Source organism: Chiroxiphia lanceolata, chromosome 17, assembly GCF_009829145.1.
Source record: "Chiroxiphia lanceolata isolate bChiLan1 chromosome 17, bChiLan1.pri, whole genome shotgun sequence".
In the NCBI taxonomy this organism is placed as follows: domain Eukaryota; kingdom Metazoa; phylum Chordata; class Aves; order Passeriformes; family Pipridae; genus Chiroxiphia; species Chiroxiphia lanceolata.
This window is the reverse complement of record NC_045653.1, coordinates 1,010,725-1,069,411: the sequence shown is the minus strand read 5'-3', so window position 1 is coordinate 1,069,411 and position 58,687 is coordinate 1,010,725. Positions and strand designations below refer to the sequence as shown.

The 58,687-nt window shown below is 51.9% G+C and overlaps 1 protein-coding gene across 3 annotated transcripts; it reads left to right on the top strand.

The window, feature by feature from the left end:
- The first annotated feature begins 1,361 nt into the window (after positions 1-1,361).
- LOC116795337 (rho GTPase-activating protein 39-like) lies at positions 1,362-57,972 on the top strand. Of its 3 annotated transcripts, none has more exons than XM_032704986.1 (10): positions 1,362-1,459; positions 29,128-29,520; positions 38,101-39,400; positions 42,770-43,316; positions 44,505-44,594; positions 51,691-51,764; positions 53,193-53,392; positions 54,260-54,351; positions 54,837-55,006; positions 55,370-57,972. In XM_032704986.1, the coding sequence occupies exons 1-10, from the start codon at positions 1,449-1,451 to the stop codon at positions 55,562-55,564; spliced, it is 3,072 nt and encodes a 1,023-aa protein (XP_032560877.1). In that variant the 5' UTR covers positions 1,362-1,448; the 3' UTR covers positions 55,565-57,972. The 3 variants fall into 3 exon arrangements, with proteins under 3 accessions (XP_032560877.1, XP_032560876.1, XP_032560878.1); XM_032704985.1 differs by lacking the exon at positions 1,362-1,459 and adding an exon at positions 22,229-22,275; XM_032704987.1 differs by lacking the exon at positions 1,362-1,459 and adding an exon at positions 25,000-25,089.
- Positions 57,973-58,687: the final 715 nt, after the last annotated feature.

Genomic DNA, 58,687 nt, shown 5'->3' with positions numbered 1-58,687 from the left:
GTGAGACCAGCCCCGAGCGCAGCGGCCATGATCTCACTGTCTCTCTATTTGTTATTTAAAAGTGCAGTGGGACTTTCACGGGAATGTCTTCAGATTAAGTTACCCTCAAGTTTTCAGAAGTGCCAAAATGCCATGTGCAAACAAGCGCAGTGTCGCTCTGTGCGGGAGCCCGGCCATTGGCTTGCCCAGGGTCATTAATAAGCCGAACAGACTAATTTCTGACTGTAGCGGACATTTGCTGCATGGTGTGAAATGGGCCAAAAATCACTCTGTTAGTGGCAAAATCCACCAAATATCTGTCAAGTCTTGCCCCCAGTTAGAGGGTCTAAGGCATCTGGGCAGCTCAAACCCCAGGATTTGACTCTGTATGGGTTTGTTCCTATTCTAGAAGCATAGGAGCTTGGGAGCAGTGCCACATTGCAGCAGTTACTGAGATAGCAGGGGCTCTGCCATGCCACCGTGCCAAGTGACATTCTCAAAAACGGTGGCTGACAGAAGCTGATCTAGAAGGGCTGACCTTTAGTGCATGGCTTGTTTATTCAGACTCCTCACGCTGGCCGAGGAGCAGGGCTCTGCTTGTTCCTGAGGCCTCTGAACCTACACTGTTTGTACCTTGCCAGTCCATCTGTGCATGTGCTGGGGAAACACTTGGTGTTCCTGCACAGCTCTGGCCAGTCTACTGTGTGCTCAGGACACAGAGGAAGACAGAAATTCCACAATATCTGCCCAGACAAAATTGCTGGGGCAAAAAAGAGAACACTGGGCAACCCCAGAGCATGGCAGCCTTACAACTCGGACTGAGCCAAGGTTTGGTACTCTCCCACCTGAAAGCAGGGACAGCCCAGTATCCAGCATAGGCAAAGACGCTTTCTTCTCTCGATGCTCCAGGCTGGTTCTGCCGCTTTCCATCCGCGCTCTTGGAGGGTGCCGTGAGTACCAGAGGGCAGAGCATGGCCAGTGACGCCCCGTGTGCCTCGGGCGGGGGGAGGCAGCGCCGGGGACCGCGGTTCCCCGATCCAGCAGCGAGCACAGGCTGTTCCTGGGGCCGCCCCAACACCGCTCCCCAGGGCTCCCCGAGGGGGACAGCGTGTGAGCCCCTGACCGCGGGTCTCCTCACACAACGGGTCACGACCGCCGACTGTCGCCATTGACCGGTAGCTCAAATAACATTCGAGCGGCTCCAAAACTGAGCCCCGGCTCCGCTCCCCCTTTCCTTGTTTCCACCCCCCGAGGCTCGGTCGGGCTCCGCCGCCGCCAGGGGCTGCCCTCGAACCGCGGCCCCGCCGCTGCCGCCCGGCCCGCCCGGCCCCGCCCCGGCCCGGCGCGGCGGCCCCCGGCAGAGGGACCCGGGGAGCGGCCGGGGGTCCCGGGCCGGGCCGGGCCGCACCGCCCCCGGGCGGGGCCGGGATCGGGTTTCACATCCTGCCCCGCTCGCTGGCACAGCGGCCATGGCGGAGAGGTGAGTGCGGCCGCGCACCTGTTGAGCGGCGGGAGCGGGCGGGAGGCCCCGCCGCTGCCCGGGCAGGGGCCGGGGGCACCCCCGGATCGGGGGCCGGGGCGGCGCGGGGCCGGGCGAGCCGCGGCCGCACGTGAGAGCCGGCCGGGCCGAACCGAGCCGAGCCGGGCCGAACCGAGCCGAGCCGGGCCGAACCGAGCCGGGCCGAACCGAGCCGAGCCGAGCCGGGCCGAACCGAGCCGAGCCGGGCCGAGCCGGGCCGAACCGAGCCGAGCCGGGCCGAGCCGGGCCGAACCGAGCCGAGCCGGGCCGAACCGAGCCGAGCTGAGCCGGGCCGAACCGAGCCGGGCCGAACCGATCCGGGCCGGGCCGAACCGAGCCGAGCTGCCAAACTCGTGCGGGCGGTGGTCCCGGGCCGCCTTCCGCCGTCCCGGGCTGTCCGCGGGGGAAATTCCCTCCCGCACCGTCCCAGCTCCCGCCGGGACCGGGCTGTTTGCGGGCTCCGAGCACGGGGGTCCGCCCTGAGCTCGGTTGAACTGAGCCGGCCCGGCCCCGGGCCAGAGCCCCCCGTCCTGCCCGCCCCCCCGTGGGTCGGAGCCCCGCCGGTGCCCCCTCACCGCCAGGCACGGGCGGCTCGTCGGGAGCACACCCGGGTTCTATGCCCGGCCCGGGCTCCTGGCGCTGCGCTGGGCGCACACGGGGGTTGTCCCATTGCTTAAAAAGAAGCACTTTTACAGAATGACAGTGAGAACACTGTCGGACGCAGGAGTGGCTGTTGCACTTGGTTTGCTGGAGAGCTGTGACCAGGAGAGGGTTCTCTCGTCACCTGGCAGCGGGTGGGCAGCCAGGATCACCTGTTGGCAGTGAAAATGGAGGGCCAGGTAGCCAGACCAGTTTCCCAGACTGCATCCGGCTTCCGACAAACGCAGGCGGATTTTATGGCTCCTCTGAATAACCCCATTCAAGGAGAATTCCTCCTGGTCTCTCTGCGCCTCGGCTCGTCGGCCAGAAGTGGTTGAATTAAGTTTGGCTCTGCCGGGAGGAAGGTGCAGAGCCTGGAACAGGCACTGTCCTTCCCATCGCCAATGCCAGTTGTTGTTGTGCTGTTTTGCCAGCATTTTTTTTCGTCCTGGATTAAAAGTTCGGCCGATTTAACGTTCCTGCAGCGCGGCTCTCCCCAGGGGCACCAGATTTCAGCTGGCTTCTCACATTCTCATTGTCTGGGGGAGAGGAGGGAGGGCTGTGCTGGCATTTTGCCCGGTGCCTCGGTGACAGTGCAAGGTGTTTGGAATAATTTTTTATTTCTCTTGCATTTGAAGTTGGTTTATTTTCTTCCCCTTCTCTCCTGCATCTTCTCCAGCAGAACATGGTTTGAGTTAGTCTGTAAGGAGCATCTTGGGAAGGGATAGCAAGTCCCCTTGAGGGTGGCTGAAGAATACCAGAATTCATCCAGAGCAAAATGATGAGCACAGCAGCATGCTCTTGCTCTGCCAGCAGCAGCAACTCAGTGTCTGCTTCTGCCTCCCTGCTTGTGACAGCCAGGGGTGCTGTCAAGGTGGGGATCGAGGTGGTGGGTTGCTCATTTCAGGGTGAACTGGGAAACCTGACAAACCATGTAGGTTGGAGGCTATCACTGCACTAGCCAGTGCAGGGCTTCTCACACTGGATTTCAGCATGTTATCCCAGCATATCCCAGCTGGCTGTCTCTGGTGCTTTTTGAGCTTGGTTTTTGCTGGGTTGATGAGACAGCTCTTTCCTATCAGTTGGATGGAGGCTATTTGGAGTGTTGCTGAGATCACAGTGGATTACAGGAATGCAAGTTTTGAAGCCAGGTTTTTGGTCAGATAGTTCACATGCCTTCTGTATTCACAACAGGTTTGCTTAGCTGAAACAGATGTCTTGGCCTTTGCTGGGTTCACATAAGCTACAGTGAGATCTCAGTACACTGGCCTGGTACATTTTGTTACAGAGAATTTTGTGGTCATCCTTGTGATGCAGGAGACTGCTTTCAGCCTGACCCTCGCTGGATCTGCAGTGGAAATCCTTGTGAGAGATGTGCACGTGTAACATGCGGAATGGATCTCACTGAGGCTGCCCTGCTCTAGGGACACAAAAGGCAAACGCCTCCCATTCAACTGATTTACTTGATCTCTAGAAAAACGTAATGTGCTGTGGTGCAAAGATGAAAGGAGAGCCCCAGATTCCTGTAGTGAGCTGCCTAAGGGGTAAGAGTATTGCAGATTTCATTGTATTGGTGTCTGAGCTTTGAGGCTTTTTTTTAATCTATCTTGCTGTTCTTTTGGGGCTGACTTTACAGGATTGGGGCAACTGCCTGCTTGCAACTGGGTAAAGTTTTGTAAACCAGGGAGCAGGGTTTCTTTTAGAGCCACAGAGGAAGAGTTATTAGCATTGTTGAGGTACTGTGGGAAGGACTGTTAGATGCATAGAATAAGCTTTAATGAAATTACTTCTGTAATTAAAGATAACAAAGCATGAACTGCTGTAGGATTCTGAGTTTTGGCCCATGAGAGTGGGTTGTTTTTTTCCCTTGGCAGTGCCATTTAATAAATATTCGTATTTGTGAACCCTTTCTTTGAAGTCATAAAAGAACGTGTCGTATCTATATTTCCTGACAGGTAAATGCTTTAGTAAGAATACTACTTGGTTGCCATTTACCTATAGAGAAGAAAGCTTTTCAGTTTGGCCCTGCTGTTTTAGCAGCATGGTTTTGGCTGTTTAAATTAAACAGCCTTGGGATGTGCGTGGAGGGAGATCTTCCAGCCTGCACGGAAATACTGGGGTTGCTGAAGTCCTGTTAACTGGGTGGGAGGACTGGGAATGGTACTGAGTGTGCTTGTTCAGCAGGAAACCTGCTGGTCTGGCTGGCCATTTTAATTTGATTAATACAAAATGTAAAGGATTTGTGTGCTTTATTGTGATTACAATGAAGACTCTTAATTTTGTTATTGAATCTTGCTTTTTTTGAGTATAAGTTTGTTGTGTTTCGTTAATTCAGATTAATTCAGGCTTTAATTTGCATGAACACTAGTTTCCATGTTTTTTTAGAAGCTTTAAGTTAGGAATGAATGAAAGCTTTGACACTTTATCAGCCTGCCCTGGAGCTGCTGATGGGCTCTGTGTGTCTGAGCTCAGCTGTGGCTTTGCAGCAAAGGGTCTACTGGTTTTGGCAGGGCATCCAAACCTCCTGCTGTTGTGCAGTGCAGAGCCTTCCACATCCTCTGAACTGGGTCTATGTGCCCTGTTCTGGTTTACCCTCTTCTTAACTGGCTTAAATAAGCCCATGAATCAGCATTGTCTCTGTATCTACCTGTGACCACAGGACAAGCCCCTATCCCCCAGCAGGTTGTCCTGCTCTTGTCTTTTCCTGGATGAGTGTTGTGGTAGTTCACTTGGCAGTAAATGAGCTGGTGTAGCAAACGTCCCTATTAGCTCTCTAAAATCAGTGGAGATAAGTGCAGGTGGGAGAGGTTGTCAGCAAGCCTGGTATCTGCCACGCACTCCTGTCATCCCTGCTCCTCTGAACATGCTGCTGGAACTGTTGGTGAGCTTGCCAGGGCAGTTCCCTTGGGATGAAGTGGTTTAGGGGTGAAAGACTGACTGGCTTTAAGTGAAGCCAGGAGTCTGTTGTGCCTTCAGTACCAGTGTTTGACTCTATGCAGATAAAGCCTGGTCCATGGGAAACGCCTTCAGACACACCAGTCTTCTAATGGAAACTAATCAGAAGTTCAAAGGAAAGAAGGAGTGTTTCCTCCTTCCCTGTGGTCTCCTTTCCCAGTGTTTCCATTCCTGTTGTACTACCCAAAAGGCTTTCTCGGTGGATGATGCAATTAGGAGGAGATGCTTGCAAGCTTTCAGCAAATAAATACGTCAGAATTTGAAGTGCTCCATTTAGGCTCCCTCAGTCCTTCCCAGGTGGAGCGCAATTATTTGTGCCTTGTTGTGACATGTATATGCTCATATTTCTTTGAAAAGTCCTCTGGGCAGATTCAAATAGTTCATGAAGTGCCTCTTATTTGTAATAAAAATAAATTCCACATCTCAGGGCAGGCACTGAGATGTGGTGATAGCTAGATTCACAGAGGGTTTCTGAGTTCTGCTGTCATTACTTACACGTTTGGTGTTAGTTCCTGCCTTTGCCAAGGTGCACAGGAAGGCCTTTCCCTTGTAGGAAAGACAGCTTTAATGAGCAAGCAATTTTTTGTGCTTTTTAATAGCTCAATCATGAGTGTCTACTGCAGCAAGCTGTCTGTTTGATGGGTTTTATACTTTTCGTGAGGAAGAGTAGTCTTCTGCTTTGGATAGTTTCTTAAAGCAGTCAGTTCTTGGAGTAGCAGGAAAGTATTAACTAAAGCAGCAACCATGAGGTCCATCTGGCTCGTGCAGCTGGAACAACACACTGTAGGTCAAGAGAAAATTTTTTTGCACTTGGTCTTTGTCTCATGGGAGAATGGAAATACCATTATTTGGGATATATTCTCTCATCCTAATTACTGTTCTGAGGGTTTGAGGTTAGTGCTGTAAGGATTAAGTGCTTTATATTTCTAGTTGAGTGTTGCCCAGTGAATTCCAGTGTTGCTGGTGTCGACCATCTTCCAGCTACTCTCCCAAGCGTTTTTCTTTGTGTGTTGTCAGCTGCCATTTTTTTGGTTATGTAATGCACACAGCCAAAAGAGATTTGGAAAGCTTAAAATGAGAGTGCTGAAGATCCAGATTGTTTGCTTGCAGTGAAGCATGGGAGAGGGAAAAGACTCCATGTTCCCTGGGGGAGTGTTGGTATGGTTTATGTAGCAGCTCAAGGAGACATGGCCTCCCACCACTACACGCTTCAGGCAAAAGAAGGGACTTGGGCTGGATAATATCAGCTTTAGAAAAATTCCCCCTGAAAACAACACCCTGGAAGGCAAAAGAACTGGAGATGCTGAGATAATGTTTTTCAGGCTCTTTTGTCTCTCTGGACTTAAGGTCTTGTATGAAATTCCACTGAAGGCTTTATGCTGCAGAGTGCTGGGGAACTTTGAAATAGAGAGGTTTGAATAAAATGATTCATTGACACCTTCATCAACCACCAGAGGCAAATAGAAGGCTGGTTCTACACAGAGGGTGTATTTTCTTACCCCTCTTGTATTGTGCTTGTGCCCAGCTCCCTGATCCAAGCTCTTGCTTCACTTTGCCTTCCTCAGTGGCCACTGCTCTGACATGGGATGAAGATGATGGGGAGCACCCTGTGCTCCCCAGACTTGCTGTGTGTTCCTGTCTCAGCCTGGAGCAGAGCAGTCCTGGGCCCCTCTAAACCAACCTTTTTCTTAGCTGCAGGGTTTGTACCAAAAAAACCAAAAAAACAGAGTTTCTACCAAAAGCAAACAAGCCAAGCAGGAAGGGTCCCCCCAGACCTGTGCTGGGCTCACTGTGTGACTTTGAGGCTGTGGGATGCTGCCATAAGGCACTTGGCTTTGACAGATGGGGCTGATTCCTACCTGGGCAAACAAGGTTGCTGCTTTTTGGCTGGAAACCTGTTACAGAGGCAGAAAAGACTTAATGTTGTGGGATTTTGTGTCATCGTGCACATCATGAGCTGGTTGCCCAGGGCCAGGTGCTCTGTAGCAGGGATAACCTATTTGTTCTGTAGGTCTGGTTTTTCTATTTGCTTTTGCTCGTGCTTCTGGGGAAAAAATAAACAAAGAGGCTTACTGTCTTCATCAACAGTGATACCAAGAAAAGCCCTGCACAGTACTGCCTGATGAACTGAGACTGAGCTCAGCAAATCCCCTTTGACCACATGGAGTTCAGCTGTCTTGGGTTTTTGACTGTGAAGCAGTGCAATGTATTGTGCATGAGTTTTCAAGTGTAGGAGTAGTCAGTGCTCGGGTTAGAAGGATGAATTGGTGTAAAATATTTTCAGTAACAAAGTCAAGTCAGATAAAGTTATCATGAGAGATTTTACAGCTGAATAATTACATACAGTCCCAGGGGATGCAGTGGGTGAGCTGTGCTGTGTAGTCTGGCCTGGAAAGAAAGGTACTGAGTCTTCCTTGTAAGTGCTTAAACAGTAACCCAAGGTCCACTTTGCTGTAAAACTGCAAATGCCATATTTGGTCCTCTTCTGGTCCGGCACCTGTTTCCTCCTTGTGTCCATTGTAGTTCTTTGATAGTCCTTTGATAGCTACAAGTATCCAGCTGTGTATCAGCCACACGATTTAGCTTTTCTTTGCTCCCCAGCTCCAGTAGTTAGGTTTGGGAGGTTTTTTATTAGACTTTCCAAGCACCTAAGATAAGATGAGAGGAGAAGCTCCAGGTGTTTTCTGAATTCTTGATCATTACCAGTCAGCATCAAGTGAAGCAAAGAGGGATGAAAGGGCTGTGACTGAGGTGCAGAGCCTGGAGTGCAGCCGGCATGAGGAGTGTTTAATGTAGGCCTGAGGACAGATGCTAAGCATGTTGTAATTTGGAGATACATTTTTGTAGCAGTTTATACCCTTGTAATACCATGAATAGTCTGGCTGGGATATGGCTGAGTTGTATCTAATCAGCACAGTAAAATGAGTGTGAAGAAAGTAGGGTTGTGGCAGTTGGGTTGGTGCTGCCCTTGGGCTCTTGTCTGCAGTCCTGAGTAAGTGCACAAATGGTAGAAGAGTGCAGTTTTGGTTTGGAAACTCCTTAGAGAGCTTGCCCCTGAAATAAGCTACTTTAATTTTCATTAAATTAGTTTTAAAATCACCAAAAATGAGGGTGAAAAGCAATTACCATGCTCCTTTCTGTACAGTGGGTTTAGAAGCTGCTTAGGAAATGCCTGGTGAGTAGACTGACAATCCAGTCTAAATTCTCTATGGCTATAATGTGAAATTAGTCTAAAACGGAGGTTTGAGGTTTTGGAGACTGAAGACTCTTCCAGAGCAGAAGTTTGTTTTGGGATGGCAACAAGCACAAAAGATAAGAAAAGCAGTGATGATCTAGAGGTGAAGCTGTGCACTGCCATTCTTTTTTTCTTCTGGCCCTGGATCCCATGACCAGAATGGTCGAGTTCACGCAAGCAAGAGAAAACCATCTGCTCTTACTTAGCAAGCTGAATTAGCTCAGTGCAGGATTTGGGGAGCTCCACTGTCCTTGTGTGACGAGTGTTGGGGATGGGAAAGAGTGGGACAGGGCCAGGGAGGGGATCCCCTCCTTCCAGCAGCAGCACATCATTGAATCCTACACTCTGATTTTAGTGTGGCGTGATCTTATCATCCCATTCCCTCTCCCATCCTCTGTCAGGCCAACTTTGGATGCTGTGCTGCAGGGGGGACTTTGGCCTTGAATTCCAAACCACACTGTGAGAGGGAGCCTGGCAGAGAGGTGCTGTGGACAGAGCTTCCTTTAGTAGGGATGCTTCTTTGGGTTGATCTTGTTCTTGAAACAGGGAGGGATGGATGAGTCAGGCAGAGAGGGCCATGTCAGTGATTTCAGCCTCTCTGACTCCCCATAACTCTTCCCCAGCGAGGCAACCTCCTGGGGTGCGATGGCAGCACGGCAGCAGCCACCCAGCGCTGCCTCTGAACCACTGAACACTTGTGTGCTTAAACCTCATTTGGCCGTGGAGGGATGAAATCACTCACTTTTGTCTCTGTTTGGATAAGGAAAGCTGCTGCTGAGCTGTGAGAGCCGTTTGTGAGGGGAAAGCCTTTTGGTAGCCCAGTGTGTGGTGCAAGGTGTGCTCACTGTGAGGTGCTTGCTTCACCTTTGGCTGCTTTGTCCACCCCGCTGTCTCTGGAGCAGGAAGCATAGACTGTAGGTGGAAAAGGGTGAACAGCGTGGTGATCACCAAATGGCTCAAACAACCCAGACTTCAGCTCAAAATGTGAAAATTAGCATCTTCCAGTGGTTGACGTGCTTGTCCCTGCCTGGCCTGGGTGCTTAGGGAGGTGAGCTGAGCTTGGAACATGTTGATTTTGGGCTGCAGCGGAGGCTCTTTGGGGAAGAGCACAGTTTCCTATTCGAGAGTGTCTCCTGATACAACGTACATCTTGTACTCTGGGTGTGAAATAAAATAGCCACTGCAGCTGCTATGAGGGCTCCGTTACCCTGGTCCTGGCAGTGCATGTGGCGCCTGCCCAAAGCGGAGCTGGGCCCCCAGGAATGGCACGGGCAGGCCCTTGGCTCAGGCAGAGGAGGGCACGCAGTTCATTCTTATTGTCCTGCTCAAGCCACTACTATTCACAGCAGTAGCCATTTCTTCAAGCAAATGTGTGGGAGTGGTCAGAGAACAAACAAATTTGTCATGGAGCTGCCAGTGGTGCTGCTTTCTTGCCCTTCATGTCCCAGCTGGACCTGGGTTAAACCCAGAGGTTTCATGGACTGCAGAGGTTTGAGGGACTTTACATGAATTGAAAGTATTCCCCTAAAATTACCATTTGGGGTCTGTTTCCTGCAGTAGGAACTTGTACTGCTTTGCCCATAGTCCTGTAGCTGTAAAGCCTCCTAGTGGTGTGGCTTTTTGCCCTGGGCAAGGCAAATGCTGCCTGTGAGCATAAACAGCTTGAACAGTGAGATGTGTCCATGCGGGAGCTTGGACTGCTCCATGTGTCCTCTGGGAAGCACAGCCTGTCGTCAGGGCAGGCAGTTTGTGGGCCCATGGGCAAAGAGCAATGTCAGTGTGGCTAACTGAGAACTGGGTGCTCTTGGGGGGTGTTCAGCCAGCCCCTCCTTGTCACAGCAGAGCTGTCTGTGCTGCTCGAGGTGCAGGAGAGTATCGGGCTTCGTCTTTCAACTTCACACCTGCTAAGCTGTGACAGCAGATGAGAAGGGGAATGAACAGCTGGGAGATGCAATCCTCATTTTTACTGTGCTTCGGGCAAGAATTGATCCGTGAATTTTTTTATTTTTTAGGTTCAAACCTGTTGCTGACTAAACCTTTTTGGCAGTTTGGTGGCCGCTGGGCCTAGCCTCTTGTCCCTTGCACAGCTCCGGCCAAGGTCCTGCTGGTCCTGACCTTGGCTGCAGCTCGGTGCACTCAGCAGTGCCAAAAAATAAACAAGGGAGAAGGTCCAAGCTGTGGCAGTCCCCTGAAAGGGAGATGTTGCTACAGGGCGCTGCTCTCTTGGAATCTTGCCTGCCCTTTGATGTGGTCCTGTATTCCCCCTGGGAAGGTGGAGCCTTGACCCCTCTGCCTTTCATCTGGTGGGTGCCTCAGGAGGTGCTTTGGTTGTATAACATGTTTCCAGCTGGAAACACATCTTAGTTTGGGCATCTGGAAACTGGGAATGTGCAGTTACCTGTGAAACTCAGTACATATGTGCCCAGGAACAGTCATGGTAACTCTGAGCGTGGGGTTATGATGGGTTCTTTATGACTGGCAGCATAAAAATAAAGTTAAGGAGACTTGTCTGCCCTGCCACAGAGCTGGTGTTTACTCCTGAGTCTGCTAAAAGAGGGCTGTCTGTTGTCATGTTAGAGCCTTGAGATCTGTCTCTCTGCTAAAGAGTAGCTGATAGGAACAGAGGTGGCATGGAAGTTAGTTGGTCATGACAATAGCAACTCAGAAGGAATGCATGCCTCCACCAAGAACAGATCAGACTTTTTTTTCCCCTCCTTTTAAACAAAGACAAAAATCAAAAGGAAATGTGCAGGGAAAGGAAGGTTGATGGAATGAGAGAGAGGTTGACCAAAAAGGGGAAGCTGTATCCAAACAAGAAGACCAAAAAACGTATATATTTCAATAGATTAAAATCAAAATAAGGCAGGCCAGAGTAAGACTTCTGAAGAGTGAATTTGCCAGCTATGATTAACTTTCAAATGCAACAGAAGTCTTTTGGAAACTGGCAGCAGAAGAGATCGAGGTGTGAAAGGCACAGAAGATAAAGCCATCACAAAAAAATCTAAACCATGTTTTGACCAACTTGACTCCTGTGGAGGAGCTTTGTAAACTACAATCTTGCTGCAGAAGAGCTGTCTGAGAAGTTCTTGCATTGAGCCTCAGTAGAAATAGCTTTAGAGCAAACAGAGGAACTGATAAGAAACTGAAAGGACCAGATAGTGCTTAGTCAAGAGTGCCCTAGGATCTTAAATCTGAAATTGCTGAGATACTTTCATGTGTATCCTGCTGTTAAAGTGCCCTTGGTATCACAGAAAGTGGTGGTGCCAAACGCAGTGGCATTTTTAAAAGTGGGGAATCTTGAGGAAATCGGGGAAGTGACAACAGGTGACTCAGTGTCTGTCCGGGTGCACTGCTAGGGAAGGGCTGTGGAGGGGATTCAGGGCTCCATGGACTGTTGGGTCTGACCTCTGTGTCCAGGCCTCTGCAATGAAGAACAAGGTCACTAAAGGCATTGCCAGGCACAGCTGCTTGGAGCAGAGTTAGCAGTAATGTAAAGGCAAGCCCTGCCTCACAGACCTGCTGGAGGTTGGTGAGCAGGGCCAGTAGGCTTCATGTATCTTTGTTTTCAAACAAAAGTTCTCTGCCAAAGGCTTTTAAGAGACAAAGTCACCGTGAGCATGGAAGCAAAGTCTTGTTCTGGACTGAGAGCTGGTGAAAGCGTAGACTGCAAAGGGTAGGGCTTCCTGGTTGTTTTTAAGCCTGGATAAGAATCAGCAGTGAGGCCCAAGAGACTGGTGCTGGGACTGGTTTGCATCCTGTGGGTGCCCTCAGGCATCGAGGGGTGCAGTGAAATTCCCAGGTTTACAGATGATCCTCAGCTCCTGCATGTGGCTGGATACCTCACCAAAGGTGAGGAAATCCAGAAGGACCTCACAGAACCAGGCAAATGGACCAATATGTGACAGATAAGCTTCAGTGTGGGAAAATGTGGTGAAGCCACAGAGGAAAAATGATCTGTACTGGGCCTGTTTGATGCTCAACCTGGAACTAGTGGTTACAGCTCAGCAAGGAGCTCAGAGTCGTCATTGATGGTTCTCTGAAATCATCAGTTCTGTCTCTGGTGTTGGTCAAAGAAGCTAGTCAATTCTGGGAGTCAATAACAAAGCAGAGGGTCAAAGCATTTTGACCCTCTCTAACACCTTGTTCGTGTCTCAGAGGCTGAGTGCAGTTCTGATTTCTGCATCATGAGAAGGACAGTGGGGTTGGAGAGACTGCAGTGAAGACAATTAAAATTACTAAGGGACAGAGCAGCTGCCTTATGAGGAAAGAGCATAAAAGTTGTGACTCCTCGGTTTGCAAAAGTCTGACATAGCATATGATCAAGGTATGCAAAGTCATGAAGGTGATAGAATCTTAGAATGGTTTAGGTTGGAAGGGACCTTAAAGATCATCTTGTTCCAAACCCTTGCCAAGGGCAGGGACACCTTCCACTAGACCAGGTTACTCAGAGCTCTATCCAGCTTGGCCTTGAACACTTCCAGGACAGGGGCAGCCACAGCTTCTTTGGGCAACTTGTGCTAGAGCCTCACCACCCTCACAGGCAAAGAACTTCCTCCTAAAATCTAATCTAAACCTACTCTCTTTCAGTTTGAATCCATTCCTCCTTGTCCTGTTACTACATCTCTTGTAAAATGTCCCTCTCCATCTTTCTTGTAAATCTTCTTCAGGTACAGGAAAGCCACAATTATGTCACCCCAAAGCCTTCTCTTCTCCAGGCTGAACAAACCCAACTCTCTCAGCCTTTCCTCACAGCAGAGCTGCTCCGTCCCTCTGATCACCCTGGTGCCTCCTCTGGAGTTGCTCCAACAGCTCCATGTCCTTCCTGTGGTGAAAGCAGCACAGCAGGGGGAGGTCTCACCAGAGCAGAGTAGAGGTGCAGAATCCCCCTCTCTCCCTGCTGCCCAGACTGCTGGAGATGAGCCCAGTGCCCATGGCCAGGGCATGTCCAGCCTCTCACCCACCAGCACCCCCAAGTCCTCCCCAGGCCTGCTCTCAGTCAGTTCATCCCCCAGCCTGGATTGGTACCAGGGCTGACCCAGGTGCAGCCCCAGCACTTTGTTAAACCTCATGAGATTCCCATGGGCAACTTGTTGAGCTTGTCCAGGTCCCTCTGGGTGGCCCTGTCCTTCAGGTGTGTAACCTGCACCCTCAGCTTGGTGTCACCTGCAAATTTGCTGAGGGTGCACTTGATCCCTTCATCTGTGTCATTAATGAAGATATTAAACAACACTGATCCCAATACAGACCGTGAGGGACACCACTGGTTGATGATGCCCACATCCCTCTGGAAGTGACCGTCCAACCACTTTCTTATTCAACAGTCTACTCATCAAATCCATCACTCTCCAGTTTGGAGTGAGAAGGATGTTGTGGGGGTCTGTGTCCAAGGCTTTACAGAAGTCCAGATAAATGATATCTGTCATTTAGTGACAGTGACCCTTCCCTTGTCCACTGCTGGAGTTTCCCCCTCATAGAAAGCCACTGGGTTGGTCAGGCAGGATTCACCCTTGGTGAAGCTGTGCTGGCTGTCCCAAATCACCTCCCTGTCCTCCACGTGCCTCAGCAGAGCTTCTGGGAGGCTCCGTTCATGATGTTCTGAGGCACAAAGGTGAGGCTGACAGGGCAGTTCCCAGGGTCCTCCTTTCCACCCTTTTAAAAGATGGGTACAACGTTTCCCCTTTTTATGATTAGGTTGAATTTTTTTCTACCGGGTCTTGTGGCCCTAGAACGGTATTGATGAAACCTAAAGGAGATTGGTTTAGAGCAGGTAGGGGGAAGGCCGTTTATTTTACACAATGTGTGATGAACTTCTGAATTCATTGTTCTTGGGGGTTTTGAATGCAAAAGGCACCAGCAGGTTGAAAAAGTGTTTGGGTAAACTTATGGGCAGCCAGTCTGAAACAGTTATTAGGAAGAACAGCCAGTGGTGTGCCTTTAGCATCTGTAATACATGTGTGGATTCTGGAGGAATGAGGGCGAATATGGAGAAAGGGCATGACTGGGCTCACATGCTCTGCCTAGCAAACCTCTCCTCGTGTCTCCCTTGTAGACAGAATGTGGAGGGACAGTTGGATTCACCAAAGATATGTGTCTTACATTTTTGAAAGTTTCCAGAAACCAACATTAAGTGGGAATGTATATAGGTGTGAAATGCTGGAGAAGAGCCAGTATGGCTTTTGTAGACCAAAACTGAGCCACGTGACTCCAGTGGTGTTTGGAAGATGTTTGCAAGCACATGGCAGGGGTGACGAGTGGAGTGGTCTAGTGAACCTCTCTGAAAGGTTTCAGCATGGGGTGTCAAGGAAAAGTGCATCCTGGGATGTGTGGGTGAATAAACAGTTAATGAAGATAAGGAGTAGATTGTTAGACTTCACAGTGGAGGGAAGTCCTGGGGGAGCCAGGCTGGGATCTCTGCTGCTTGCAGTGTTTGTACCTGACCTAGAAGTGGGAATAAAAGCAATGGCTGGGGAAGTGCGTGCGGTGTCCATGAGTGCAGTGATGTACTCTGAGCAAACGAGGGAAGAAATTCTGAGCACTGAAATTCAGGAATGAATTGAGGGTAGCAGGTGTTTCTGGAAAGTATCAGCTGGTGCTTGGCAGCGCTGCAGGAAGGGAATAGAGGAGGCTGGGAACAGCCAAGAGGGGAGCAAAGGACAGAATGAGAGTGTCATGACACCATTGTGGTCTGCTGCCACATGGGATATTGAATGTCAGGTCTTCCCATCTTGGAAGAGTCCTTACTTTAAGTGCCTGTGCAGATTTTTGCTCTTGTTTTTTTAATCTGTGGCAAATACTGTGTACTGGAGGCAGACAAAGACTGTCTAGGTGGACATCAGATAAAAAGTGAAGTTGAATGTGGTCCAGATCTCTGCCCCAGTCCATCAGCCCTGCCATTGCTGAAGGACAGGGAGAGTGCTGCCTGCTTTGCTGTCTTCCTGAATCTGCCCTTTTCTTGCTGTCTTCCTTGCCACTGCTGAAAGTGAAAAGCTCAGTTTTGGACTAAATGCAAGCTAACAAATGCTTGGGGTTTTGGTGAAAGAAAACAAAAGCAACTTGTTATGGGCACCAAATCAAAAAGTGAATTGTTCTCACCCCAGTGTTCACTGTTACCATGTATAGCAATTACTGCCATGGCAACAGATATTTTCATGATCCAGCCAAGATCTTCCAGGGCTGCAACATAACTTCTGATACTTGCTCATTGTGATGCTATTAATAACTGTTTCCCCCCATCGTAGCCAGGAAATTTCTTCTTCCTCGTGCACCAAGTGCAAGGATAAGCTCCTTTAAGATCAATTGTGGGGAGAAGTGACACTGCGGATTTCCTGGATTTTTTTTGTTTGGGAGATCCTGTCTAGTGCTGCCAGCTCTGCAGCCACCTCCTGAGCTGAGCTGTCTCTCATGTGCTATTTATAAGAAAACCCAGTCTGAATTTTTTTTTTATCCCTTTTTTTTTACTCCCCCCTTCCCTTAAACCAGGACAAACAGATGACACATATTCAGTGTTCCAGCTACGCGCAGAAGCTTAAGTGTTGATTTCAGGCTGACTTGGTCAAGGGGAGAACCTGGTACAAACTGAACATGATCTGGGCCAGGCTCTGATCTGCCTGATTTCTTTAGTTATCTCCTGGTTATTTAAGCAAGATAAACCCTGTGTATTTAAAATGGCAGTTCAACTGTTCTTGGCAGCAGTTGAATTTAGCTGTGTTTGAAATCCCCAAGTGCACATCCACCTTTTCCCAGCTGCGTTAGAATCTCCTTTGAGTTGGAACTGTCAAAAATACCATTGCCAGATCTTTTGGTACCCATTAAGGAGCTGTAGAAGAGGTGAGACCTGGGCTTTTACTCAGGCTGGTGGTTCCACTTGAGCCTGAACATCTGTGAAGGAGTGCACTCACTGGGTGAGGATCAGGGTGATGAGTCTGTCCCCAGCTCTGTTTCTGGTCCTACACAACTCACAGCTGCAGTTGTCCACTTTCATCCCTCCAGAGGAAGGAGTTGTTTTGCCAGGCCAGTCTTCTCTCCTTCGGGGAGTTCACTTTTCTTCTATAGAGGTGTAGCTATTAACTGTAAAACCCTCCTTCCCTCCCTTTCCTCACCAATTTGAAAGTCTTCTTGGCACTCTCAAAACTTGCAGCTGCTGATGTCACTGTCTTTGACATCACACTTCCCCAGATCTCCCTGACCTGCTGGATTGATAGCCTACTGTCATTAACTGAGAGAAAAAGATTTACTGAGAACATGGAATTCTTTATGCTACCAAACTCCTTGGAGAGGCTGAAGAAATGAGCATATACCCTGCAAAAGGTTGGTCCAGGGCAAGAAGCAATTGTGATGCCCCCAAGGAGTGGCTGCATCCTTCTTTCATTGCTGCTCTCCCCATTTCTCAGGAGGGTCTGTTGGCAGTGATATCTCTGGAGGTGCTGCCAAGGGCCGTGTCTGCCTCAGGAGGCAGCACGTGCCATGTGGGACCGTACCAGCTCCTGCAGCCCAGCTGGTTTTTCTCCTGAACATCCCCAAGAAACAACTGAGACCCCTTTTTAAGAGCCTTTGGTGACTGAGACAGTTATTCACCACTAACTGGCTTCTTGGTGATTCTTGAGAATCATAGAATCATAGAATATGCTGAGTTGGAAGGGACCCATCAGGATCATCGAGTCCAACTCCTGGCCCTGTGCAGACACCCCCCTAATCACATCATGTGCCTGAGAGTGTTGTCCAAACGCTTCTTGACCTCAGACAAGTTTGGTGCCATGGCCACTTCCCTGGGGAGCCTGTTCCAGTGCTCAGCCACCCTGTGGGTGAAAAGCTTCTTCCCGATTTCCAACCTGAACCTCCCCCAACGCAGCTTCGTTTGTTTCCTTGAGTCCTGTCACTGGTCATGAGAAGGAAGAGGTCAGTACTTGCCCCTCTGCCTCTGCTCGTGAGCGTGTTGAAGACTGCGATGGTTTCCCCTGGTTAATCCCAGTTTTATTTAGACTGCAAAGGCTCTCCCCTGTCATATAAATAAAGCTGGGATTAACCATGGGAGACCATTTTTGGCTTTAACTTTGCTCAATGCAAGAATGCAGAGATGTTCAGTTTTAAAAAGGCTGTGAGTGCATTTTAAGACAAGGTTAAGCACCTCAGTCTTTGTTTCTCATTAAGTCAAGCCAGATCTTGTTAATGACAAAGCACTGGAACTGTACATAACTAGTACTTTTGTTTACTTGGAGTTCGAAGGTGTTACTATAGTCACTGCTAATCTTGCAGACACAATCATGTAGCAGACAAAGCAGAGGTTGAAATACAGCTCACGGGATGTGACTCCTACCCACACCGTGATGTTTTGGAGACAGGAAAAAGAATGTCAGTTTGGGGCAACACTTACACACGCCTTTCCTTTAGGAGGAAGGTTTTTTCACAGTTTATTACATTAGAATAAAAAACAATGGAAAAAATCAAACATGGGCTGTGTTTTTTGTCCCAAATTGCAAATTCACTCCTGGGTAGGTGAGCTTTCCAGAGAGCTGGAGCTGTGCAGGGAGCAGGGGCCCATGAGCTGCCCTGGGGAGGCTCCGGGCTGCGGGAGGGACCGATGCTGTGGGTCCAGTGCCTTGGCTTTGCAAAATCCTGAGAGTTGTGTCCAATGTGCTTGTTGTTCAGCGATTCCTGTAGGCAAAACAAATGTAAGACTCTCTTTTCCATGAGAAATTAATTTTTCTTGCTTATTGTTTTATAAAGGGTTTATGAACTCTGTGGCTGAGGTTTTCGGCTATTTACTTACCGCCTGTGTTTCTTTGCCAGAGGAAATTGGTGTGCTTTGGGCTGGAGAAAATGAAGACACTGAGGCAGCTCCTCTGCAGAGTCCTGTCAGGATGAGCTTCCTGATCACAGCTTGCAGCGCAAGGGAGAGTTGTTTGTTTGCTGACTCTGTTTTTCCTCTTGCTTTTGACTTGCTGCCAAATTCCTCTGCCATTCTGGCATTGTATTGGTTAACTTGAGTCACGCTTAACAAGCTTGGACAGCTAATACTTTCAAGAGCTTCACTGCATTTGTTCTTAGTTTTTCCGGCAGAGTCGGCAGAGACAGCTGCAGCCGGGCTGATTTGCTGAAGAATGAAACAGCCTAAAAAAGTTGTAATGAAACACTGTTATATTTGTTTTGTGCTTTCAGTCCACAGTGTTTTGTGGACTCTGCTAGACGAGAAATAACCTGGTCCCTTGCTGTCCATGGCTGTGTTGTGCACGAGTTTTCAAGGGACTCTGTGTTTTAGCTCATAAATGACTGGCAACCCTTTAAATGAAGAGAGACAGAGGGCCATTATTTTGTTAATGTCAGACATTTAGGAATGTAGCTGCTTCAGATATGTAGCTTTGCAGAGTGGTGCTTGAAAGCACTAGGCTCTGTGCCCTGGCTGTTTGTAGGGCACCCGCAGCTGGCACCTGGGGTGACACGGACCAGCTGTGTGTGGCCTGGCTGTGCAGGTGCTCCACCCTGTAATTACAGCCTCAGTCTCCTCCTGTTCCCTGCCACTGCTGGCTCCTGTGCCGCCTTTGGAAAAGCTAAAGCTGTGATGTTTGTTTTTTTTATTGTCTGGTGGACTTAGTTTAGACCAGAGGTGGGTGTCTTGAGAGGTCCTTCAAGTCCCCATCCCTGCATGCTCTTGCTGTGGTGGCTGTTCTGTCCTGAGGTCCTGGCTGATGGGTTTCCCTTTGCTGGTTTTGGAAGTTCCTTTTCTGGTCCTGTCTTCCCAGCCTTCACTCCTTGACGCTGTTCAGAAACCTCTGTAAATGTTTTCTCCTGGTTGCTCAGTGTTCCCTTGTGCAGCAAACAAACATCCCTGTGCTTGGTGTTAATGAGCCTCTGGGACCTGGCTGTTCAGTTTGCTCTGTCCTGGCTGCTATAGGCTGTCTCTTCCCTTCAGTGAAGATGGGACAAAAATGGTTATTCTTTTCCCCTACTGTATGGGGAAACTCCTCTGCACTGCAGTGTGGTTGTGGCTGTGCAACGTCTGGCACCATGTCACTGTGCCCAGAGGATCCGGGCACAGAAATGATGAACATCACTTGCTGCAGAGTCATGTTCCTCGCACAGTGTGAGTGATGTGGGCTGCTGCCAGGGTACTGGAGCAGTTGCTGGTTTTACGTGGTGCTGCAGCTTTTCTAGAACTGCGTCTGATTGTGGAGGCTGCTGTTCTCAGGCTGCTCTCCTCGGCATCAGCCGTCTGAGGCAGCAGCTGTGGGGCCCCTGACTAAAAGGGCTTCATGGCAATGCTGGGAGGAATCCCTGAAAACCTCAGCGGTGATACAGCAGGCCAGGGAGAGTAAAGCTCAGTCCTGAAGCAGCTGGGCAGCAAGCTAGATAAGACCTTTGTCAGTAATTCCTAGAATGACAGAGAGGGCAGCGGGTGCTGCTGTGTCCCTGAAATAGCAGGGATATCATCTGTGTGACATTACTGCTTTGGCACAGGGACAGCACTTGCTGTATGCTGCTTCTCCAGGGCTCTGGGCTTTTGCCCTTTATGCTTTGGACGGGTGTATCTTCCCCACCTCGTTCCTGCAGCTCTATCAGCATGATGCTCTTGGCCCCGCATGCAGCCTTGTCAGTGTTGGGAAATGTCACCCTGCCTAGATCTGGTTTACTTCTGTTCAGCAGCTGGCAAGAGGTGTGGGGCTCTGTGGAGCCGTGTTCAGCTCTCTGGTCACTGACTGGGGTTTCAATCAGCGAGTAGCGCTAGTGGGTGCTGGGGCTCATCGAGACTCATGCAGGGTTCCATCTCCATCCCTTCCTCTTGTTCGTGTCCATCCCCCTGATAAAAACAGGAACTGCCCAGGGCATTCGTGCTGGAAGGCTCTTAAATGCTTTCATTGCCATCATGGGCAGATCTGTGTGACTCGGTGCCTGCACACACTTTGAGGTGGATGAAGCCCAAGTCGGTTCCAGCTGGAATCATTTGTCTTAGCTTGGTGTGTGCCAAGAAGTCATGAAGAGAAAGCAGATCTATGACTTTGGGTACCTCCTGCAGAGATGTGCACTCCTGGAAGGGTCTGGTGATGACCTGGCATGAGTCCTGCTACCCCCTTGGGTGGGACCCCATGGAGGGGGATGACTGTGGTGATGCCCATCCAGCTGTGCTTACAGAGTGTCTCTGCTAATCCTCCCTGAAACCAGGGCCATTGCCTTGGAGGTGATGGGAAGGCATCAGGCTGCTGCCCTGGGGCTGAGCCCAGCATGCCTGGGGCAGCACCAGGGATGGAAGGGAGGCGGGACGCATCCCAGCCGTGGTTGTCAGTTGTTGCTGTACTGGCAGGTTGTCCCATAATGCCTTCACATAAGCGACTCTGAAGTATTTCCTCTCTAGGTTATTGCTAAAATTGAAATTTTCCCATGGAAATCCTGTCTGTTGGGGACAAACTCTGGTTATGAGCAGGCTGAGGTGGGATGCAGTCACTGTCGAAGTGCAGTGGTGCTGGTATCGGTCCCAGTCCCAGCGACAGGCTCCACCACGTGTGGTGGGATTGATGCAGCCCGAGGCTGTGCAGGCGGGAGGGGCAGCACCGAGCTGTGCCAGGCTCAGCTCCCCCCAGAGCACCCCCTGTCCCCTGAGCAGGGACCGTCCGGCTGGCACCGAGCCTCCTCCACAGCTGCCTCCCCTCCAGCAGCTGGGATTTGGATGGGGCTGTGGATCTGTGCAGATCGTTTTTGAAGGAGAGAGAGGGGATGAAAACTGCCAGGTTTTTTTTTTTTCTTTTGCAACTCATTCTCAAATGCTCAGCCCTTAAAAGGAAAAACGACTCAGCTGAAGCCTCCACTGAGCTTAGGAGGTGCCACTGCGTCTGGGGCAAAGCAGAGCTTTGGGGAGGCTGTTTAAGGATTGGGGGTTTGGGCTTGTGCTCTCATGTGCAAAATGAAAACTGCAGCCATGGTGGCAGGAATGACCCAGGGTGTGCCGTGGCAGCAGCTTGCGGGCTGGGTTATCCAGGCAGGCCCCGCAGCCCAGGGAAGCTGGCTCACTTCTCTGCTGTGGTCTGGGGCTCCAGCTCTGCGAGTGATTGTGCTCCCCAGTCCTGTAAGACCCCTGGGCTGGCTGGGACAGAGAGGCTGGAGAGGCCACCTGCCAGATCTGGTGTCCTGGGCCAGCCTGGGGACCCTGGCAAAGAACAGTGGGAAGCACCTGTAACCTTTTTGACACTGAATGGTTTTTGACATGTCTTTTACCTTCTGCCCAGGCTGCAGCGGCCACAGCTGATCTCTCTTCATAACAGAGTCCAAGGTGCTCACCCTCAACCACAGTTTGGGGACAGAGAGAAGCGAGAGACCCGTGGCCTCCACGGGAGCAGCAGGTCCTTTCCCCAAACGCAGCAGCCAGCCCTGTGCGCCTCTGACAGAGGAGCTGCTGTAGGAGCCTGCACTTCCCTGGCTGTCAGGTGCAGTCAGAGCTGAGACCCATCTGCATGGCTGAGATTTTTTTAATGGGAGTGGATTTTACTGTTCCTTCTGCCCTCAGGTGCAGTTTCCTTCAGCGTTGGTTTGAGTAGTCCCCGGGTGCCTGTGACTGTGTCTCCAGTACCAGGACTCCTCCTGCTCAGAGTGCCCATCCAGCAGGTGCTTTATGCTCTGTCCCAAAGCCATGAAAACAGGGGTGTTTCCTGCCCCTTGCTCTTCCCTCTGTTGCAGAACCCCCAGTGCTATGGTGGGGGAAATGAGGGATTGGATGCGGGCAAGCAGCGTTTCAAGTCCCTCTGTCTTCCCCTCCCCAGGAGGTCCTCTCTGTGTGACTCTGGGGCTGGGCTGGGAGTGATTTCAGGACCAGGTCAGTCCAACCCTGGTGGGCAGCACTCAGCATGGAGTGGATGATGGAGAAACGTGAAGGTTGGTGTGATGGGAGTTTCTGTGCTTCCCTCCCTTTTCCCTGCTGACATATGGGATCTAAGATGCCTGTGCATCCATCCCACCCAAGGTTCAGGTACTGGTCTTGGGCTATAGGGTCTTATGCCTTTGGAGTTGTTCTGGGCTTTATTTTAAGTTGATTATCATTGTAGCATGACTTGTCATGGTGTCTGTCCTCCCTTAGAGATATTTTCCCCTCTGTTCCCCCTCTCTTCTCTTACAGAGACACCAGGAAATCTCACCTGTGTCCTGGAAGTCCTTGTTTCTTACTTCTTTCTCTCCAGGACAGGATTTCGGAGGAATCTGCTGCTGCTAATTTTGGTGCTGCCCCAACCTGCTGCCATGGAATGAGCTGCCCCTTTGCTGTCTCTTCTGCTCTGAAGCCAGGGTGAATCAAGGGGCTAACAGCAGCAACATGGGAGCCAGCAGTGCTGGCACCTGGACTGGGGGAAAGTTTGGGAATGGAATGGCCAGGAAAGAGGCGAGAGCCAACAGAGTCCAAGCAACCAAAAGACCACCAAGTTTCTCATCTGACATCTCTGAAAATATCACCTAGCAGAAGGCTTGGGGCTCTGCTGGTGTTTGTATTTCATTTTGGGTTTGGGTTTTTTTTAATTAAAAACACCAAAGCAATGAGATGCTTTGTGTGATAGGACCTTTTCCAGGTTCTCTCGTACCCCTAACCCACCCAAGCCATGGTGCTGTTCTCTCTCCTCTCTGCAATGTGTTGCCAGGCTGGGCTCTGCTTTCAGAGGCCTGCCCCTGTTCTGCTCTTGCTGGAGCTAAGCATATGTGCTCAGGCTTTGAGCAATCACAGCCATTTGTTCTGTATTTTCACAGTCTGGTCTGTCTCCTGCAAAGCAGAGGCTGGTTTGTTTGCATAACACTTATTTTCAGAAGCAGGAGAGTTTTAGGAACAGGATGACATTATATTTATTTTAGTTCCTCTGTAATTTTTGTTAGAAGGAGGCATGTGTATTAAAAGAAGTTCATATATATACATATATGTATGTATGGGGGAGAGGGTTGTTTTGGATACTTTTTTTGTCCTAAGATGTAAATTACAGCTTTTCTGGACTTGGCTGAGAGAAGGCAGTGAATAAAGCCTGGATTGACTGAGTCAGCTGGTGGTGGAGGGTCACCTTAAGGAGCTGGTGCTAGAGACCTTCTTGGGGGCTCTGCAGCTTCAGGATACAGATGAGTTTTACAGCTTGTCCTGGCTTTGATATGCAAATGGTAGTGACTCAAGCCACCTGGAGGTTGCGCTTTGGTGCTCAGTGTCTGCACTGAGCGAAGTTTTATTAAGAGGTGGCTTTGCCTGTTGTGCAGAAGGTGAAGGGGCAAGCGTGATCCTCTTAAAAAGAAATCTGTAGTGATGTTTGAGGGTTTGAACACAGCCCAGGCTGCTCTTCAGCCAGCCAGGAGCCTGGACTTGCAGAGGATCAGCAATGTCAGCAGCTGCGGTGCCTCTGGGATGGTACCCACTCCCCATTCCTGAACTGGTTTGCCTTGTTCTGCTGCTGGGGCCTCCCTTTAGAGCACCTGGGATTGTGAACGTGGCTCCATTCTCCATAAGGCTCCTTCTGCTCTTTTCATGGGCCCCTTGTCCTGCTCTGTTAGCAACACATGAAGCAGGCTCCGAACTCCTCTGTAGGGCAGATCATTCCAGATGCCCATCCCTGTCACTCTGCCTGTTCTCTGCAGGGAGTAGCCCTGGACCCTACACATCCCCCCTGCCTTCAGCCACTGTCACACCGTGGCTGGGAGTTGTACTTCACTCTCCATGTGTGATGACCAAACTCCATTCCTCCTCCTCCTCAAGGAGGACCTGTTAACAAGACATTTAGTTTCTGCAATGGCACATCCTCAGTTGGATGACCTCTGATGATGGGAGCAATGGGCATCTTTGTCTTGGGGCCAGCTTTGAGTATGCTGCAGACCTCCTTTGAGGGCATAAGTCTTCAGAAATCCTGCTTGTTATGGAGCCATGTTTGGCCAAGAAGGGCTTAGTATTGCCCCAGCTCTCTACAGGGCTCATCCCAAAGAAGGAAGGTGGGGAAATGAGGTGGGATCTTGGGACAGAAGATAAATCCAGAAATTACAAAGCATGGAAGATAAATGGGGGATCAAGTTCTAGCAGCTCTCCTTGTAGCCATGCACAGGGGTTTGCTGGCAGCCTGGTGTGAAGCTTCCTTAGGCAGAAGTTTCCCAGGGCTTTCCTTGATGCTCTGTTGCCTTTGGTGTGCTTTGTCTCCTTGAGCTGGAGGTCTCTTAGCTGACAGTTCCAGCTAAGAAAATATTTCTCTCCTATTCTTACCTTTGCATGGCCTTGCAAGCAGCTTGCGGCGTCCAGGGACTGGCTACCTGGGCTGTGTTGTCACTTGGGGCATGGTGGCAGGAAAATCAGCTCTTCTGTGGAGGAGTTGCTGTTTAACTTCTTGGGGTTTCTCAGCTGTTCCTGCAAGTGACTCTTCCCCTGTACCTGGACCCTTCCATTTCTGGTCCTGCTACATTTTCTCTAGTTAAAAAAAAAAATTATTCTTTCCTGGACCTCATACTAAACATTTACGGTCTTTGTGAGAAGATCTAATCAGGAGATGCTCACAGGGTGCCCTTTGAGGCTGAAATACCCATTTTAAAAATTATCATTATTATTTTTTATTCCTAGGCTTTGCCAAGCAGGAATGGCAGCCAGGAAGGGACTCAAGCTGTTTTTGAAGGAGCAAAGCTTGCACATGTCCATCCCCCGTGTCCTTGAGGCTGCAGGACAGAGCACAGCAGCCTGGTTCTTCCCTGCACTGTACTGCAACCTTTCATAAAAAACCAGCTGCTGCTCTGCGAAGGCGAAGCCTTCGGATGGGACCAAACCTGTCTGCCCACGTGAGATGTGGTAGAGCACAAAGGGCCCTACTCTTCCTCCTGCTTTTTGCATGCCTGGTGCACCATCCCGCTCACAGCACCTCACTGCTTGGGGGCCAACACCTCCCATGGCCTTGCCACCCTCCAGAACATCAGTGTGCCCGAGGCACCTGCCTTCACAGTCAGGGGGCTCAGGCTGCTGGGGCAAGCAGCTGGAGCTGTGTCCTGGTTCCCAGCTATGAGGTGTGGAGAGTATTTATGCATTTGCTCAGGACACAAAGGAAGCTCCTGGAATCTGGGACAATAGAGGAGGATGCACGTTGGGAATCTGGGTTTGTTTTTGGAAGCAAGCGGGGATTTTGTTGTAATCCCTGTGCGTTGCAGCTGTGGTGGCTGTGACAGTTCCCCGGAGCCAATGCCAGCAGGCTGCCTGTCCCCACACTTGGGCCACAGAGGGAGTTTGGGCTGGGACTGCAAAGGGGGCCTGAAGGGAAGTCCTGTCCTGGGGACACTGAGTCCCAGGAGCTGAGACAGACCCAAGCTCCTGCTGGTGGGAGCAGCACCGTGGTGCCAGCGGGAGTGGGCACACACTCTGCGGCTGCTGCATCCCTCAGCACTTGGAGCTGAAAGGACGGGGAAAAGCATTATTTAAACCATTCCCAGGAAACTTCTTTAACCCCATGAAGTGGAATGGGAATTAATATTTTTTTTATGTCCAAGTTATGGCCTTATCTCTCTGAAATCCGGAGTTTATCACATCTTTCCAGAGTTCCTGATGTTATGTTTGAGGCTTGTATGGCAGCCTGGGGCTGGCCCTGCTCCAAGAATGTGCTCCCTGCTTTTCCTTTTCTTTCTTTGCATGAGTGTGATTGTACCAAACTCTTTAGTATTTCAATGTGTTCTGTGCAGATTTTTTTCCTGGTTAAACTCTGCCTCAGTCATCCTCAGCCCCTCAATTAAGGGGAGCAAAGAGGTCACTCACCCAAGTCACCCACTTACGTGTCTTTGCACACAGAGATAAATGTAAGCTTGTTAAAACGGAAGACTATAGTTAGCAACACACAGTCGGTCATGGCCAAGTGCCATGAGAAGAATTCGTTATTTTCAATAGCTTGCACTTAACAGAAAATAGCTGACCTCTCCTCTCTGCTGAGGAGCAGCAGTGCGGGTGCAGCCATCAGTGTTCCAAAGCTTTGCTAACCCAGCTGCTGGCTAAACAGATCAAACACAGTGTGCTCTTGAACATTGAAAAGATTGGTGGCTCAGCTGCCTCTCAGTCGCTCAGCTGGGTCTGAGTTTTGCATTTTTTCTTCCTTGCCAAACAAATCCTCTAGAACTGCCTCCTGTCTTACTCCCAGGCTCATCCCCACGAGCGTTTCGGTGCTGCTTCGGCGGGGATCCTGCTGCGCCTGCTTTCCTCTTCCAGCCCTTCCAACGCTACCTCTCCTCCTCCCAGCCCCTCCCCAGTGTGGCAGGCCGTGCCCCCCCCCTACATTCCAGCACTGACAGCAGCCTTTCCCTGAAGCTGCCACTGGGCCACCTGAGTCTGAGTCCCCTTCTCAGTCCTCTGTGCCCCTTTTCCTGTTGTCTGCCTGTCCTCACGAACAGTTACAGTGCTCTCCAAGGTTACTGCTCCTCTTGTGTCGCCTCTGAGCTGTCCCTTGGACCCTCTTTGCCAGTCCCTTGTCCTACCTGCACTTCTTAGTTGCTCTCTCCATGGACATGCTCATCTTGCTCTGCTCCCGGTGCTGCTGGGCTCTGCTGCTGCTCTCAGTTCTCCCTTTTATACCCTGTTTATGGGTATAAAAGGCACATCAACCTCTCTGCAGTTGTTGATGCCCTTGGTGATGACAGTGACTTGCGATTTTGTCCCTGTGCTTATGGTTTGACGTTGCAACTGCTTGGGAAGAACAGGGCTGCTTCTGTGGTTCCCAACCTGAGCCGGGGCATGGGATGCTGATATGGCTGTTCATGTTGCACCTTAAATCAAATAGGGAAACTAATGTTGTTTTGATCAGAAAATACCAAATAACAATCCAGATGTTTTCTGAACGCAGGGTTTTCTAAGGATCCATTTCCAGGCACACTCTTGGCAGTGGCCTGCCATGCTCTGGTGATGGTGCGAGAGCAGCAGGAACGGGTGCCATGGGCAAAGGTGGTATGCTCTGCTCCCAGCTGCTTCTTGGGGTCAGTGTGAACTGTTGTATGGTGATAGTCTGGGCTGGGTGAGCAGATCTGCTTGAAAACTGACCTATGCCACAAAAAAGTGGCTTTCACCCGGATCAGCTTCCCCAGCCAGCCTGTCTGTGGTAGCCTGAGACTGCATGGAGGTCAGCATCACATGGTAGATGTGGCAGGGGAATTGCACCTTTTCAGAGGCAGTTCACATTTATTTTGGGTTGAATTGACATTGTCCCTAGCAATTTTGAATCCTCAGAGAGTTTGAGGAGCAGTCTGCTTTTTAGGGCTACGTGCCAGACTGCTCAGCACTGAATACACCCACGGTTTTCCTAGCAAGGAGTTGCAGTGTGTAATTAAACACACCCCCGGACTTGCCTGGTGATAGGAGACGTTCTGACCTTCCTCAGAAAGCCGGGGCAGAGCCAAAGGCTGGGCTGCCCTGCCAGGAGCTGCCTCCTGTCCCATGACCATGCCAGCAGGACTGGGCACTGGAGCCCAGGCTGCCATTTTGGGCGCTGCAGTGCTGCCACCATCACCACTGATCCTTCCAAGGACCCCAGAGGGATGCAGTGGGATCTCCCTTCTCCTGCTTTTCCTGTAGTAATGGCTTCTGCTGTCATACCCTTGCTGGGAAGCAGCTGGAGGTTGTGCCAGAGTGAGCTCCTGGAGGCCTTGAACCTGTCCTCTTCGTATGGCTTTTATTAATAACAAAAGTACCTTGAGCTTCCTTCCTGCGGCCTCCGCAGACACTGGGTGGGGGGCCGTGACCTGGGAGGTGTGAGCAGAGTTGGGAGATGTGTGTATTTTTTATCTTGGTTTTCAATTTCATGCTGAGCATACTGGGGGCAGGGTCACTTTGGTGGCAGCATCTCTCCTTTGCAAAAGGAGACCTTGTTGGGGTTTGAACCCCCTTCTGTTTATCTGGACGATCCGAAATGGTTTTGGCTTTGCTGAGCTCCTTTGCTTTCACTGGGACCGACTCTTTGGGGTTGGTGTGTCAGTGATAGAGGCCAACGTGCCGAGTGTGAGGGCTGTGCAGCCCAACACTTCTGCATCAAAGCCATCACACTGATCTGCCTGAAAAGCAGTCCTACAGCACTGGAAAACCAGTCCTACAGCACTACCTGCCTTGCTCTCACTGAGCCCTGGGCTGGGCTGGTATGGGTGCTGCTGAAGGGACCCTGAGGCTCAAGGGGCTCTTTGGGGCTGAAGAAGGATTCTGGATCAACAGCAGGGCCTTTCCATTGGGTCACCTTACACCCTACTGCGGCCTCTGTCCTGTCAGCCAGGGGAGAGGGGGAAGAGCCTGCAGTGGAGATGGTCTCATCCACCAGTCACTCCTCACATTTGTCTTTTGGACAGGCAGTTGTGGGCTTTGAGCAGGGTCTGTGAGACCCAGAGGTCTACAGGCAGGCACTCACATGAGGCAGGCTGCCCACACTGTTGGGAAACAGGGCTTTGGTCTCCTGAGGTGGAGCGTGCAGCTCCCAAAAGGAGCAGATCCTGCTCTGCAGATCCTCGCTCCTCTTGAAAGCAAGTTCTTGTGCTGATCTCCCAGGCACCAGCACTCTTGTGACTGTGCCAGCTCTTGATGTGAGTTATCCCAGCATCAGCAGACGTGCTCGCCTGCCCTTAGGCTTGTTGGGTCCAGGCTGGTGGAGGTGACCTCCTGTTCCCCGTGCCAAAGAGCTGCTCTTTTGTCTCAACCCCATCTCAAACCCTTCCCCTGGCTTCTCCTGAACTCGTTGGATTGCTGAACGGCCCCAAGCAATGCTTTGATCTGCAGTCAGGCTGCCTGGCCCAGCGGCAGCAGCTCTGTAGGACTCCCAGACAACCCGTTTGCCTTGAGCCTCTGGCCCAGACTAACGCGGCTCTTGTGTTCCTGCAGCTCGGACTGGGTGGAGATCATCGAGCCCCGCTCCCAGGAGCGGATGTATGTCAACCTGACCACCGGGGAGTGCGGCTGGGAGCCCCCCCCCAACCTGAAGGTGCGCCAGTCGGACCAGAAGCAGTGGTGGGAGCTCTTCGACCAGAACAACAACCGCTTCTACTACTACAATGCCATCACGCAGCAGACCGTGTGGCACCGGCCCCAGGGCTGCGACATCGTGCCCCTGGCGCAGCTCCAGGCCATGAAGCGCAGCTCCCAGCCCGGACGGCAGCACCGCAGCAGCACCGGCAGCGACGGCCGGAGCACCCCCGTCCACGTGGCCCTCCTGCAGGAGATGGAGAAGGGCAAGTGGGACTGTGCGGGGGAGAAGAGGAAAGACCCTTCTGGCAGGTAAGGAGAGCGTCAGCCTTCTCTGTTTATATCTGAAGAGTGGCTTGAGCTGCCAGGCAGGCCCTGTCAGGCAGGGTGGGAGGCTGTGCTGCCCCAGGAGGCTGCAGCGCTGGGGCAAAGTGCTGCCAGGCCCCCGATCACTGCTGCGTGCCCTCCTCCTCCCAGGGTACAACTGTCTGCTTTCACCACTGTGATACTGCTTGAATATCCCTGGCTTGGGCCGGGCTCTATTTGTCTGAGACACCATAAAAACACACATCAAAAGATAATCGTCACTCTTTGTGCTAAACAGAAGGAGAGGGGACAGGCAGGAGTGTTGTCCAGTGACAAGAGCTCTGTCAAAATCTCATGGCAGGGTTTGTTGGGATGGTTCAGCTACTGTGCGAGGGGTCAGGCTGCTGTGGGGTGTGGGTGAGCCTGGCTGCTCTGACTCCTTCCTTCCCCACTTGCTGGCTGCTGGCATGCTCTTGCAGCTTTAGCCAGAGCAGGAGGTGGGATTGCAAGGACAGAGCTTCTGGACGCAGTTATTTGGTCACACCAAGCCTGAAATTAAAGAACAGTAATGGGGGGCTATTTTGTTTAGCTAAGGGATTTTTTTACACCCAAATTAGTCTGACAGCAATCGGGGCTTTTTTATTGTATTGAAACCATGCCAGCTTCAGGTGCACAAAAGCATCATCTCCCCAGTCTCTGTCAGGGTAGTCCCTCCACCTGGGACACTGTCTGGGGCTGCCCTGCCTCCCTCCTGCCCTGGGCATCATCCTGCCCTGGAGAATGTGGTACTGACAGCTGGGAAAGCCGTGCAGCAAGCATAGTTGGGTCATGCTCAAAAGTGACTCATCCAAGGGTGAGAGCAATGCCAGGGTGAGCCTGACTGACCTGCCATCTGTGCCACGGTGCCTTGCCCTGGTTCTGGGCGGTGCAGCAGGTGAGGCTGCTTTAGCAGCTTGGTTTTGGGGTCAAAGCTACCTCTCTGTGTGCCTGGTGTAGGCAAGGAGAGAAGAAAAAAGCCAAGATGATGAAAACCACTTAGGATGGCAGTTCTGGAAAGTTTATGCACCCTGAAGTGAGGTTTATCACTTGTCTCCTGCTCCTTGCAAAACACTCCTGTATTGAGTGCTGATCTTAGTGGCTGGGAGACACTGGTGATACACATAAAGTGCACCAGAAAGAGCCCAGAGCTTTACTGGTACCTCTAATGCTCCCAATGCCTCCTGCCTCTCTGAGCTTGAGAGTCATCTAGAGAATGATTCCTGCCCTACCAGGAGAAGTCCAGTAAAAAATGCCTTAAGCTGAACCTGAGTAGCTCCCAGGTCCCTCAGGTCACTCCCAATGTCCACAGGTGCATCACAGGCACATGGGATTTACCATGAGGCAACTGGCTTCCCTTCCTTGTCCCTCTGCAGCCTGGGACTCTGGGGCAGCCAAGGGAGTCAGTGCAAGAGCCCTGATAGGGTGTAAGATATCCTGAGCTCCACAGAGTCCAAAGAATTCCTGACTCATTCTCTCAGGAGGGAATGTGGCCACCTCTGCCTTAGTATGGGGAGTTGCTTTGCCTCAAGGGAGAAGAGATGCCAGCTGTGACCCACCTCTCAGCTCTCCAGCCCTCTCAGCAGGGAAGACCCCACACATGTCCCCTCATATAGGAGGACAGGGGTGATGCAATATGAGCAGGGGTTTGTTTTACCTTTCCTCGCCAGCCAGGCAGTGTCACCATCACCACTGGTTCTCCTGCAAGGAAGGGGAGTGGGAAGGAGTCCTCCCTTACTCCATCCTTAGCTCAGGTTTCTGCAGCAACCCTGGGGCACTTTGAGCCTGAAACGAACTCTGAAGGCAAGTACTGGGAAAGGCACGAGTGGCAGCTCGCTTGGGAGCTGACAGGCTGCTTGGACATGAAAGGCTCTTCCAGATTCCCGCATCAGTGAGTGTTTGTGGAAGCTGCTTTCTTGGAAGCAGGAGGCTGTGCTTGTTTCCATGCACATCTATCCGGTGTCGTCTCTGCTGTGTGAGCAGGGGCTACATATCTGGTTACCCAAGTCTGACACTCGAGGAGAGATTTCTTGCCTTTTGCAAGCTCATTAAAGGGGGAGCAAAAGCTGAGCCACAAGCAAGTGCTCCCAGGGGATCTAATGCCCTTGCTGGGATATCTGGTGTACTGACAGCATAAGCACACTGAGCCTCTTAGTTCTGTTGTCTGTGTTGCTCTCCAAAGACAAACTCAAGCATGTCCTCTTCCTCCCCTCGGAGGGATGCAGCTGCATAAACACAGGGTGAGCACGCTGAGTGCCGTTGGTAGCTTTTGACATCTTTATAGGTACCTGCACCCCAGATGGTTTCACTTTTGTCTCTTAATGCCAGCACAAAAGATTCTGTTTTTCTTTCCTTCATGTTTGTCATCTTGTGATAGATGGAGAGGGAAGAGACCAGTGTAGTTCCCAAGAGGGGCCCCCTGCAAGCACATGCCACAGAAGTCTGGGGGAAGGGATTTTGTCCTTTTTTTAGTAATACTTTGTGGTTGAGGTTTTTCATTTTAGTAGACTGTTCTTTACCACCTTTCCTCTCTTGAGCCTTCTATCAGCACTGCTGAATTTGCTGTGCCCGCTGCCACATCTCAGTGCTGCCAAGCCCTCTGTGTGCTCTCAGCAGCTCAAGCAGAACAGAGATGCTCCCCAGACAGGTGGACGCTGTGCTCACACCTTGCTGCCCATTCCCTCTATCTCCATGCCCATCCCACCCCTCACTCACTGCCCCACCACTTGCTGCTGCTCTTCCAGCTCTCTAAAGCTCAAAGCTGCCTTCTCTAGACGTTGGCCTTTGACTCCCCGAGGTGACACAGGGGGTCAATCCCACCCCCGCAGGGAAATGGCAGCTGCTGCCATGGGGGAGTCACTGCTGCCTTTGGCCATCCCTGAAGCCTCCTCGGGAAACTCCTCTGCCTGTGCTCTTGTTCCCATGTTGGTTTTCAGCTGCCCAGCCCAGCACTGGCTCTCCTTTCTCCCTTGCCCGACAAGGATAGCAGGCAGCACTTGCCTCACAGCTCCAGACCCTTCCTGAGCTCTTGGAATCCTAGCAGAAAGGAAGATGGGCTCTCTTCAGGGAAGGTGATAGCCAAATTATCCTTTCACACACTGGAGAGCTCTGCAAAGGATGGACATGTTCCCCTGGGGACCGTGAGACCAGCCCGGGGCTGAATGCAGCATTTTGGAAGTGTCCTCTGAGCCACTGCAGTCGTGCTGAGGTTCGCTGGAACTCCTCAAGGCAGCAAGACAGAAAGGGCTGAGCATGGCAGAGGGCCAAGGCCTGAAGAAGACAGTCTGGCTGGGAGTGGAGCCTGTGTGCTGCTCTGCAGCATTTTGGCACACTGCTGGTCAGGGCTGTGAGTGGGCTCTGCCGTCCCATCCCTGCTGTCCAAGTGGACCAGCTCCTTTCCTCCTCTTCCTCTGGTTCTCCCAGCATCAGGGACATGTTTGAGAGTGCTGTTTCTGAGGTTCTCCTTGTGATAACAGTGCAACTTAAAATCCTCCATATAGAAATCCACCTTCCCTAGGAACATCCTGTCCCCTGGAAGAGGAAGGTGAGGGTCTCTTCTGTGTGGGCAGCAGGTTGTGCTGCTCATCCCTTCCTGGCCCACCTTTCCCACAGCTCAGTATCCTGGGCTGGGAGGGAGTGAGGGCTTGGTCTTACAGTGCCAGGAAGATGTGTTGGAAAAGGGTGTGACGAGAAGGCGGCTGTGACAGTACCTCTGCCTCTTAGTCTGGTTTGCCTTGTCATGGGCTCATGTTTCTCGGGGCATAGCATAAGTAGTGCCAGTATTAAGTTCTTCATAACCAGGCAAGAAACACTATCAGAATCCTTAATACAGGTTTGTTTCCTTCTTGTGCCACCAGGCTTGGGGTAGGGTGTGCAAACACTCTGTGGTCTGCACGTGTCTGCAGCGCTGTCCTCAGAACTGTGCAGGCCTGGGTTTGGGTGGGTCACACCCCTGCCCCCTGTGTGGGCGCTGGAGACGGGGCAGCGGCGCCACCGAAATCCCAACATCCCTGTCCACTCACCTCTGGCACAGCACCAGGAAAACCACTGCTAGAAAGGGCAGAGCTGAGGTGTGGGGTCTTTTCTGCAGGCTTCTGGGAGGGAAAAAGCAAACAATGGAGCTCTGGAGCCTGAGAAGAGCTGCCGGATACGCTGGGCCTGCTGGAGCTGGGTGCGGGCTGGGAAAACCAGCGCCAGGTTGGGGTGTTTACGTTGGAGCTACTTGAAAGCATTCCTCACAGGGAACAGTCTCAGGGGACTCTCAGGGCCTGCTGATGGTGGCTGAAGAGCCCAGCTGAGAGACTGTGTTGGGATACTTCTCCATCACTGGCTTTGCTTTCTGTCAGGGCTTTCACTGTTCAGAAGGACAAGGCTGAACCTTTCTCCATTCTGGGAAGTCAGGAAGTCTCTGTTCTCTGCTTTGTCTTTTCAGCAGCCTGGGGATGAGGTTGAAGGAAGCTATATCCAGACATGGCCCCAAGAGATTGTTCATGGCTGTGGAAATGATTCTTTCAAAAAAGTCTTGTCCTCTCTATGATGGTGCCTCTTTCCTCTCATCTCTGGCAGCCAAAGAGGCTGGAAATGGCACAGCATGTCCAAGATGAGACTGACAGGCAAGGTGGGGTACAGCACATGTGTAGAAGTTTCCCTTTTCCGTCACATTTATTTACAAACCTCCTGGTCAGTGTGGTGGCCCTCAGTGACACACGAGTGGCACAGCTTCCCTGTCTCCTCTGACTCCACTCCAATGCTCCCCCACTGGATATCTCAGCAGAACCCTGCAAGGACACTACTGTGGCACAAGTGGTTTGAGTCCTGAATGCAAAGCTCCTGGGTGCAGTACCCTCTCCTTGAAGTCAAAAGGGGCAGACAATAGCCACTGGGGTGCCCTGGGGAGGTACCAATACCCACTGGGTGCCTGGATTGGTCTTCACATCTCGAATCGCAGCCAGGGAGGAGCGGTGGCACAGTGGACTTGCTTGCTTTCTGTTCCCTGCCTCTGGCTGCACCTTTGCCCCTTGTCCTTCATGTGCTGCAACAGGTCCCAGGGCTGTTGTCCTACAGCCCTCCTGGAGCCAAGCCCCCTTGATGCCTGGCCCCTGGCCCCAGCATGGGGCACGTGGCTGCTTTGCCTCTTGCCAGTGCCCATGACAGAAGAGCTGTCACAGTCCCAGGTGTTTGTGCTGTTCCTTGAGAAGGGCAGTGTCAGAGGGTGCCCTGGGCGCTGGGCTCTGCTGGCTCCAGGGCTCTGCAGTGCTCCAGGGCAGGCTTGGTCCCAGTGTGCAGTTTGCCCTTGGCCTGAAGGAGGGAACGTGTTGGGGCGTGGACTGCAAGTGCCAAAATCCTGCTGCTTGTGGCAGAACTGCTTACTCACCACCTGCTGTGGCTGACTGTCCAGCTGTCTTGCTGTCCTGCCAGCTGGGCTCGGGGCAGCTGCAGGGACAGCCCTGTGCCAGCACGGAGTTCCTGCCGCTCTCCACCACCTTCCACCCATGTGGCCAAGTCTGTGCTGAGGCCACGTCCTCCCATCTTGGGCCCAAGGCAAGGGACAACTTCCTCCCAGCCTGATGAAGCGACTCTGGGCAGTGAGGAGCTGTCATGCTTTGGTGTGCCTGTTGCCCTTCGGCTGGCACGGGGTCACAGGTAGACAGCTTGCCTCTGTGGGAGGCCATGAGCACGGCATCCCCTTTTTCAGATCAAATCCCTCATCGCTCATCTGAGGGCTAAAATCTGGGCTTTGCTCTATTTCATAGAGCAGGGGCAGAGGTTGTTGCCAGTTGGGATCCCACGGGACCCTAAAGTCATAATGCCATGCTGGAGCAGGAGCCTGTCTCTGGTGGCCAGGCTGATGTGCTGTGCAGATGCCCAGCCCCACACCTGAGCAAGGACGGTTGGGATGTGCCAGGGCTGCTGTGTGGGTGTGAACTGGGACAGGAGATGGTGCCAGTGCCTGCTGTGCGGGCAGGGAGAGGCTCCTCCCTGTGGCTCAGAGCTGAGCAAGGGGGTGGCACAGCTTCGGGCAGAGGTGCTGCTGCTCTGGGTCACCGGGGGGTTGGTGGGGACTGGAGCAGCCACTGCCACTGCCAGGCAGTACCAGCACACGATGAGCCTGCACAGGGTGACAGGTCTGGCCATACCGGGGGTGGGTCTGCCAAGCCTTGGCCAAGTGGATGTCTCAGCTGCTCAGAGGTGGTTGGACATGCAGTGCTGTAAGTCAGGGAGAGGAAAAACCTCAGGAAGTGGGATGTGGGGTCCAGAGCCTTCCCACAGAGCGCAGGTTTGTTTTCCAGCCCTGCTATAGCTGGAGTCTTGCAAAGCAGGGGGACACACCTGCAGCTCAGGGCTACGGCCCTGCTACCCTGTGATCCAACAACTGCACAGTGCTGTTCCAGGCACAGTGCTGCTCTGGCTGTAGGGTTGAGCTACAATCCCTCCCGGTCTCTCACTCTTGGCCTGCCTGCTGAGTCAGGAGCCCGTGGGTGGCTCTGTCCTGCTTCCTGTTTGACAGTCTGTCTTCTGTGCTGCTGGTACAGCCGTGGGGGTGTCAAAAATACTCACTTGAAAGCCTACCGAGTGTGGCTGCTCTGGTTCTTCCTGTTAGTCCAGGAGCTCTTCGAGGAACAGCCAGGTCTTCAGCAGTGCTTGTGTTTGGGGTTGGGGCTTGGCCACACACAGGACAGACGCACTGGTGCGAGCAGCAGGCCCTGTGTCCCGCGGGAAGGGATGCCTGGTGGGTTTTGGGGCTGCATGTCCTCACAAATGCCACCCCATCCTGCCATCAGCACCTTTAGAATAAAACCCTTTGTGCCTTAGTGGGAGATGCTCAGGAGGTCCCAGAGCAAGGGGACCCCAGGGTGCGAAGCAGAGGGTGGCAGTCCTTTCTCAGCCTTCTCTGCTTACCTGGGTAGTTGCACAAGAGAGCTGTATGGGCTCTGCTGTGGGAAGGGAGCCAGCCTTTCAAAGGGGAGGTGCAGCCAGAGGGTGGTGAGGCCTTTGGACCCTGGCCAGGGGTCAGCACTGCGCCCGTGGCAGGGCAGTGCCAGCCGCACCCGCACCTCTCCCGGTGCCGCTGTGCCTGGGCGGGATTTGCGGTGACACGGTGCCATCGGAGAGCATGGACTGCCAAAACCATGGTAAGCGGTGGATGGGGAAGGGACACACCACCCCCTTAAGAGGGCAATGATTGGGAGCAGATGTGGGACACTGGGTGTGGGGTAGACAATGTGGGACAAGTAACTAGAGTGGAGCAGGTGAAATAGGACACCCACACAGATGCACTGGTGCGATGGCCATGGGGGGAGGACAGGCACAGCATCCGAGGGAAGCCGTGCTGGGACCCAGCCAGGTGAAAGGGCTATGGAGAGCAGGAGAAAGGGGCAAGGGGGTTGGGGTGTCTGGGTACCTTGGGGCTTGGCAGGGCAGGCACAGGAGGGGCTCACATCGGTGGGAAGCAGCTCTGGATGTGCCGCAGAGGTGGGTCTGTCTGCCAGCACAGGGCCCACAGAGGACAGTGTGGAGAGGGGAGCAAGCTCAAGGTTCAAACAGAGCAAAATGGCTGGGAAGGTGTGAGGGGAACATCTCCTGCCACAGACAGGACACGTGCAGTGTGCCCTCAGGCGTTACCCAGTGATGGCTGGTTGCAGATATGTGGAGGTAGGGAACAAAACGGGGCCAGGTTCAAGGAGACCTTCCTGAGGACTGTGGTGCCTTGGAAAACCTGGAAGCTCAGGCTGGTTTAGCAGCTTTTCCCTTCTCCTCAGAGCTCGCAAACACAGACTGGCTGTGGCTGTGCCCTGACAGCACGTTGTTGTTCTGCTGCAGAAAGTGCCCTTGGAACTGGGGTGTTGCAGTGGGCATGTTGGGTTTTGATCCTGAGTACCACCACGGGTCAGAGGAGGGTTTCACAGCCATGAGAGCTGAGCAGGGCCAGTTGGTTTGGCCAAGGGAACCAGATCTAGTGCATCAGGATTGGGAGGAGGCTTGGCATGTTGTGTGGGGCTGTAACACATCCTATGAGCTGAGGATGGCTGCCTCCATTCACTTCCCATAGACCTCATAGGTTTTTCTGCAGAATAAACATGCCTTTGGAAACCTAAATCAACAAAATAGCGTGGTCTGGAAGGACTGTCATCATAATTGGATAATCCAAAGGCAGATACTTGGGATTACTTTCCAATTTAATGCTTGAGTGGTCCAGAAGAAGTTGCTAATCTCCAGCTGGTTGTTCTGGGTACCATGCTGGCTGCTGAGTTTAAAAGTGTAGGTTGTGTCCTATCTCAGTGCTGCTGATACCAGACAGGTTATAATATCATGAACTCATTTCATCTCGTTCTGCTGTTCACAACTCAGAAATTTATCATGTGTGTAACAACAATGATGTTCTGTTTCAGGAAGGGGAATCTCCAGGAAAAAATAACATGCTGATGTAACTGGTTGGGGAATCTTCAGGCACTTTGAGAGGAACTATGTGGTATTTGTGTAGATGTAGAGGGTACTCTAGTTAATACCATCCTTCAGTAATCGCTTGTATTTGTATCTTTCTTCTTTTAGGGAGACTCCTACCCAGTGGCAGCCTCTGCCAGGCACAAAAGCAGCCATGTTGGTCAAAGTGAACAGTTTGAGGCAGATACAGAGCTTTTCAAACAGTTCACTTCAGCTGCAGAGCGCTCCAGAGCCCAACAGCCCAAAATCTCTTCCAAAACCAGCTATATATGCTCAGCCTCAATCCAGGTCCCAGAGCCCTGGAGCGATGAAGCAAACAGGAGACACAAAGCAGTCTATGCAGATCAAAAAGACGGAGAACGGTGGGTTTTGCCTGGTGCTGATGAATGGTCCAACTTCTCAAACACCTCCCAGGAGCCGGACAGGAACCCCTCAGCCTGCATCCCCCAAGTATGCCTCCCCTGCACCCATATACGATGAGCCATCGCTAGAGTCACCAATTTACGATGAGCCACCAGTCGATATGGACACAGAAAGCATTGCTGTGAGTGGCATGTCTCCACCAAGGTCACCAAGCAATAGCTTAAAAAAGCAGCTGCAACCGACCAAATTATTGCAGCATCCCAGTATGCAACAGCAGCAAGCTGCAAAGAAGCATGCAAGAAATCCCTCTTCCACTGAATACAGCCCAGCTGGCAGGGAATACATAAAACATATGGTCAATGTTGACCAATCTGCCAAACTCTCCCACTCTTCTGCAACAGCTGATGCCTCCACTAAACTGCCTGGTCAGCTTGCTTCAAAGGACAGTTTCAAGCAGTCTTGGAGGATCTTGGAAGCCAACGTCCTCAAGAACATGGAACTCCACCACAGTCGTCAGAACAGCCTGCAGACTCAGGAGTACCCAACTGGTATAAGCCACCAGGATTCTGGTTATTCGACCGGCCCTTCTCCAAGCTTGAGAAAAAGGAAAGGAAGGAGGCAAGGAACAGGTCAAGTAAGACCTGGCTCTGTGGGCAGCAGCAGTGAGCTCACAGCTCTGAACGATAAAGTGATCGCTGAGATGCGTGCAGTGGTGGGCAGGTCAGCAGCTTGCAGGGGAAGCAAAGCCAGCCTGGATGCTGAGAGCCTGGAGAGTGGCGTCCCAGCAGAGAGCAGCAAGGTCAGGTTTCAGTCTGACCACTTGAAAAAATGCATCAGCCGGAGCTCCAGGGACGACGTCTCGGCCAGCAACAGGTCTCTGTACAGGCAGGGCCTGGAGATGAGGGAGGGCTTTCCCAGCGATGCAGCTGCTCTGCAGGACACAATGAGGCAGAAGAGGACTTTTGAGAAAATAGATTCTTTAGAAAAGAACGTGACAAGCCAGACAAGCTTGGCTTCGTCGGATGCCACACGCCTCTCCTCACAGGTACCGCACGGCAGGGAATCGGGCGCCTTGGCTGGGCTATCGTGGTGCAGAACTGCTCCCGAGAGGGGGTTGGTTCAAAACATGTCTGGGCCTGCAAAATAGGAAACAGGTCACAAAGCTTCACAGCTTTGCAAGTGGAGACCTCATTTCAGACCACTGGTTGGTGTGAGAGGAAGAGGAATTGCGGGGACTAAGGGCTCATGCCCAGCATGCCCTCAGCACTGCTCTGTTGTTTGGGTAAATCTGCTGCCCCATCAATTTATTGTCACTCGTGTCTTTGTTGGGAGCCCTTGCTCCTCGTATGTCCTTCCTTTGCTGGGATGATCTGAGTCAGTGGGGTTCAGGACACAGGCGTCAGGATTTACGTGGCCATGAGGCAGCAATTCCTCTTTCTCTCTTCTTTTTCTGATGGTTCCTCATATGCTGTTCTCCCTCCCAATTCCTGAGCATCAAATAGAAACGTTTAGAAAACCAGTGTTAATTATTTTAAAGCCCATTAGTGTGCCTGCACAAGGGGAGTAGTTTTTCTCTATGACACAGCACTTCTGCAGAATTTAGTTTGCCAAGTACCTTGCTGTCACCTGAAATCTCTTGGAAAACTGATGTCATGTTCCTGCATTTCCCATTTTTCAGGCACAGAGCCAGATCAAGTTTATACAATCTACTGTTAATAGTTCAGGAATTTCATTTCACAGCCTCTTTAGACTTGGTGGAAAACTGCTCTCTGGTCTTCCAGCTGTGTTACACCTCATTGCATTGACAGGGAGAGCTGAGACTTGATGTCTTGATTATCCACAAGAGATGGTGGTTTGGGGATAGGCTGTTGGCCTTGAAAATGAAGAAGAATAGTTCATGTGTTGTAATATGGGGAAGGAGAATACAGTGGAAGATGTAAGGAGATGAATGTTGTGGTAAAGGCAAAGAGTCAGTAAATAAAGAAATATTCACAGAAATACTCAGAAATGTAAGAGTCCAAGTAAGGAGAGGAGGAAGTTGCAGAGAACATGGCAGCGAAATTGCTGCCTTAGCTGAAAATGGCAGTGAGTGGCTTGAGTCATCAGCGATGTCCTGTGCTGGGCCTGTGAGATGGAGAGGAGAATGAGGAGACAAGGACTCTCATTATCTGAGGAGTGTGGGCAGAGGTTCTGAGACAGGCTGAGCACAGATGGCTGTGTGTTGCCAGTACAAAGATAACAGCTGGGGAGCTGTGTGAATGAGATGTGAGAGATAAACTTCAGAGAGAGCAGAGAACCCTGAGCCTGCTGAACCTTGAGAGAGTACGAGGAGGTGGCTCTTCAGAAGGAAGATGCTGAAGGAGCAGGTAAGGTGATAGGAGGAAAACCAGCCCTGAGCAGGTAAGGTGATAGGAGGAAAACCAGCCCTGGTCAGGGAAGGTGAATTGAAGGAGACTGAGGATATGGAGATGGCAGAGAACTGCAGGCAGGGATTTTTAGTCAGTGTGTTGAGTGAATTCAGAGAGGGTGAGGAAGTAGAGGAGTAACTCAAAGGATACAAAGCACAACGGTAGAAAAAGGGGAGAATTGATTGTGCCCCCGGCTGGCAATAAGAGGTGAAATGTGATGTGTGCTAATCCCATCATCCACGTGTAGGGACATGTTGGGTGTAAGATAGGGAAGGGTTGGAGCCTCTTTCATGAGTTCAGCAGTTCCTCTGTGCGAAGAAGAAAATACTGACTTGCCCTAAACTTCTAAGAACTACTGTGTGGTGTGGGGTTGACTGTAGACCATGACCAGAGCAGAGTGTGGCATGCAAGTTAAAGGTGGTCTGCAAAGAAGGAAAATACATGTTTGATTTCACTATTTCCACTTCAAAACCAAAATTTACTACATGTGTTTTTTGTCTTCCTTTAAAAAGCAAAAAGCTCTAGATTATCTTGTTTGGCTTTTTCCGCTTGCTAGCGATCTCCTTGGAGAACACAGAGTGAAATGTGGGCTCTTTAGCTCTTGGCTGCTCCATGTGGAAATTTCAAGTCTAACAAAAAAGTCCATTTCCTAAAACAATTTTTTTGGGCGCTTGGGTTCAATATGTGTCCCAGGCTGCCACTTGCATTCAAAACTAAGAACTCTGGATAGGCAAAAGCAGTATTTTTTCTCTCAAGTAATCATTACTCATGTTTTCTTGGGACCAGTACTACCAAAGCTCTAATGATGTAGTTATCTGTAGTGATTGCTGGGAAAGAAGGATGGCCTGCATGTAAAAAGTACAGACGGAGTCTGGGAGGAAGGAAGGTCTCTGTCTGTGCTGCTGATCTCTGTGAACCTGTGATCAGTGGACTTGTCCCTGGAGTAGATGAGTTTGATAACTGCAGTCTGTGGGTGGGAGCAGCTATCCCCACTTCTCTGAGAAGAGAACTTCTCTGAGAACTCAGTACTGTGAGCAATTCTGATTTAATTTGGGGAAGGTTGTGCCAATGGGGAGCGTGTTGCAGAGGTGTCCCTGAGTCCTGTGCAGCAGGACTTGCAGAAGCCCCGATCTGTAGCCACAGCTGGTGCCTTCCCTGTAGCTGCTGAGGAGCTGGGCCAGTTTGGCAGGAGGCTGTGCTGGGTCTGTGGGATCTGGCAGCACTGGAGATGGCAGCTGACTCACACAGGTACCTGATCTCCTTCACTTCACCAACTCAAACATGATCTATCCGACCTGGGTGACAGCCTTGCCATCAAAATACTCGTACCCGTTCTCCTGTGTGCCTCTCAGCTGCTCCTGTCCTGTTTGTGTGTCTCATTAGTCTTTCCAGTAGGAAGGTCATGGTGTAATTGAGATAGGTGATTTCAACACCTCTAGTGCAGAGACTGTCCAGGCACAGGCAGCTCCACAGGGTTGCTGGCTGTGTTGATTTGGTTTTGTTTGGTTGGGGGTTTTTTGCTAGAACTTGGAAAAATAGTGAAGGTAGGAACCAGGTATGGGATTGTAGGGGCCACAATGGGTAAGGCTGAGAAGGAAACTGCTCATATTGCTGTGGCTGGTTAGTCTCTGCTACCTTCTGGTGTCCCCACCTGCCTCCTGGAGCTCCACAGGAACCGAGAGGTGAGGAGTGGGGAGATGCTTGGCTCCCCAGTGCTTGGTTGCTGTGGGAGTTGGCCCAGCTCCTGCCTGGGCTGTCCCCATGAGCTCTGGGACAGCTTAGACACTCAGCCCTGTTGCTCCATGTCCCAGCGCTTCCCTTTGGGAATGCAGCAGTGTGGCTGTGCCAGCCAGGCTCTTGCAGAACTATAGGTGTCAGCCACAGATTCTGCACCAAGTCGTGTTTGCACTGTGCAGTTCCTGGTAGCTTCATGACTCACCATGGGTAATTTTCCTAGCAGGGTAAGGAGTCACCTAAGCTGCTTTTAACACTTCTGTTCTTCACAGCCTGGGACCATTGAGCTGGACCCCAAGCAGGAGGGCAGTGGCCAGCGTGGGGGCTGCGTGGGATCCCACTTCCCCTACAACACCCTACGGAAGCCCATCTCCCAGAGCAGCATGGCAGACTGGGCCTCCAAAAACCTGAACATGCACACGCAGGGCATCTTCCGCCGCAGGATCTCCATCTCCAACATGCTGTCCTGGAACGGCGGCTCCATCAAAAAGCCCATGCTCATCACCAGCAACCGCACCATCAAAAAAGAGGCGTGTGAGATGTTCAAGCTGGTGCAGAGCTACATGGGAGACCGCCAGACTCGCCTGGACCGCAACCACGTGGCCTTGGTGACGGTCACCAAGTGCTGGAGCATGCAGGGGCTGCGGGACGAGCTCTACATACAGCTGATCCGGCAGACCACAGACAACATGTGCTACCGGAGCCTGGCGTGGGGCTGGGAACTGATGGCCATCAGTCTGGCCTTTTTCTCCCCTTCACCCAAATTTCAGTCTTACCTGGAAGGTTACATTTATCGCCACCTTGACAGTGATGAAAACAGTAAGTGCCTCATGCACCTCCTCTGTACCCAGCAACATCCTGGTAGGTTGTTCCACTCTGGGTTTTAAAAGTACAGGTAGTCCCCAGCCAGTGCTGTGGGCTCTGTCAGTGAAAGCACAATGTATTGGGTGAGTTCTTCCTTCCTTAGTGGGATGAAGCTGTCACTAGCTCATCCCCTTCCAGTTCTCTCTTGTGTCTGACTAAGAAAAGCCAAGCCCAGAGCGTGCTCACCTCATCCATCAGCACTGAAATGAGCTGAGTTTGATCCACCAATGGCAGAGTTTCTTTGGGTTCTCTGAAGACATTTATTTCTAAGTCAGTAAATGAGTGATAAAAAAGTACAGTCTGAAGACTTTACTTCTAAGTTCCTTAAAGCTGGGGGGAAAAAAAAAAAAGGATGATGTTAATACCTAACTTTTGAAGGGAGCCATTGCCAACACTGGGAACAGGCCTGGGCTTGGCACAGTCAGGGACCCCGAAGAATGCAGGCTTTTGGTGCAATTCCTCTGTCTTTCAAAAGTCTGGGGACCAGCCCAGCAGGTATTCCCCAATTTTAATGTGGAGTAAAAACAACAACAACGCTCACCATATCCTGTCCAGTCTCAGGCCAGAAACCAGAGCACATATTTCCCCTTGGTCTGTGAGGGCTTCCCCCTGTGTTTGAAGCCCCCCAGGTGTGTGGGGTGGGTGCAGCTCTGCCCCAGCACCGCAGCAGAGGTGGGACCAGGGCAAGCAGTGCTGAAACGTCAACCCTTGCCTCCTAGTTTTGTGCTTGTAGCCTTAATGTGGGATTCCTTCACTGAACTGTCGGGTGTGCAGCACTAGTTTGGGTTTTATGAGGATCCTCTGCCCTCGTCACTTCTCCCCAAACCATTCCCTCCAGCTGCGCTTGGCCCGGAGTGCAGGCAGCAAGGAGGAGCGCTCTGAGCTGTCTGAGCAGATTGTTCCTTCTGCTGGTATTTAGGCAGCAAGTTTATTTAGGCTTCTCAACTGTTTGGCCATTTGGAGAACCTGAGTGATGTTCTGGGCCCCTCACTCGGGTGCACTGGGAGCTGGCTGTGCTGCAGGACCTTTCCCCAGACTCCTCTCGTGCTGGAGTCAGGCTGGCTGCCACAGCCAGGGGCACTTCCAGGCTTTGGTATTTTAATATATCACATTATTAATCCAGATCCTCTTTTGATTCTTCAGTTGCCCAGCGCATCAAGGAGCTTGTGGATCTGAAAAACAAGAAGAACTCGAAATCCAGGAAAAAGAGGAAACAAAACACAGAGGATGAAGGTAAGGGGAGGCACAGGGGGCCAAGAGGGGGGTCTGCACTGATCTCAGGCAAGCAGGGATTCTGAGCTCTGCTGAAAATCAGGCTATTTTTTTAAGTGCATAGACTTGGGAAAAATTCCCTGGTGGGTGGCTGGTCCGTGAGCTTTGACCAGAGCGTGGATCAGCAGTGTGGGTGGCAGCTGGGCTGCATGTGGGACACGTGGGGGCCCTTTCAGTCAAACTACTGTGAGAAAAGGGATTTTAATTTGGATGCAGACCTGGGGCTGTAGTTCAACTGGTTTGTGAATGCCATGGAGTTTCCATAGCATGTTCCGGTGCTAAAAGCCACATGAGCCAGTGTGTTGAGAAGATCCTGTCTCAGTCATGTAAATGGATTTTGTAAACCACTGCCTAATCTGAGGTCCTTCGGGGAGGATGGTGTACCTGGGGAAGGACACTACCTTCTTCTCTCCAGTATTGGCTTCCCTTTCTGAGCTCTGACAGCCCAGGGCCTGCACTGGAGTCTCTGCTGAGAGAACAAGAGCTCACACATTCCTCCAGACTCAGTTCAACTGCTGGTGCAGGATAACACTTTATCTGGCTAAAGTCTTACTGAACAAAAAGTCCATTCAGTATTTTTCTGTATTGCTTTCAGGAAACTTGAGTCAGCCCTGTGAATTCCTATCAGGCAGCAGTTTCTATCAAGTGGCGTTGGTGTTTGTAATCTGTGAGAGCTGGAGTCCAGCTCCTGCATTCCTGAGCCCTACCTGACACCAGCAGGCAGCTGTGCTCCCTGTGGTGGCTTCCCTGTGTCACTGCTGTGTCACTGCTGTGTCACTGCTGTGTCACCTTGTGTCACGAAGCAGCTGCAAGGGAGGTGGCTGGGGAGGGCCCTGGGTTGGAGCCCCTGCACTTCAGAGGGTTCATTGTTTCTCTGTCTCTGCTGGGATTTGGAGCAGAGACCTGAAATTGCACAGAAGTATTATATTTCTGGTAGGACTATGTGTTTTTCCTTTCCTGTTCATGCCCAGGAGAGTTCAGCCCATTCTGAGCCTTTGAAAATTCATTTTTCTTGTGCTCAGAGGGACTTAGGCATCTTTATGGGACAACTCCATGGAGATTGCTCTGTGCAGGTGATATGGTTTGAAGCTGGCTCCCTGCCAAGTCTCCAAACCTTACCACAAGAAGTCGTCGTGTCCCCCCCCCCAAACCTCAGGGAGAAGAAGGAGAAAAACAACCAAGAAAAAACCGAAACGAGAGAGACAGCTAAAGCAATATATATATAAATATATTTACACTTATGTTACAGTTATATACAGTTGAAATATATATACAATTTCACAAGGGAAAGGGGGAAGGGAAAAAGGAACAAAACCAAAATAAAATATATATATATATCCTGATTAGTAGCCCAATATCTAGCAACTAAAAGAGTTAGCAAAGAAATATCTCACTGCTCTCCTTGGGACAACCGAGAGTCGCTCTGGAACGATCACCGGCAACCTCCACCTCCCAAGGTCGACAAGGCCCTACCAGGCCTCGCTCCCCAGCACGGCAGACTCAGCAGCAGGGAACCTGCACCTCCAAGCCGCCGGAAGGACAGAGAGCGAAGGCCTCTCCTCCTTTCTTCTTATAGTCTGGCTTACGTAAAAATCGTAGGGAATACTGGGTAAATCTGGGCCCTTCCGTGGTTACAAACTGGTCACCAAGGAAGGCCTAGACCAAACTACCACAGCAGGGTGTGCTGCCTCTGGGCTGAGCAGGCTGTTCTGAACAATTATATGTCTGTATTGCATGTGCTGGAGGTGTGCTTAGGAAGATAGGGGTGGTTTTTACCTAAGAACAAACAATAAATTTAAAATAAAAAAAGTAGAACACCAGCATTTGGACTCGATGATCTTTGTGGGTCCCTTCCAACTCAGGATATTCTGTTTTGCTTCTATCATATATATTTATAAATATATATAAGTATATGAAATGTTATGCAAAAGGCATGCCAGGATAACTTCATAAAGTTTCCAGAATGAAGCACTTGAGAGTCAGCCGTGCGTGTGTGGGCTCAGCTGGGCTCTGGTGACAGGTCACACACACTGTTCCCTTTCATGGAATCACAGATTCATTAAGGTTGGAAAAGCCCTCTAAGGTCATCGGGTCCAACTGTTCCCCCAGCACTGCCAAGGCCACCACTAACCATGTCCCCAGGTGCCACGTGTTTTTTTAACCCTTCCAGGGGTGGAGATTGCACCCCTGCCCTGGGCAGCCTGTTCCAGTGCCTCATTACCCTTGCAGTGAAGAAGTTTTCCCTTATATACAGTCTGAATCTCCCCCAGCACAGCTTGAGGCTGTTCCGTCCTGTCCTTCCCTGGGCCCTGTGTGCTCTCTGGCACAGGAGGCTGCTCTGGCAGTGGCTGGGATGGATGAGCTGCTCTGCAGGGGCTCAGCAGAGGAGGCAGCAGGGCTGGCAGCTCACTCAAACCAGCTTTTTCACAGGTGACTTAGAACTCTGAGGACTTTTTCTGGGGCCTGACCTCAGAGTTGCACCTGAAGTAAGGGGAAATCCTGCAGGACCACGCCAGGTTCTCTCTGCTGCTGGCTGGAAAGGTCAGGCTGTTCCCTGAACACCTGGTTCTGTTCCACCAGCCCCATTTGCCAGACGTGTGAGGGGTGGTGGGATCCCTGAAGCTGCAAGGCTGTTGTGAGGAGCTCATTAGTGGCTCTGAAATGTGAAGATGCTTATGGATGATGTAGCAGCAATTTAGCAGAGAAATCCATAAGGAAATTAAATGTACTGTCTTCAGTCAGAACTGAGTAGTAGATAAGGAGGCATCTATGTATATCTTTCAGTGAAAAATGGAGTTGAAGCAGTGATTTCACACACACACACACACTCCCTTCAGTGCAGAGGCTTATAAACACTTAGGTGAGTAAACATTTACCATCTGACATACACCCAAAGAAAGAATTTTGAAGTTTCCCACACTTACCACTGCAATCTTCATCTTCTAGAGTAATTCTCTGCAAGTAAATGAAATATGAAGGTGGTGTGAGATCTTTTCATGCATCAATAACCCATTGAAAGGCAGAAGAATAACAGGTAGAAATAAATGCTGTGTTTTCAGAAGGAGGATTGTCTGCTGATCCTGCAAGAATGTAAGCTGGGCTTTGAGTTTATACAAGGAGACAAATCATGAGCTGGCAACTCAGTGTTGATACAAAATTATTCAGGACTGTAGAAGTGAAAGGTGCAGAGGGATCTGGTGAGGGTGAGTAACAGAGCCATCAAGCAGCAGAGAAAATTGTGTCACCAGAAGCACTGTTTTAAACCAGAAGCAGGGTTTTACATGGGGCAGAGATCCCTGAGTGCACGTGCAGCAGCAGGCCCCACTGGAGCCCTTCAGAGGAGGGAAGGACATTTTGCAGCTCATATATGAATTTCCAGAAACACATGCACAGTGCTGGGAAGAGGTCAGAGACCAAACAGAGGATCGGGAGCTTGTAGGAAAGGGACAGAGAACAAAGCAGCCCCCGACTGTGTCGTGCTGTGCCCACCCTGCATGTGCTGCCCAGGGTCCCTCCGAGGCTCATGAGTGTGGCAGGAGGTGACACGGGAGCTGGGCCTGGAGGAGGGAAGAGGAGAGAAGGTCGATGGGCTGAAAGAAACTTTAGGTCACCTGGGGAAAGCAAGAAGAAAATTTCTGTTTGTGGAAGCAGCAGAGCTGGAGGCTGCCTGGTTTTGGTGTTGGGCAGCAGGGTCCAGAACACGCTGTCCTGAAGCACAGAATGAAATCGTGAAGGGTCAGCAAAGCAGGGGGTGGTGCAGGTTGGGAACATAAAGAGGCTTGGGAAGAAATGGGACAAATTTGAAGAAGGGAAGTCTGGTTAATGGTCCAGGTGCAGCACTGCCTCAGGGTATTGCCCACCTGCTGTTAGCCAGGAGACTTTGGAAGGGGCAGACTCATTTTTCAGACATCCTGTATCTGTTTCTTATCCTGGTGACAGGTGCAGGCTGCTGGCTCATCCGGCCCTTTGGGCTGCTGCATATGGCATTTCCCACATAAGGAATGGTGATGGAGAAGCATTGCTGGGATGCAGAAGGAGGCACTGGTGGTGTGAGGAAAAGCAGCTAAAACAGTGCTGTAAAATGAGGGTGCCTGGGCAGATCTCAGCCAGGAGAGCAGCACTGCTGGTGCCAAGCCCAGCTGAGCTGCTTGGGGGCACCTCCCCCTGTGCTAAAGAGCGCCGTAAGACAGGATCCTGGTCTCAGACCCTGCCTCTGGCTGAGGTCCAAGAGGCCGTGATAGATTAGAAAAATATCCAGACAACAGCTTCTTCCTGTGCTAAAATACATGTCCCATATGCAGGTCCTGTTTGATGCATTTTTAAGACAGTTTTTGGCAGGAAAGCATTCTAGTCTGTTCCAGAAGGTATGTTCCTGCATGTTTTGGGATTTTAACTTGTTGTAAAAGGAGAGATTCTTTAAGATGTGTTTTTAGGCTGGCACACGGAAAAATATTTTCCCTTGAAAACTGTTTTTCACTCTGTGGGCTGTTAGTAGTTTTCTCTTCCTGAGCTCCTGAGGCTACTGTGGTACCACAGGAAATAACAGATCATCTTTGATTTCTCAGATTCATGATGCGCTCACAGAAGTGGAATTGCCTTCAGGATTAGCCCCTTCCAGGTGGTGCAGACAAAGCTGCCTGGCCCTGCACCACGGGGCATGAGCTGGGGCATTGGGGGGTACCTGACCCGTGTGTTGGGACACCAGGCTGTGTGTGAAGAGCTCGGTGCCAGGAGCTGGGCACTGGCTGAGCATTCCAAAAACACCAGATGCTTGGGGCAGGTTGCTGGTTTGGAAAAGCTGAGGCTAAGTTCTGCTCCTCTCCCACATGTTCCTGTCAGCAGCTCACTGTGTGCCTCCTGGCCTCTCCACCTCTCCGCTGCCCATCCCACCCTGCACGTGCCCCAGAGCCGGGAACGCCTGTGCCGGGGCAGGTGGCTCCTGCCCTGGGGCCTCATGGCCTCTGCGCTCACCAGGGCCAGTGCTGCTCACCCTGTTCCTCAGGGCTCTGCTGCTTTCTTGGCCATTCAGCTCTGTGGGCAGTATCTCCTCCAGCCTCTCATGCACGCAGCAAGTCTGTTTTTCAGTTGCCTCACACTTAGTTGGCCTCATGTGAGGCCCCAACAGGCCCCTTTGTGTCAGAGGCTGCAGCTCGGTCGTTACGTTGAGCAGGAGGCCTCGCTGCAGAAAGTGCTGGATGTTTTAGGCTGTTCCCAGGACCAGGGAGCTTCCTGGGAAAGTATGAAACAGGCTTCAAGCAAACGTGTCTGCTGCCCACGCATCAGGCTCTGCAAGACACCAGTTCCTCTGCAAACCTTGTTAAGCTTTTGGGGTGATTATGGGTTTCATGGTCTAATTACAGTGTGAGAAAACATTTCCTATTATTAGTTTTGAATGTGCTGCCTCCTGCATAATTGCTGGGATGCAGAGACAGAGTCCAGCCTCTTTCCCATCCCCTCTGTAAGGGGTGACACCTCGCTTCAGGGTGTGTCTCACATCCGACAGCAGAAGCTGTAACCTGGGATAGTGAAGCACCACAGAGCAGCTCATTGGGATTGTTTGCTTTAGTCCTTAGACATTCCCAGTTTAAATCGTGCCTGGGATTAGTAAGATTTTTGCTTACAGTGAATATTTTGCTTTATATATTCCTGAGAGAGAAATTCTTAAAGCTGGCTTTCCTTCCCATTGCCTGTGGGAGATGGGAGTACTGTTGTACCTCCTCTGGCGTGGCTCCAGCGGTGGGGAGAGGCTGCTCCAGCTGTGAGGCAGGGGGTGCTTGTTTCCTTATGAGGAGCCAAGGACTGTGGCTTGTCTGATGGCTGAGAGGAGAATGGGGGACAACATATCTCTCACCTTTGGGAATTGTTGCTCTGCTTGGGAAGAGCTTGTCCTCCTTCTGCATTGAGGGGTTTTGAGGACCTCCAAGTTCCCGACCAGCTTACCTAAGCCTTAGGGTGTGTGAAAGGCTGATCTGAAACACGCAGCATCTGACCAGAATGTAGATTTTCAAAGCCACAAGTATTTTGAACTCTGCTGCGAGCTTTGGGCCTGGCAGGGAATCAAATAGGGCAGATCTATTCACTGCTTTCAGCAAGCAGTTTGGGTTTTACTTGAACAAGAACAAAAGGCCAATGGTTTTGGAAAAACTCTCCCAGCAATCAGTGCTCTGTCATTGCAAACATTTCTCTTGGTGTCACGGGGGGATTAGCTCTGTGAATCCTGCCTGCGCTCGCCCTCAGAGTTCACTGAACCAAGCACAGCCAGAGCAGGCACTCTTGTGGAGGACAGCAGCTTTGGAGGTGCAGTTCCCAGGCTCTGGTGTGTCCCATTTTCCCCATCTCACAGAGCACCCCTGAGCCCCACAGGACAAGGGTTCGAGGAGGCTGCAGGCAGGAGCATGAGGAAGCCTTCTGCATGTCCTGGGGATGCTGACACCCTGCCATCTCCCCACACCTCTCCCTATGTCCTGAGGTCACTCTAGGTAGTGGTGCTGCCTCTCTGGCCACACGCAGCTTTCTCTGCTGCTCCTCTCCCACTAGCCAAGGAACTCAAGTTCTTGGATCATAAGCAATTGGTTTAAAACACTTTATAACCTCCCCTGGCAGAAGGCTGACTGAGTGCTCTGTGACTATGGTCTGGGAGGATGTAATTACCTGGCCCTGTGTCTGTGAGGCACTTGCCCTGGCTGTGCCAGCAGGCAGGACTCAGGTGTGTGTGTGTGCCCAGGCTGTGAACGCTGAGGGGCAGCTGTGCCCTGAGTCAGGACTGGCTCCTGTGAGGGAGGTGGAGATCTGCAGGAGTGGGGCTGGGAGGGGCAGAGCTATGAGCCTTGACCAAGGAGGCCCAAGCCCCGGCTGGCACTGACCCTGCCTGCCATGGGGCTGGGAGGCTTCGGGGCGCTCGGTGCGAGGTTCCAGCAGCCCTGCCCTGCCACACATGGAGAGGGCTGCTTGGGCTGCTTGTGCCAGTCTGAGCTGCTGTGCTGGAGCTCTCTGGAGGGCTCTGGGGTGGTGGGTACATGATGCTGTGGGCTGACGACTCGTTCCTCTTTCCCTCCAGGTCTGCCCATTAGCACCTATGCCAAGTACTGCTACCGGAAACTCCAGAAAGTGGCCGTCACTGGAGGCAAAAAGGTGAGCAGGGCCTGGGGGCTGCCCGGGGCACTCTGCTGCCCGGGTCCCTGAGCACTCACTCCTTGACTCAGGAGGTCACCACTGACCCAGTGGTGGGAGATGCAGACATAGCGAGTGGGGGAAGGTTTGCTCAGGGTGCAAAAGGTGTGGGAGAAGGCTGTGCCCAGGTCCCATCATCCTCCTGGAAGGCAGTGCCTGCCGTGCTGGCAGCTGCATGGCTGGGTGCTCCCTGCCCTTGGGGACAGAGACAAACCCGACATGTACTTGTCTCCAGGGTAAGAGGAACTGTCTGTGCAAAGGATGTCCATCACTTAGTTTCTTCAGGTGAGGGAAGATTCTCCCTTTGCCACTGAGAGCTTGCATGAGCTGGGTTTTCCAGCTGGTTTACTGCAGAGTTATTCATTCCCGATTCAAACAGTCACACAGCAGAGATGTCTGGTGTGAACGGGAGCCTCTGTGCTCTGTGTTATCTGAAAATCCTCCTCCCTTCCCTCTGCACGGTTCTCTGTGTGGCTGTGAAAGCTGGCAGGTGGCCTCAGCCTGTCCATTCTAGGTCCCTGAGCCAGATCTGGTCATCTTTTATTTCTGCAAATCCCTCTGGGGCCTCCCTGCCATCTGGACTTCGTGTACAGCGAGCAAATAGCTGAAATATCTCGGGAGGGGTGAAGGCTCCTGGTGTCCTGGCGGGGGCAGGACAGGAAGCCTCCAGACACACAAGGCACACAACTGCAGCCCTGGCCACTGCTTCCCCCGAGGGCTTGGTGGGAACTTCCCCCTGTTGTGCCTCCCTCTTGGCTGCAGGGTCACTGCCAAAGGCCACCGTGCTGGGCAGCCTGTCCCCCTGTGCCCGCTCTGTCCCCCTGTGCCAGCTCTGCACTCCTCCGAACTGCTGCCACCGGAGATTCAAAGCCCCTCTCAAGTGTTGGTGTCTGCCAGAAGGGACAGGTACCAGTGCCTGCTTTTCAAAAAGTTTTAGCACTCTGAGAGCAAAGCTTTTGCTGGAGTTGGAAATACCTGGAATTCCTTTCTCCCAAGGGCTGTTTTTCAGCTGTCCCTTGGCCAGGCACTCGTCAGGGTACAGATGCCCTCTCCTACCTCCTCGTGGCCAGAGGCAGGCCGGGCTCCATCCTGCCTCCCACAGCAGGTGGAGCAGTCCCCTCACTCTGTGAAACACAGCAACAGAATCCCTGCAGAACCACCCAGAACTCTCCAAAGTGGTCTCCTCTGCTCCTCTAGGGCCTGATGAGTAGAGCAACTCTTGATGTTAGGAAGTGGAGGCTGCAGAACGAGAAACGTGCTGCCAGGAGGCTGGCGAGGTGACCGCATGCGTGGGCATTCTTCTCTGTCCTGGTTGCTCCCCGTCTCTAGGTCCCTGTTTCCCTGTGTCTGGCTGTGCCACGGCTGCTCTGAGCTCTTCTCTGTCCTCAGGGCCTCCGCAAACCCACAGTGGAGGAGATCACGCACGCCAGGAACGCCATCCTGACCCCGTCGCTCTTCGGCAGCTCCCTGGAGGAGATCATGCTGCGCCAGCAGGACATGTACCCAGGGAACAAGCTGCCCTGGGTGCAGACACAGCTGTCACAGCAGGTCCTGGCCCTGGGAGGGGAACAGACGGAGGGGATTTTCAGGTGAGCTTCTGGGGCAATGTGTTACTTTTGAGCCACCCCTGTGTCAGTCCTCAAAGCCAAAGAGTCAAGATTGACCTCCATGTTCTTCCTCTTCCCTGAGAACAGCACTTTGCTGCAGATTGGACAAAATCCAACCTTCCCCATGTTCAGGAATCACCTCTTGAAGTAGCATTAGCCTGTTTGCATGTGTTAACAGAGAGGGGACACCCGAAGGCAAGGCAGTGAGTTCTCATCAGATGCAGCAGTGGTGGTTGGCCGGCTCAGGGGTGGGAGGAGCTCTGGGGTCCCGGCAGAGCACCTCATCCAGTGCAGCACATCAGCCCTGGTGTTGCACAAAACAGGAGGAGTCGAGAGAGACACAGAATCTGTGTGGTGAACACAGGGCATTCTGCTTGGAGTTTGGTTTTTGTTTGGGGTTTTTTGTGTGTGGTTTTGCTTTGTATTTAAGATTTGTATTCGTTTTTCAGTAGCTAAACATGGTTTAAGGTAGGCAGCAAAAGGCTCAACTTTGCCTTGTAAGGGTTTCTAATGTCTTGGTATATTTAGCCAGAGATGCTGCTCATCTTTGGTCTGAACATGCTGCAGAGAGGCCTGGTTACAGACAGCAATCCCTCATGAGGACAACGAGAGTTGATTCTGACCTAGTGGAAAGGAGACAAGTGTTGCTTCTACCCCCACTTTAAGACTGTGTGTAAAAGCAGGCACCCCCTTCTCTCTGAGGAACTGCTGCTGTAGCTGCTGCTGGTGCCTGGTCCCTTCTCCCCGAGGCCCCAGGAGCAGCCTGGGAGCCACGCCTGGGCAGCTACCACACCGAGCACATTGCCCGGCTCGCTCTCAAAAGCACTTTTGCTGTGTCTCTGTTTGCAGGATACCTGGTGACATAGATGAAGTGAATGCATTGAAATTGCAGGTGGATCAGTGGAGGATCCCGAGCAGTCTGAGTGACCCCAACATCCCAGGTACAGCAGCGTGGCAGGAGTGTTCTGGCGTGGCTGTCGAGGGGCAGGGGCAGGAGCAGGGGGTGTGCTGCTGCTTGGGGCTGTGTAGACAGGCTGGCTGTACTGACTGGGATTTCACGTTGGGCCCTTTCACTGCCTTTCCAAACGCTGCCCATAGAGGAAACAGTGGGAATGGGGAGGAACCTCTGGCTCTGGTGCAGCGAGGCTGTGCAAACTGGGCAGAGCAGTGGGAGTCCTTCAGGTCTCATTGTCCTCTCCTTTAGGCAGCCCCAGAGCTGCTTCCTGGAGGAGCAGGCAGGTAGAAGCCAATGTTTCCCAACAACTGGCTAGTTTGGCTGCCTGAATGTTTCAGAGCCAAGACTGAAATAAAGTGAAGCAGCACAAGCACAAAATCCCATCTCTGCCCTCTGTCTCACTGCCGAGTTTGCCCCCAAAGGGGTGAGGAAGTGACCAGAGCTGTTCTAATGCAACTTCTTTCTGCCCAGCCTCTCTCCTCAAGCTCTGGTATCGGGAGCTGGAGGAGCCTGTGATTCCCCAGCAGTTCTACAAAGAGTGTATCAGCAACTACGAGAACCCCGACGCTGCCGTGGCCGTGGTGCAGCTTTTGCCAGAGCTCAACAGGCTGGTGCTGTGTTACCTCATCCACTTCCTGCAGGTAGGCAGCCCCCACAGCCTGGCTGGCCAGGGGCCTGGGGCAGCTGTGCTGGGCCATTGGCAGGGTTTTAGGACCTCCTATCTGTATTTAAGGTGGGCTTCAGGGAGGGAGCCCTGCTGGGCATGTCCCTTATGGGAGCAATAAATCCTGCTCCTGATGCTGTAGAGCCCGGGGCCTGTTCCCTGCCTGCCAAGGCTGTCAGCTGTGTCAGAGCACAGTGCTCTCCCCCTGGGCATGCGTGGCTGTTGGGGCACTGTCCTTAAGGCAGGCCCCATCTCTGCTCTCCTTGCTCCTTCGCGTGCCTGTTTGGACTTTGTTGCCCTTTTCTCCTATTCCAGCTGAATGTCTTCTTGCTCTCTGCAGATCTTTGCTCAGCCGTCAAACGTGGGCAGAACAAAAATGGATGTGAATAACCTGGCCATGGTGATGGCCCCCAACTGCCTGCGCTGCCAGTCCGACGACCCCCGCGTCATCTTCGAGAACACGCGCAAGGAAATGTCCTTCCTCCGCATGCTCATCGTGCACTTGGACACGAGCTTCATCAAAGGGCTGGTCTGAGCCACTGGCCCCGGGTCCACACATTGCTCTGGGGAGTTGCTGGGTATCCTAAATCTTCTCCCCTCCACGTAGTTTTCTTCCATTGTCCTTGCTGTTGTCACGCCCTGGGTTAGCCCTTGAGCATCTCCCGGCATACGACCACAAGGACTGGACATTCCTGGAGGGCTCGGTTCTGTCAGCACCAGGAAGTCCTTGGACATGGCAGGTCAGGGTCAGCGGTTCCTGGCCTTCCAGTGTGTGTGTCAGAGAGGGGCAACCCTCCTCCTGGGAGCCACAAGACTGGTTGCTCAATGAAAAGGCTGTGACATCTGTGAGGGACTGCTACATGGGGCAACGAGACTCTCCATTTCCCTTCTGGAGGCACAGTTGGCTTCAGGTAGTAGGACATCACTCCTGTGCTGTGGCATGAGCTGGTCCTGGGGGAGATGCTGCCTCATTGGGGATAATCCTCCTGCTATGGGGGCAGCCTGGTTCACCTCTGCAGACTGTTGGCTGGAGGGCTGTGGAGGTGCAGGGGATTTACTGAGGCAGAAAAGTCCCTCGGGCTGTCGTGGTCAGTGGAAGCACACTGCAGCCCAGGGAGAGGAGGTCTTTGAGCTGCTGCTGCTGCTGGGGGCTGGATGGTCAGACATTCTGCGCTTGGGAGCTCTGGCAGGCCAGATCCACAGCATCCCCCTCACCTTCAGAGAGCTGCAGAGGTGTGCAGCAGCACATGGGACCAGCGCTGTGCTGAGCACCCACCCACACCACAGGGCTGGGCACAAAGAGAAGGCCATGCACCTGGCAGGTGAACAGCCACAGTGGCATCCTCCTCCCAAGGGCCATATCCTCTGCAGGGGTGACCCCAGCAGCCTTGCAGCTCCTTTTTGCTAAGAACAGCATGAACTGACACCAGCTTTACTGAGAGCATCAGAGCCCACGCTCAGAGCAGCCTCTGTGGCTCCAGCACCCCCTTCCTGATAGCACATCCTTCCCAGACTGCTCTGCTGGGGACTGAATACCAGTTTGGTCCCCCTCCTGGTTCAGCCCAGATCTGAAGAAAGCTGGGAAGGCCCCAAAAGTCAGAAGTGCTCCTGTTCTCGGAGAGCAGCAGCAATGCTGTGTGCTTGTGAAATGCTGGTACTGCCTGTAGTCAGCTGTGGCACTTGTGCTCTTCCCACTGAATTCCCACAGTTGTTGCAGAGGGGTTGGGAAGGGAAAGGGAAGGAAAGAGGCAGGTTGAGCAGCTGAGGTGTGGTGGAACCTGAGTGGAGGTAGTGTCAGGCAGCAGCTTAGCGTTCTCACAGCTGCTGTTGAACCCATGTGGCTTTCTGTGTGCCACCAGAGGTGAGGCACAGCAAGGACAATGTCCTCTGGAGGCAGCACATGGATCTCTCCACAGCCTCCAGATGCTATTATATGTTCCTTACCAAACAGCAGATCCTAATTCTGTGGCATCCTAGTGTTACTCTTCCTTTGAGGTGTTTTCCTTGCTGGAGGCGGGTCTGCCACAAAAAGCCAAGTTTTGGGATTACTGGTGCAGTGCTAAAGGCTGCCGGGAGTATCCAAGGTTGCATTTGTGTTTCTGCATCCCTCTCCCTTTCCAGTGGGGACCTGGGATCATCCTCTCCAGACTGCAGTGGGGAGCCGAGCCCTGCCAACGATGAGATTTAGGGCTGATGCCTGAATGGGTACCCAAGTGTGGGCAAGAGGTGCCACATGCAGAGTGCCCCAAGCCTGCTGGCTTGCCTGGGGCTCTGTCTGAGAGGGTTCCCAGAGCCTGTATTCAGATGAGTTTGGATGAACTCCACAGCAGGAATTCAGTTTGTGCCCAGCTGAACAAAGGTCATGGTTCCTCTCCATCTACCAGATGCCTCTGTGGTCCTGTGGGCCAGGAAATCCTGCTGCCTTGTCAGGATTAGCTCTGTCAAACACGCCCTCGAAATGCACCAGCGTGTTTCCCACCCCCGTCCCACGCTCTGACACCGCGGGGCTTGTCTGGCCCTCCTGCAGCGCTGGACAGTGTGTTCCCCAGGGCTGGAGCTTCTGCCCCAGAGGTGCAGACACGAGCAGAGGTTACCAGCTCTGCCACTGTCCCGAGGTCTGAGTCAGTGAGCAGGCTCAGGGTGTCCTGCCCTGGCCACGTGGCCTTGCCCTTCTCATGGGGCTGCAGAGCCTGTCCTGGGCTGGGCCCCGTGGGTGACCCCCGTTGTTCCTTGCACTTCGCTGTAGCAGTCAATCAAACCATAGGCATTTGCTGCTATTACAAATGAATGCTTCTTGCCAGGGCTGTAAAATAGGCTGATAAAGGACACTGGATATTATTTTCTTTGCCAACAGATTTGTAAATACCAATCAGTAAAGTAGCCTCTTCTCTGTTCTAATAGTAATAAATAAAATCTCCATGGTTGTTCTTTTTGTGCATTGGATTTTTTTGTGAATTTCTGAAGCATGATTACATCTGCCTGGAGCTGCATATTTCAGCCTGGATGTCAGTGTCCATGAATAAGATTTTGGAATCAACATGAAGCAAGCACTTGGAAACCATGCTGTGGGCTGATTCTGTTGTTCTTAACTCTCAGACAGCTACTAAGGGACACTCAATGAAGCTTGGAAGAGACTGGGTTTAAACAGATGAAAGAAAATACTGCTTTACATAGGATCTTCAGGAGCCTTACAGGGTCATAAAGATATGAGAGAAGTTTTTGGGCAGTTGGAGGCTAAGAGAAAGATGTTCTGCTCATGTCCCTCCTCCAGCAGCTAGGAGTGCTGCAAGTGGGCTGTGGGACGTGACCAAACAGGCATCCTCCCCTGCATGGTCTCTGCTGCTGGAGATAGGGTTAGTTGGACTCTTGGGCTGACCTGATGGGGACATTTTTATGTCTGGACTGGAAGATTCTCTCATTGTTCCTCCATCCGTGCTCCAAGGAGCCGCGGGGAGCAGTCTGTTGGTGCTCCAGACTGGTGCTGGTTCCCACTGCAGTGGGGCTGCAGCACAGGCCTGGCTCTGGGGGTGGTCACTGTCCTGTCAGCACTGGGAAAAGCTGGTGCACTTCAGGCAAAGCCAGCAAGGGCTGCTCTGTCACGGCAGTAAAGATCACCTGTGCTGGCCAAATCACTGGGTCTTCCCGAGGTCTGGCTGGC

Bases quoted from the DNA above. Each gene is read 5' to 3' on its own strand.
- LOC116795337 (XM_032704985.1), top strand. From the start codon at position 22,232: ATGGGATCTAAGATGCCTGTGCATCCATCCCACCCAAGGTTCAG. The intron at 51,765-53,192 runs GTGAGCAGGGCC...CTCTGTCCTCAG, and splicing joins CCGTCACTGGAGGCAAAAAG to GGCCTCCGCAAACCCACAGT. The intron at 53,393-54,259 runs GTGAGCTTCTGG...CTCTGTTTGCAG, and splicing joins CAGACGGAGGGGATTTTCAG to GATACCTGGTGACATAGATG.